The sequence below is a fragment of the Pongo abelii genome, chromosome 16 (genome assembly GCF_028885655.2).
Source record: "Pongo abelii isolate AG06213 chromosome 16, NHGRI_mPonAbe1-v2.0_pri, whole genome shotgun sequence".
Classification (NCBI taxonomy): domain Eukaryota; kingdom Metazoa; phylum Chordata; class Mammalia; order Primates; family Hominidae; genus Pongo; species Pongo abelii.
In genome coordinates, this window is record NC_072001.2 from 17926742 (window position 1) to 17998660 (window position 71919).

Sequence of the window (71919 nt, forward strand, 5' to 3'; positions counted from 1 at the left end):
TATCAAAAAGTCAAAAGATAAATATTGGCAAGAGTGTGGAGAAATGGGAACTTTTGCATACTATGGATGAGAATACAGATTGATACAGCCATTCTGGAAAAGTGTATGAAGATTTCTAGAGAAATTAAAAATAGAACCACCATATGACTCAGCAATCCCTCTTCTGGGCATACACTCAAAGGAAATGAAATCATTACTTTGTAAAGATATCTGTATTCTCATGTTCATTGCAGCCTTAATCACAATAGCCAAGATATGGAAACAATCTAAGTGTCCATCAATGGATAAATGGATAAAGAGACTGTGGCACACATACACAATGGAATATTATTCAGCCCAAAAATAAACAAGGTCTTGCCATTTGCCGCAAGATGGATGAGGCTGGAGGACGTCATGCTTAGTGAAATAAAGCATACACAGAAAATCAAATATTGCATAAACCCATTTATATGTGGGATGTAAAAATGTAAATAAATAAATCTACAGAGATAGAGAGTAAAACATTGTCTACCAGGAGAGGTAGGAGAGGGGAGGAATTGGGGACATGGAGGCCAAAGGATACAAAGTAGCAGGTATGAAGGATGAACAAGCCTAGAGATGTATGACATGAGGACTGCAGGGAACAAAATTGTTCTGTATGTGAAATTCATGCTCAATGAGTAGATTTCAACTGCTCTTGCCACAAAAGCAATAAGGAAATGGGGAACTATGTGAAATGATTGGTGTGTTAATTTCTTTCAGTATAGGAATCTTTTACAATCTATATATAACCTTTAACATCATGTTGTAAGCCTTAACTATACACAAGAAAATTTATTTTTAAAAAAGAAAAATTGACAGTCAAAGACTGACAAAGCAAAGACTAAGTAAATAAAAACAGGGGTAACTGTATTTATATCTGTTAAACAAAACAAAACAAAACAAAAAATGGGCCACCCACTGAGGCAAGTACCTGCATCAATAGAGCTTTGTGGAGGCACAATTTGACAACAACCCCAGAAAAAACACAAGCCACAGAAACTACTGTAACCATGCTTTCCAAAGAGGGTTTTGGAACTCAGCATGTAAAGGGAGAAAGCAGGCAGGAGAGAAGAAAGGGAGGGGGAGCAGGCAGTGAAGGGGTGGTTACATTCTTAGGAAGCTCTAATTAGTGCTCAGTAAATCTTCTTTTACAAAGATAAGGTAAACATTTGAAAAGAGGGAGGAAAGAGTCAATTATGCAGCCATCTCAGGGTAGCCTGAAGAGTGACTGATCTCATTTTCTTGTTCTGTACCTGGGAAGATAAGCCTATAATCAACATTGTCAGTGTCAGATTGAATAGAACTCAGTTTTACATCTTAAACTGAGGTTGCAGAGCCAGGGTTACAACTGGCATATGCTTATTTTATAGGGGGACATGGATCCTGAAATATTTAGGGGCTAGCAAGGAATGTCCCTGTGAACAGTTTGTAAGGGGGGCCATATGGAGAGGTACGTGGCCTTTGTGGTAGTGGGGACCTGGCTTATGTCTAATGCCATCACACAGGATTGTGAAATGGCAGCTATCTCTTTGGGGAGAAAGAATGGCAGTGTTGCATGACTAAGATCCCAAACTTATGTCTCCCTTAGCATAACAGGTTTGGCAGTTCCAAGACTTTATTTTCTTTTACATATTAAAAAAACTCTAATGAAAGAGCTATGTGAGAGATATAAAGAGGGTATTTCCAATGAAAAAAGGGTGCAACCAGCAGGGAGAAAAAGGAATTCTAAATGTGTTTATGCTTGGTAACTTAACCTTAAAACACACCGAACAAAGCTTAACAAACGAAAAAAAGAAATAAGTTGACGATCATTGTGGGAAACTTTAATATCTGTGTCTCAGCCACTGAAAAATAAACAAACATCAGTAAGGAAATAGAATCATTAAAGGATGCATTTAACACGCTCGATCTAATTGAGAGACGTGGTACACTACACTCAACATGCAGAATACATATCCTTTTCAAGTGCAGAAGCAATACTTATAAAAATTAACCATATTTTTGATCATTGAGAAGACACAAATTCCAAAGAGTTTTAGTTATACAAATATTTAATCAGAGTGGAACTATAAGTTTGGAAATTAAGCAAAACATTTTCAGTATGGTAAAGGGATGAATAAAATCAAAGTTTGCTTTTCTGAAACACTAATAAAATTGATGGCCCCCAGCGAGACTGATTAAGAAAACAGACAAAAGGCAGAAACTCTAACTGCAGACCTTATAAATATTTAAAAAGATAAATGAATAATAGAACAACTTTGAAATTTTATATAAAATGAACAAATTGATTCGGCAAACACAGGTTACCAAAATGAATATTCAAATATATGTAATTGAACCTGTAATTAAACACCTTATAAAGAAAACTACAGTCTCACATGGCTTAATAAGTGAATTCTTTCCAAATGCTTAAGGAAGAAATAGCACACATCTTACATCAACTCTGTCAGAAATAGGAGAAGAAACATTTCTCAAATTGTCTAAACAGCATAGCTTTAATACTTCATATTAAAACCTCACAAGTCTGGGCGCAGTGGCTCATGCCTGTAATCCCAGCACTTTGGGAGGCCGAGGAGGGTGGATCACGAGGTCAGGAGATTGAGACCATCCTGGCTAACAGGGTGAAACCCCGTCTCTACTAAAAAATACAATAAATTAGCCAGGCGTGGTGGTGGGCGTCTATAGTCCCAGCTGCTCAGGAGGCTGAAGCAGGAGAATGGTGTGAACCCGGAAGGCGGAGCTTGCAATGAGCCAAGATCATGCCACTGCATTCCGGCCTGGACAACAGGACGAGACTCCGTGGCAAAAAAAAAAAAAAAAAACAGAAGAAAAACTTAGACTCCACTTTCTCTTGTGAACGTTAAGTACAAAATTACCAAATGAAATATGAGCAAGCCCATCTCAACCACACATAATATGGTATTAATCACATATCACAACAAAGTTGATTTAATTCCAGAAGTGCAATGTTAAACATTCAAAAGCCAATCACTGTTAAGTTACCTTATCAACATAAAAAGATAAGAAAAAACATTGCTCAATCAAGAAAGAAAAAAGCAGTTGATAAAATTCAGTACCTATTCATAAATCTTAAAACCTGTCAACAGAGAGGAAGCAATATGTGAGCTAAACACTCCCCAAGCTGAAAATAGTGACATAACTTATTTGCAGCCAAAAGATGAAAATTGCAGGCCGGGCACGGTGGCTCACGCCTCTAATCCCAGCACTTTGGGAGGCAGAGGTGGGCAAATCACAAGTTCTGGAGGAGTTCAAAACCAGCCTGGCCAACATGGTGAAACCCTGTCTCTACTAAAAATAAAAAAAAATGAGCCGGGTGTGGTGGCACATGCCTGTATTCCCAGCTATTAGGGAGGCTGAGGCAGAAGAATCGCTTGAACCGTGGAGGCGGATGTTGTGACAGTGAGCCGAGATTGTGCCACTGCACTCCAGCCTGGCAACAGAGCAAGACTGTGTTTCAAAAAAAAAAAAAAAAAGAATGAAAATTGAATTGCAGTATAATCTTAAAATTTTTGAGAAATCTACGTTTTTCAGCTAAAAAGAGACAGACTCAGCCTTTTGACCTTTCTTCTATCCCTCCTTGGAAGGCAATCCAAGGCCTGGAAAAACAGCAGCCACATTGTAACCAAAAGAATAAAAACATGGCTAAGAAAGTATCAGGAAACTGAAAAGAACCCTGGACTGCCTTCCTCTGCACGTTGTAAGTGACAAAAATGAAATCTCTATTTCTTTAAGTCACTGAATCAGATTTATTCTTTCTGCGGCTACAAGTAGCCCTAAATGATGTATTAAATACTAAAATAAATACTAAAATACACACTAAAATATTAACATTTTGGTCTTGAACTGCTGATCTCAGGTGATACACCCATCTCAGCCTACCAAGGTGCTGGGTTTACAGGCATGAGCCATCACACCCACCTCAAAACCTTTGTGTTTTTAAATATATTAGACATGTCTCTAGTTTCAAAAAAAAAAAAACAAAACAAAAAAAACCCTTAATAATGTAGGAGAATAAGAGAAACTTTTTCCAAAAAAGAGAAATTATTGTGATTATTTTACCTTATTGGAATGTTGGATAATATAGTCAGCTTTATTAATCATCAAGCATGCTGTAAATTTTCCATTATAATAGGATTTGTACCTCAATTAAGGTGATAAAGTTTTAAAGCTCAGAAAGTGAAAGCCAGCCCCACCCCTCTCCTAGAGTGGCTGGGGACAGCAGTTGCATGGGCGCCTTTCCTTGTGACATCACAGGACCTTCGTGACACGTGGCTGCTTGACCCCGCCTCCTTTCCCTTTCATCTTTCTCATTGACCAATGGGCTTGGAGCATTAAGGCCACACCCCTATTCTGCATTCTAGTGTGACCCTGGTGACGCCTCCTGTGGCTCAGTCACATAGCTGCGTGGTACGTGACTGGAGGCATATCACTGCCTTTGCCTGGATCACGCCAATGTGGCCCCAACCCCACCTCCCTCCCCTCCCCATGATGTCAGAAAAAAACCAACAGAGCAAATTGCCTGAGGCCAAGGAAAAGGTAAAACGCATAGGATTGCGGGACCCCAACCCAACCCCAGGCCCCCTCTGATGGCAGAACAGCTGTCAGAGTCCGTGTCACTCCAGAGGTACACCAGGCTGGGCCCCCCCAATGCCTCTGGGCTCCCTCAACCAAAATCTTGTGTCAGCCCCAACCCCTGCCCTCACCTGACTTTGAGCGGGTGACTCAAGGGACTCCCTGCTCTGTACTCTGCCCTCACCTCCTCTTGCCTGAAAACTGACCTCCCTGGGCCCTTCAGGTTCATGTTTCCAAGGAACTGGATGCCCCAGCACCTGCCCTCACCAGTCACCCCAGGGTGACTTTGGGCAGGTGACTCCTGGGGCTCCCCACTCCATACTCTGCCCTTGCCTACCGCTGCCCCATGGCTGACCTCCTTGGGCTGTTTGGGCTCATGTCTCCAAGTACCTGGGTCCCAACCCTGCAAACCCCAACCCAATCTCAAAGAGGCAACTTGGGCATAGCACTGATGTCACCCGTCCCCCACCACCCCACGGAGGAGTGGAATGTACTGATGGCACAGTCCCTCTAGGAACTGTCATTACTGCTGCAAGACTGGCCTTTGATCTTAGGACCCATCCCCTAAGTGTTCTCACCCCATTTCTGGTTACGCTGGTTGCAGCACAAATTTCCATCTGGAAGGGGAGTGGGGACCATGTGACCTAGGATCAAGAAGTTTCAGGCTGCCTTACTCCCTTAACACAGAAGTTGACTGTTTGAAAAGCCTACACCTCCCTTGTGAACTCAAAATGTTGACAGTGTCTCTGGGTGGCAATGGGAGAACGGGTTTGGTTTGGTTTTCTCCCAGGCTTCTACTCTCCAGAGAGACTTCGACAGTTTTTCCTAAGTTCTCCACCTCATATTTGAATTCTCCATGGTTCTGGCACCAGAGTGCCCATCAGTCAGTGATCTTTGAAGTGAGATTTGCTCATCTTCTGTGGAAGAGACCTTGGGAAACTGAACTTGACAACTTGAATCTTCCTCATCTCCTCTCAACCTGGGGTACTTTCAGTGCCACAGGATACATATGGGGCATCTTTCTGAAGCATCACTTTCCCTTGATTCTCTTGAGAGAGACAAAACATTAATGTTCTTAGGGATGACAGTCACACATATATTTCTAAGAGACTAGCAGACTTCTCTCCAAAATGAAGCTTGGGTTGTCCTCTTTCTGTTCAATTCCCAGATTTAACAGAAAGGCTGCCTTCTGCCCTGAGGATACGTGACTTTTACTTTTCTAACTCTGCCTCTGGTTTTGGCCCCTGGCAGCTGCTGATTTGTGGCAAAATCCCAGAGCTCGGAGGCAGAAGAATGAGTTTCGGTTCCATTATTGCCTTTCTTTTAGCCATGGTATCAATCTCTCTCAGTCACTAAGTGATTGCAACAACACCTTGTACAGTTGTCGGTGGCATTAAATCAGATAGTCTATAAGAGTATTTTGTATAAACTGTAAAGTGACTGTAGGAGCTTGTAGTTCTCATGAGTATCACTGCTCCTCTTTTCCACAGTTTACAGATGATCATCAGTGGAACAGTGCTGGTGCTGGTACCGGAGCAACCGACAGCAAACAGAAGAAAATAAATAATGGCACTAACCCTGAGAAAACCACTTCTGGTGGTTACCATTCACCTGAGGATGTGAGTCTTGGCTGGCTGGTCTCCTGAGGACAAGGGGCACAAGGGGAAGTCGAGGGTAACTGTTGAGATTGTGGAAGGAAGAACTGCTGGGTACTGGTTAAGAATTCTGGGTTTGAATCCTACCTCTCTCTCCATCTGCGAGGGACACGATTTATGGCAAATTGCTTGAGTTCTTTGGACCTCTCTTTTCACATCTGTAAAATAGGGGTGGTAATGTTTTACTTACATGTGTGAAGCTTAAATCAGATTTGTTGTTGTTGTTGTTGTTGTTGTGTTAATCTCTAGTCCAGGGCCTGCTGTAAACTCCTCTCCTCTTTGGGCTTCCATTTCCTGAGGAGGTAGAGTTAGAGTATTAGAGGTTTCTGTTTGCTCTGAGACTCTGGGATTTAAAGATTCACTAGAATGGAAACCTTGGGGCCAAGGGCTCCTGTCTGCCTTTTCCGTCCTATATCCCAGCTGGGAAGAACTGTCCCTGGCCCCTATGTGCTTGCTCAATGCTTGTTGAATGAACACATCTTTCTAAATCACAAGCTAGCAGAAGGGTGGGCTTTTCTCACATTCCATGTCTGAAGGTTTCTGTTACTGTCTTTTCTGGAGAATCTAGTTTCAGACTTTCAGTATTGTGGCTGTGGGCAAAAACCAATAAAGACCCAAATCCTTTTTCTTTGGGCATTAAGGAGAGTTGATCAGTTCGTGTTCCCACTGGGTCTAAGAACTTTGCCCTTAAAATCCATTTCTGACCCCTGCCTACCGCTTCCTGGCCTGGGGAATAGAATCGAGGGGCTACCCTCAGTCACCTTCCTTTGACTCTCCCCACAGAAACAACAGAACCGAGCTCAGCTGAAAGAAGTAACATGGTTTCTTTCTTTGCTCACGACAAGACTGCTGGGTTTCGGGGGCACTCAGATGTAGAGGCCCCAGTCTCGTCTCGCCTACTCCCAGTACGGGGAGGAAGGCTCACCTCCCAGATTCCACCCCATCCCCACAGGGTCCCTGATAACCTGGTCCCATGGGTGGGCCTGTCCTGGGGCAGTGGTGCCATTCTGGGGGCATGTCTCTTGCTGTGCCATCTCTGCCTCCCTCTAGTAAGAGCTCTGTCTTCCTCTTCCTATAGGAAAAGCAGGAAAGCCACCAATATCAGCAAGCCCTAAGGAGGCAGCTAGAGGTGAGTGGAGGGTGTGAAGTTCCCTCCTGTCATCTGGAGAAGGTTTCTTTGCTTCTCTTTCAGCACTTGCTTGTCTTTTCTCCCAAAGGCCCAGGATCATACCATACGAATCCTTATGTGTCAGAAAACTGAACTGGAGACAGCGCTCTATTACAGCCAGGATGCTGCTAGGAAATTTGAAGGTGGGAATCTGGGCACCCCATCATCCTTCAACCTGGCATTTTCACAGGCCTTTGGGCTGCATCTCAACCTCTCTCATTCCAGAAGAATCCAAGGATCTGGCAGGATGCCTGCATCATTCCTGGAACTTTGCAAGAGAGTTACAGTGGGCTCTCTCTGCTGTGTCCACACAGCACAAGAAGGCGGACAGGGTGAGTCCAACCACCTACCCGGTCCCCTGGGAGCCCAGCTTCACAGATGGAGGAATGAGCCTAAAGGTCCCTTCTGCAGGATGCAGTGTCCTGCCCAGAAGACAGCATGGGCCATTTCTTGCTGCTTTTGTATGTGGTTGTTAGAGGCAGGTTGGGGCTGGGTCAGCTGCTGTCAGTGAGTTGCGGGGCACTGTGGGGAGCGAGCACTGGACACAGAGCTCCGAGGCCAAGTGCCCACCCTGCCCATACTTGGCTGTGCCCTTGGTCAAATCCTTGGTGGGGATTAGGGTACTTGTATCATGAAGGTACAGAAGAGTATCTTTAGTATGTTACCATTTGTGTAGAGACAGGGAACACATGTACGTGTGTGTGTGTGTCTCTGTGTGTGTACGTATTATGGTAATATACATAAAACATGTTTGTAAGGATTCATAAAAAACTCAGGCGAGAGGAAGAGTATTGGGGGGAGATATTTCCCTTCTGTACCTTCTGAGGTTTGGACTATGCCAATGTATCGTTCTTTCAAAAATCAACAAAGGATTAATTTCCTCCTCCTTATCTGTGCCCCTACCCCCACCAAAAGAATGGGTTTAGAGAATCAGATATACCTGGGTGTTGAAATCCCAGCTCTAAGTGATCTTAGGCAAGCACTTAACCTTTAATACCCCATGTTTTTCATCTACACAATAGAGGTGATAATGATAACTTTCTCCTATGGTGGTGGTGAGGATTAAATGGGATTGTTAGCTTAGGGCCTGGTGAAGCACTCAATAAAGTTTCCAACAGTGGTAGTAATAATAGCAATAGCAGCATTACTGTAATAATGCTGTATACAGTAATAGTAAAATTTTCTCATCTCTCTGGGCCCCTGTTAGCCAGCTAACAATTCAGTCTTTTTCCCTGTCCCTTCCACCCTTACTGAGTTCTTTGAAAAACAAGTGAGAGCCAGGTGTGGTGGCACATGCCTGTAATCCCAGCTACATAGAAGGCTGAGGAGAAGAATCGCTTGAACCCGGGAGGCAGAGGTTGCCGTGCGGTGAGATTGCGCCATTGCACTCCAGCCTGGGCAACAAGAACGAAACTCCATCTCAAAAAAAAAAAAAAAGAAAAAGAAAAAAAAATTATACCATAGACTTGGAAATGCCTTGAGAACATGTCAGGTGGGATTGAGAGGGAGCAAGTGTTACTGTGGAGTAGTCACTGTAGCTGTCATCACTGGTCGGTCAGCTGCTCCTCTGCCTGCTGTATCCTGACTTGACCTTTCTCTATTTGCAGTATATCAAGGAGTTAACAAAGGAGAGGGACGCTTTGAGTCTGGAGCTGTACAGGAACACGTAGGATAGGGGAAGGTGGGATGGGAGGTCTGAGAGCCCTTAGCGTGGGTGGTGTGCTGGGAGGTGGGGGGTACAGGTGAGCATGGCAGGGGGTCATACAGGTTTGCATGTGTGCACAGGGAAGCTCCAGTGCCGGCTGTGCCACTGACTCATGGGGTAGCCTCAGGCAACTCATGTCTTCTCTCTGGCCTGCCACCTGGGACTTTTAATTCCTGGGTCCCTTCTAGTGCCACGGTTCTGTGGTTGTGGGGCGAGGGTAGAGGGTCGATCACCAAAGCGGTCCTTTCTGTTCTTCGTTCATTCCTTTCTCTATTGCCTCCGGCCATAGCATAACCAATGAGGAGCTGAAGGAGAAAAATGCCGAACTACAAGAAAAACTTCGACTCGTAGAAACTGAAAAGTCTGAGATCCAGCTCCACATCAAGGAGCTAAAAAGGAAACTGGAGACGGGCAAAATCCTGCTGCCACAGGTGAGCAGCGGCAGCCCCGGGGGGTGTGGGAGCCCCATCCAGCTGGGACCATGGTCTAGGGATCATGCAGGGTATGGGGAGGCTCCAGCCAAGAGCTGGAAAATTTGGGTCCTTGTTCTGGTCCCGCCATAGAATCCTCTAGAGTGTGCTAAAAATCTACAAATTGGGACCATGCCTGGGAAATCAGAAAACCTCAGGGTTAGGGCTTAAAATTTCTTTTTAAAGAATCATAGACTAAAACCGTTATTTTATAGATTACATTTATATACCTAGCTTATGAGTCTATTTCCTTTTGAGGTTCAAACCAACACTTTGCAGGAGGAGAAGATGTGGAATCAGGAGGAGGAGCTACGGGATCAGAAGGAGAAGCTACGGAAGCAGGAGGAGAAGATGTGGAGACAGGAGCAGAGGCTGCGGAAGCAGGAGAAGGAGCTGCGTGAGCTGGAGGAGCAGATGCGAAAGCAGGAGGAGCAGATGTGGGAGCAGGATAAGCAGATGCGGAAGCAGGAGGAGCATATGTGCGACCTGGAGGGGCAGATGCGGAAGCAGGTGGAGGAGATGCAGAAGAAGGAGGAGCAGATGATGAAGCAGGAGGAACAGATGTGGGAGCAGGAGAAGCAGATGATGAAGCAGGAGGAGCATATGTGTGACCTGGATGGGCAGATGCGGAAGCAGGAGGAGGAGATGCGGAAGCAGGAGGAGCAGATGATGAAGCAGGAGGAGCATATGCGCGACCTGGAGGGGCAGATGCGGAAGCAGGAGGAGGAGATGCGGAAGCAGGAGGAGCAGATGCGGAAGCAGGAGGAGCAGATGCGGAAGCAGGAGGAGCAGATGCGGGAGCAGGATAAGCAGATGCAGAAGCAGGAGGAACAGATGCAGGAGAAGGAGCAGATGCGGAAGCAGGAGGAGCAGATGCAGGAGAAGGAGGAGCAGATGCGGAAGCAGGAGCAGATGCGGAAGCAGGAGGAGCAGATGTGTGAGCTGGAGGAGCAAATGCGGATGCAGGAGGAGCAGATGAGGGAGCAGGACGAGAGGCTGCGATTTAAGGAGGAGAGGCTGTGGGATCAGGATGAGAAGATGCAGGAGGAGGAGGAGAAGATGCGGGGGCAGGTGGAGGAGAAGATGCGGGGGCAGGTGGAGAAGATGCGGGAGAAGGAGAGGACGGGAGAGCAGAAGATGCAGGAGGAGCGGTGCTCAGAGCCCTGGCTCCCTCCCTCCGAAGATCTGTATGATACGAGCCACCCTGGCAGCGTGAAGCCTGCACGAGAGGCCACGGAGGGTTCTCCTGATGACAATTGCACTGCACAGCAGATCATGCAGCTGCTTGGTGGAAGGAAGAACGCCCAGGAGTGCCCAGTCTTAGGCAGCACCTCCTGCATCCCATTCTTCTACCGAGGAGACAAGAGAAAGATGAAGATCATCAGTATCTAAAAGCCGGCACTGTCAACAAGGCCTACAGAAGTGTAAGCCACCATGTGACCTTGTGAATATCGTCTGAGAACAAACTTGAAAAAAGAAAATTTATTTTAAATTGTGGCAAAATACTGGCTGGGCACGGTGGCCTGCACCTGTAATCACAGCACTTTGGGAGGCCTAGGTGGGGGGATCACCAATCCCAGCTATGTGGGAGGCTGAGGATGCAGTGAGCCGAGATCACACCACTGCACTCCTCTCTGGCTGACAGAGTGAAACTCCCATCTCAAAAAAAAAAAAAAAAAAAAAAAAAATTCTACTTGAGGACTCTAATATCTATGTATGTTTCTATTTTTTTTTTTCTTGGTCTTTCTCGTTTAGTCTTGTGTTGTCTTGTCTTATGGCATGCCTAGTAAACTTTTATCTGCCTCCAGAGAGTATTGACTTTGACTTTATGGCACACAATTGGCGTTCAAGCAGATCACCTTCATCTAGTTTGGGACTAAGCTGGCTCAAAGCAGGTTTTAGTTTTTGTGACAGCTGGTCTATTTTTTATTCTTTTGGATTCTTAGGGGTGGCCCTTCCAGGATCCCCACCAAGGTCCCATCTCCTTACTGGGACCCAAATTCTCATTATGTCATTTCAGCCCTGTGAGAGTGCCAAACATTCAGCTAGGCTCTCCAGCCTCTTAACTATCACTTCATACTCAGTTTCTTAGCCTCTTAGCCCTCCACTGTTGACCAATCACCAAATGGGGGAAAGCACTACAGACTGTCAGGGTCACCTCCTAGGCCTGGTCACTCAAGTCCTGGCTGAGGTCTCCAATTATCTTCCAACAATTGTTTTTGATGGTGAGGGGGGACACATTTTTGTCCAGTTTTTCTAACTGTTCCTGTGGGGAGGCTAATCTATAACAAGCTATTCTGCCTTTAATGAATGTTGAAAACCTTTTTTTTTTTTTGAGATGGAGTCTCGCTCTGTTGCCCAGGCTCTAGTGCAGTGGTGTAATCTCTGCTTACTGTAACCTCCGCCTCCTGGGTTCAAGCAATTCTCCTGCCTCAGCCTCCCAAGTAGCTGGGATTACACGCATGTGCCACCACCCCTGGCTAATTTTTATATTTTTAGTAGAGACGGGATTTCACTATGTTGTCCAGGCTGGTCTCGAGCTCCTGACTCAGGTGATCTACCCGCCTCAGCCTCCCCAAGTGCTGGGATTACAGGCGTGTGCCACTGCATCCAGCCCATCTGTCTTTTTAAAAATGTTTCTGATTTGAGGTATTTTATATTCCATGAAATGCACAGATCTGGTTTACATTTTGATGACTTTTAACAAATGTATTACCCATGTAACCCACCTCCTTTGAAGATATGGAACATTTCTATCATCCAGAAAGTTCTCCTGTGCTTTCATCCTGTCCGGCACTCCCCCAGCAGCTGATGAACCTTCTGAGGACATTGGTACAGGATTCTGGCCTCCCCAAAAGAGCTACTTTGACAAGACTGCTTGCCTTACCCAGCACTAAATCCCTGCCTGCTCTCTCAAAATTTCCATCTTTAAACTGCTTGTACCTATAACCCTCCCACATGAAATCCATAGATAAACCAGCCCACAGCCTAATATTTATTGTATACCCAAGCTTTCAGAAATATGACTCCCAGGAGTGGGGACTGATGGCTGCATCCCCTCCTCCTCCTGGAAGGCTCTACCAGCCTACAGAGCCCACAGAGTAGATCTCACCAGGCAGCTTGAGCCTGAAAGTGCTGCGGAGCCTCCTGCTGGTTCACCCTCACTATGGTGGCAGCTGCACGGGAGCAGCTGGGCTCACCCATTAAGCAAGAAGACGTTGGCTTGATACTGACACTCCAACCCCAGCCTGGGCAAGCCTGGCTGAAAGGACCCTTCCTTCTGGTCAGACTGTGGGGAGATGGGCCAGAGCATACACGCTCTACCGCCCTCCTCATGCTTCAGCTGTGCTTCCTTCTTAACAGAGGGAGCAGCTCATGGATTTGGCCAAAGTCTTCTTGAGGGCTGTAGGTTTGACAGGCTGGGTGTGTGGGGGCCACTGTGCTAGAGAGACAGACTGGTGTGTCAGAAGGCAGCCACCTGGCCAGAGGGGGGTCAACCCCCTTGGTAACCCCCTTCCCCCATCTGGACACAGAGCCCTGCCCTCTCCACATGTGACTGCTCCCCTCAGAGCTGCCTCCAGAAGAGGGGTTCTAACCCTGTGGGTGGGGACATTGTGTTACTTTACAGTGGGCCATGGCTCCCTCTGATATCTCCAACTCAGAGGCAGTAGAGAGAAGATGAGAAATTCCCTGCACCTCTAGTCCTAGCTACTTGAGAGGCTGAGGGAAGAAGGTCACTTGAGCCCAGGAGTTCAAGGCTGCAATGAGCTATGATTACGTCAATGCATTCCAGCCTGAGCAACAGAGTGAGACCCAACCTCAAAAACAACAATAATAAGTTAAACATAAAACTACCACATTATTGGCCAGGCATGGTGGCTCACACCTGTAATCCCAGCAATTTGGGAGGCTGAGGCGGGTGGATCACGAGGTCAGGAGATCGAGACCATCATGGCTAACACGGTGAAACCATCTCTACTAAAAATACAAAAAAGTTAGCCAGGCATGGTTGGGGGCGCCTGTAGTCCCAGCTACTCCGGAGGCTGAGACAGGAAAATGGCGTGAACCTGAGAGGTGGAGCTTGCTGTGAGCTGAGATGGCGCCACTGCACTCAAGCCTGGGCAACAGAGCGAGACGCTGTCTCAAAAAAAATAAACAAACATGTAAGCATTCCACATTATTGACCAATTCCACTCCTAGGTATAGACACAAAGAATGAAAAGCAGACACTCAAGACACTTGTAAACCAATGTTCATAGCAGCATTACAACAGTCAAGAGACGAAAGCAACCTGATTGCCCACTGATGAAGGGATAACATGTGGCTTACATATATAATGGACTAGTATTGAGCCTTTAAAAGAAAATTCTGGAACCCCAAACACCTAAGAAGTTCAATAACCCAGTCACAAAAGGACAAATACCGCATGACTCCCCTTATAGGAGACACCTTGAATAGTCAAATTCTGAGACAAAAGTAGAATGGTGGTTGCTTGGGGACACAAGGAGTTAGTGTTTCATGGATACGGAGTTTCAGTCAGAGAAAAGGCAAAAGTTTCGTAGAGATGGATGGTGGTGATGGCTGGGCAATAATGTGAATATACTTAATGCCAATGAACTGTACACATAAAAATGATTAAAACGGCAAGTTTTATGGTATGTATATTTTACCACAATATGTAAATTTTTTTAATTACATTTTTTAAATTGTTATGAAAAAATACAAATAATCCATCCAAGTCATTTAGAAAAGGAGCATCAGATCAAGCTTTTCAAAGTGCCAAAACTCAGAAGATTACCTGGTTGCTTGCCCCATACCCAGCTGTCCAGAATTGACTTGGCCCTATATACAGGTGCAGGAGTTTCTTCTTCATCTTTTTTCTTTTTGTCATTCAGATCTTCTTTCTTTGTTCCACTTGGTTCGACACTATCATCTGCAGAATTAAAGATTTTTTAATCTGTAACTGCTTTTCAGAATGTCATACCATTAGTCTCTGCAAATGTCCCTCCCCGAAAAGTTACAACACACATCGTTAACTGAATGGCATGCGGTGTCCCCCACCCCCAGGGCTGTGAGCATGTGTGACTAATAAACTGCTACTGCATCTGTCCAGTGTCAGCGTCCTATATTCAGCCATCCCATATCCCTAGGGCAGGAATCTTCTAGGGTTATAAACAGAACTTTAATCAACCTCTCCTTGGTTATTTTACTGGTTCCATGATACAAGTTTTTCTGTGCAAAAGATCTGAACAGAAACTTCACAGAGGATACAAGAGTGGCAAAGAAGAACATGATATTCAGCATCGTTAGCCATTATGGAAGTGCAATTAAAACCACAACGAGATCCCACTAGACTTGTTAGAATGGCTCAACTAAAAAACACTGATAACACCAAGTGCTAACAAAGACACAGAGCAACAGAAACGTGACAGATTGCCAGTGGGAAGGCAAACTAAAACAGCCACTTTGGAAAACAGTTCAGCACATGACCCAACTTTCACACTACTAGGTCTTTATCCTAGGGAAATGGAAACTATATTCACACAAAATCTGTACACAAATGCTCACAGCAGGATTACAATTGGGAAAGAAAAATGGAAACAACCACAAGGTCCTACAGTAGCAGAATGGATAAACACCATGTTGTACATGCACATGACCAGATACTATTCAGCAATAAAAAGAACTATCAATACACAGAACAGCAGATAAACCTCAAACATATAACTGGGAGTAAATGAAGATGGTTTCAAAACGTTACTTAAAATATGGTTCCACTCACATGACATTCTCAAAAAGAATACCCTATACTGATGGAGAACAGATCAGTGGTTGCCAGCGTACGAGGCCAGGGAACACGTGATAAAAAGGAGCAGCACAAGAGAGCTCTCAGGGTGATGAGACTTCTCCATCCTGATGATGATGGGGGTTACATGAATCTATAGAAGTCAAAATTTACTGAACTACATACCACAATAAAATAAATTTCATATAAGTTTTTTAGTTAAAAAAATGGTTGGCTGGGTGCGGTGGCTCACACCTGTAATCCCAGCACTTTGGGAGGCCGAGGCGGGCAATTCACAAGGTCAGGAGTTCGAGACCAGCCTGGCCAACATGGTGAAACCCTGTCTCTACTAAAAACACAAAAATTACTCAGGCTTGGTGGCACATGCCTGTAATCCCAGGTACTTGGGAGGCTGAGGCATGAGAATGGCTTGAACCTGGAAGGCGGAGGTTGCAGTGAGCTGAGATCATGCCATTGCACTCCAGCCTGGACCACCGAGTGAGACTGCCTTTCAGAAAAAAAAAAAAAAAAAAAAGGAAAATATCTAGGTCCAGGGAGGACAGCTGGAATAGTCTGGTGGAATCATGTCAGAGCAGGGAGCTGGGTCTGGAGGGCTGGAGTAGGGTGTGGCACCACTCTAGGAAGGAACTAGGAAACGCATCCTGGGTGAAGCAAGAGCAGAGTCCCGTTCTGCAACAGGTGAGCATTTATCTTGATCTGAGAAACTACATGCACATTTAATAAGTCTCACTTAGCCTCTTATTTTCCTTAACAACATGGAAAATGAGAGAACAAACAATTCAGAAGGTTAAGACATGAAATACATTTAATTCAGAAATCATACACAGGAAGGTAGGAAATGAATGGGGGAAAAAAGCAGCTAATGGAAAGTGAAAATGGGCCAGATGCGGTGGCTCATGCCTGTAATTCCACCACGTTGGGAGGCCAAGGTGGGCGGATCACTTGAGGTCAGGAGTTTGAGACCGTCCTGGCCAACATGGTGAAACCTGATCTCTACTAAAAATATCAAAATTGGCCCGGCATGGTGGCAGCCACCTGTAATCCCAGCAGTTCGAGAGGCTGAGGCAGGAGAATTGCTTGAACCTGGGAGTCAGAGGTTGCGGTGAGCTGGCATCTTGCCACTGGACTCCAGCCTATACAACAGAGCAAGACTCCATCTCAAAAAAAAAACAAAAAAACAAAAAGTGAAAATAACCCAACATGTACTATGCAAAGCCTCTGGCCTAACAACAATACATTACCCTTTTAAATCTTTACAAACAACCTTGAAGGAGGCAGGCTTTGTTGTCTCCAGTTTACCAAGGTAGACACCTCGGATCACAGAATACAGAGTAGAACCCAGCCAGAAACACAGCTCAGGTGAGAACACAGGTGCTGGCTCTAAATGCCACACTCTGCCCTACGTGTGTGTGTGTGTGTGTGTGTGTGTGTGTGTGTGTGGTCACAAACCACAGCCCAGGGGCCAAACCCAGCCCACAGCCTCTTTGTGTATGGTCTGAAAGCAGAGAAAGTATTTTACTTTTGTTGTTCTTTTGAGACAGTCTTGGCTCACCACAACCTGTGCCTTCCAGGTTCAAGCGATTCTCCCAGGTTCAAGTGATTCTCGTGCCTCAGCCTCCGAGGAGCTGCGATTACAGGCGTGCATCACCATGGCCGACTAACTTTTTGTTTTGAGTGGAGATGGGGTTTCAGCATGTTGGCCAGGCTGGTCTCGAACTCCTGACCTCAGGTGATCCGCCTGCCTTGGCCTCTAAAAGTGCTGGGATTACAGGTGTGAGCCACCACGCCCGGCCACTGTATTTTATATTTTTTAATAATTGAAAAATAATCAAAAGAAAAACAGTATTTTGTGACTTGCAAACATTCTGAGGACTTCATCTTTTGGTGTCCATAAATCAACTTTACAGAATGAACGTCCCCTGCCCGCTGACGCAGTATTGTCTGTGGCTACTTTGGCACTACAGCTGCAAGGTCCCATGGCTATGACAGAGACCATAGGGTCCATTGAGACCTTAAAATATTTACTATCTCACCCTTTAAAGAAAGTAGGCCACCCCTACCCTACATCTGGCTATAAATTTTACACGTTAAAAAAATGCAACATTCTTAATTTTAAACTCAGTACACTGGAACACTGCTCATCTCCCTTCTTCAAGATGAAAAGCTTCGACAGTCACCAGGAAGCAGACAAGAACCCTAAGTACACCTGAAGAGTTATTCTCAGGAGCATAAATTACAACATTTTACAACAGCAAAAGCAGGATGAAGTCACTGGAGGGTATGAAAACAACCAAGAGTAATTAGCACCACCAGCTCCAAGACCAGACCACATCAGCTTCAAAGTTGTCTACTCTTCCTTTCACTACTGTACAGTTCAAAGTAGACACAGAGAAAATCGAACACATACTGCCCAGACACATTGCTTATGGAATGCTGGAGAGAAGGGAAGCGAGACGTCCCATTGGCCAGGTGTGGTGGCTCACGCCTGTAATCCCAGCACTTTGAGAGGCCAATGTGGGAGGATCACTTGCACCCAGGAGATCAAGACCAGCCTGGCCTACACAGCAAAACCCCATCTCTACTAAAAATACAAAATACGGCTAGGCGTGGTAGCTCACATCTGTAATCCTAGCACTTTGGGAGGCCGAGGTGAGAGGATCACTTGAGGTCAGGAGTTCCAGAGCAGCCTGGCCAACACAGTGATACCCCATCTCTACTAAAAAATGTGGCTCATGCCTATAATCCCAGCACTTTGGGAGACTGAGGTGGGTGGATCACGAGGTCAGGAGTTCGAGACCAGCCTGACCAACATGGTGAAACCTCATCTCTACTAAAAATTCAAAAATTAGCCGGGCGTGCTGGCGTGCACCTGTAATCCCAGGTACTCAGGAGACTGAGGTGGGAGAATCACTTGAACCCGGTTGGAAGTTGCAGTGAGCCAAGAAGGCGCCACCGCACTCCAGCCTAGGCCACAAAAGCAAGACTCCGTCTCAAAACAGAAAACAGCAACAACAAAAATTCCACTGTCAAGACAGCAGCGTGACCACATGCTACATCTCTTTCTTCTATAGAACATCATTAGACATAGTAAAAAAAAACAGTATTTTGAGACAGAGTTTCATTCTGTTGCCCAGGCTGGAGTGCAATGGCGCGATCTTGGCTCACTGCAACCTCCAGCTCCCAGGTTCAAGCGATTCTCCTGCCTCAGTCTCCCGAGTAGCTGGGATTACAAAAAAAAACATACATTTTAAAGCAGAGTGAAAAAATTGATAACTAAGCGTGGAGTGGAAAGAAGGGACCACCGAGGACTGGAAATGGCAATGTTAGACTATGAACTAAATTTCTCCCATGGTTGATTTGGCCTATGCCCAGGAATGAGCAAAGACAGCAGGCCCGTGAGACTGGAAGAAAGATGGAGTCAGCCATGCTAGACTTCTCTCACCGTTATCATCTTTGCAAAGCTGGTCTCACCATTTATTGAAGTGAATTTTTTTTTTTTTTTGAGATGAAGTCTTGCTCTGTTGCCTAGGCTGGAGTACAATGGTGCAATCTCGGCTCACTGCAACCTCCACCTCCCAGGTTCAAGCAATTCTCCTGCCTCAGCCTCCCAAGTAGCTGGGATTATAGATGCCCACCACCATGCCTGGCTAATTTTTGTATTTTTAGTAGAAACCTGGTTTCACCATCTTGGGACTCACAATACACATCAGCCTATCACCTCTCCTGCTTGGCAGGGATGGTCATGATCCTCATTTCCCAGTTAAAGAAACCAAAACTCCATTATGGGGTTTCACCATATTAGCCAGGCTTGTCTCCAACGCCTGACTGCAAGTGATCCAAGCGCCTCGGCCTCCCAAAGTGCTGGGATTACAAGTGTGAGCCACTGCACCCAGCCAATTAGGAGGAAATATCCAACATTTAGCCAGGTGCAGTGGCTCACTCCTTAATCCCAGCACTTTCAGAAGCTGAGGTGGGAGGATCACTTGAGCCCAGGAGTTTGAGTCCAGGCCTGGCAACATAGTGAGACCGTCTCAACACAACATTTAAATATTAGCCAGGCATGGTGGTGTGCGTCTGTAGTCACAGCTACTTGGGAGGCTGAGATGGGAGAGTGTTTCAGCCCAGAAGGTCAAGTAAGCTGTGACTGTGCCACTGTACTCCAGTCTGCATAACAGAGCAAGACCCTGTCTCAAAAAAAAATCCAAAATATATAAATAATTGATACAACTCGAAACAACCCAATTTTTAAAATGTTTAAAAAAAAAACTTGAAGAGACCTTTCTTTAAAGAAGACATGAAAATAGGAAGTGGGTATCTGAAAGGTGTTCCGCATTGCAGATCATTAGGGAAATGCAAATCAAACCCACTGAGATACCCCCTCACACCCCTTATGACCATTATCAAAAAGTCAAAAGATAAATGTTGGCAAGAGTGCGGAGAAATCGGAACTTTTGCATACTATGGATGAGAATGTAGATTGATACAGCCATTCTGGAAAAGAGTATGAAGATTTCTACAGAAATTAAAAATAGAACTACCATATGACTCAGCAATCCCTCTTCTGGGCATACAGCTAAAGGAAATGAAATCATTACTTTGTAAAGATACCTGTATTCTCATGTTCATTGCAGCCTTAATCACAATAGCCAAGATATGGAAACAATCTAAGTGTCCATCAATGGATAAATGGATAAAGAGTCTGTGGCACACATACACAATGGAATATTATTCAGCCAGGAAAACAAACAAGGTCTTGCCGTTTGCTGCAAGATGGATGAGGCTGGAGGATGTCATGCTTAGTGAAATAAAGCATACACAGAAAATCAAATATTGTATAAACTCATTTATATGTGGGATGTAAAAATGTAAATAAATAAACCTACAGGGATAGAGAGTAAAACATTGTCTACCAGGAGAGGTAGGAGAGGGAAGGAATTGGGGACATGGAGGCCAAAGGATACAAAGTAGCAGGTATGAAGGATGAACAAGCCTAGAGATGTAATGTATGACATGAGGACTGCAGGGAACAAAATTGTTCTGTATGTGAAATTCATGCTCAGTGAGTAGATTTCAACTGCTCTTGCCACAAAAGCAATAAGGAAATGGAGAACTATGTGAAATGATTGGTGTGTTAATTTCTTTCAGTGTAGGAATCTTTTTACAATCTATATATAACCTGTAACATCATGTTGTAAGCCTTAACTATACACAAGAAAATTCATTTTTAAAAAAGAAAAATTGACAGTCAAAGACTGACAAAGCAAAGACTAAGTAAATAAAAACAGGGGTAACTGTATTTATATCTGTTAGTCAAAAAATGAGTGACCGACTGAGGCAAGTGCCTCCATCAATAGAGCTTTGTGGAGCCACAATTTGACGACACCCCCAGAAAAAACACACAAGCCACAGAAACGCCTGTGACCTCTGCTTTCCAAAGAGGGTTTTGGGAACTCAGCATGTAAAGGGAGAAAGCAGGCAGGAGAGAAGAAAGGGAGGGGGAGCAGGCAGTGAAGGGGTGGTTACATTCTTAGGAAGCTCTAATTAGTGCTCAGTAAATCTTCATTTTACATAAGATAAGGTAAACATCTGAAAAGAGGGAGGAAAGATCAATTATGCAGCCATCTCAGGGTAGGTGGAAGAGTGATTGATCTCATGTTCTTGTTCTGTACCTGGGAAGGTAAGCCTGTAATCAACAATGTCAGTACCAGATTGAAAAGAACTCAGTTTTACATCTTCAACTGAGGTTGCAGAGCCAGGGTTAAAATGGGCATATGCTTATTTTATAGGGGGACATGGATCCTGAAAGGTTTAGGGGCCAGCAAGGAACATCCCTGTGAGCAATTTGTGAGGGGGGCCATATGGAGAGGTATGTGGCCTTTTGTGGCAGTGGGGACCTGGCTTATGTCTAATGCCATCACACAGGGTTGTGAAATGGCAGCTCTCTCTTTGGGGAGAAAGAATGGTAGTGTTGGATGACTCAGCTCCCAAACTTACGTCTCCCTTAGCATAACAGGTTTGGCAGTTCCAAGACTTTATTTTCTTTTACATATTAAAAAAACTCTAATGAAAGAGCTATGTGAGAGATAGAGGGTATTTCCTAATGATAAAAGGGTGCAACCAGCAGGGAGAAAAAGGAATTCTAAATTTGTTTATGCCTGGTAACCTTAAAACACGCAGAACAAAGCTTAACAAACGAAAAAAAGAAATAAGTTGACGATCATTGTAGGAAACTTTAATATCTGTGTCTCAGCCACTGAAAAATAAACAGACAAATGTCAGTAAGGAAATAGAATCGTTAAAGGATGCATTTAACATGCTGGACCTAATTGGGATACGTGGTACACTACACTCAACATGCAGAATACATATCCTTTTCAAGTGCAGAAGCAATATTTATAACAATTAATCATATTTACGATCATTGAGAGGACACAAATACAAAGAGTTTTAGTTATACAAATATTTAATCTCAGTGGAAGTATAAGTTTGGAAATTAAGCAAAACATTTTCAGTATGTTAAAGGGATGAATAAAATCAAAGTCTGCTTTTTTGAAACACTAATAAAACTGATGGCCCCCAGCAAGATTGATTAAGAAAACAGACAAAAAGCACAAACTCCAACCACAGACCTTATAAGTATTAAAAAGATAAATAATAGAACAACTTTGAAATTTTAGATAATGAACAAATTGATTCAGCAAACACAGGTTACCAAAATGAATATTCATATATATGTAATTGAACCTGTAATTAAACACCTTATAAAGAAAACTATACAGTCTCACATGGCTTAATAAGTGAATTCTTTCCAAATGCTTAAGGAAGAAATAGCACACATCTTACATAAACTCTGTCAGAAACAGGAGAAGAAACATTTTCCAAATTGTCTAACCAGCATAGCTTTAATAATTCATATTAAAACCTCACAAGTCTGGGTGCGGTGGCTCACACCTGTAATCCCAGCACTTTGGGAGGCTGAGGCGGGTGGATCATGAGGTCAGGAGATCGAGACCATCCTGGCTAACATGGTGAAATCCCGTCTCTACTAAAAAATACAATAAATTAGCCAGGCGTGGTGGTGGGCGCCTGTAGTCCCAGCTACTCGGGAGGCTGAAGCAGGAGAATGGCATGAACCTGGAAGGCGGAGCTTGCTATGAGCCGAGATCACTTCTCTTATTTAGTTCTCTTATTTCCATTGGTTAAAGACCAGAATGTGTAAAATATGCATTATCAGATTAGAAAAACAAAACAAATATCAGAAAAACGTTTTTCAAAATAGCATTTGCTAAAATCTATGAGAGAAACTTGCTCTAAAACTTCCTGTTTCAAAATTTTACTGTGTGTCCACCAAGTTCATTTTTCTGGCTGTGGACAGCAGGCCCACACCACGCCACAAACCCACCCCATGCCAGAGACCCACCATGGCCCCATGAACAGGCCAGCTGAGAGCTGCAGCCACTGCCCAGGGCTCCCTGCTCTGTCCTCGGCTTCCTGATCCAACCTGCCAGTGCTTTGCTTTCTCTAAGTGTAGAAACTAAAGCCAAGAGCCCAAGTTTACAAAAAGCACATTTTTATTAAATAGAGGTACAAACGTGTTTCATTTTCTAATAAATCTCTTTCACAAATCACCTGCTTTTTTGCTCTTCTTGAGGTTTTTTTTTTTTTTTTTCTTTTTTGTGACGGAGTCTGGCTCTGTCACCCAGGCTGGAGTGCAGTGGCACAATCTCTGCTCACAGCAAGCTCCGCCTTCTGGGTTCCCGCCATTCTCCTGCCTCAGCCTCCCAAGTAGCTGGGACTACAGGCGCCCATCACCACGCCAAGCTAACTTTTGTATTTTTAGTAGAAATGGGATTTCATCGTGTTATCCAGGATGCTCTCGATCTCCTGATCTCGTGATCCACCTGCCTCGGCCTCCCAAAGTGCTGGGATTATAGGCGTGAGCCACTGCACGCAGCCTGTGAAAAACTTCTGAGTATCATCATACCCTCCAACTTCTCCTCTCACCTATATTTAAAAGGGTCTGCTCTTTATCCTAACATCTATACTAGGTAATTTTCAGAATATTCCTTCAATCACCAAACACATTTTTGAGATTCTTGTGCTAGATTTCACTATCTTAATATGAAATCCAATCATCACCCATTAAAATACAATACAGGCCAGGCACAGTGGCTAACGCCTGTAATCCCAATACTTTCAGAGGCCAAGGCAGGTGGATCACCTGAGGTCAGGAGTTTGAGAGCATCCTGACCCAATATGGTGAAATCCCATCTCTACTAAAAATACAAAAATCAGCCAGGTGTGGTTGTGGACACCTATAGTCCCAGCTACTTGGGAGGCTGAGGAAGGAGAATTGCTTGAACCCAGGAGACGGTGGGTGCTGTGAGCCAAGATCGTGACATTGCAGTCCAGTCTGGGCAATACAGCAAGACTCCGTCTCAAAAAAAAAAAAAAAAAAAAAAAAAAAGAAAAAATTATTACGTAAATAAATAGGCTGGGCATGGTGGCTCAGGACTGTAATCCCAACACTTTGGGAGGACAAGGTGGGCAGATGACCTGAGATCAGCAGTTCAAGACCAAGCTGACCAACATGAAGGAACCCCATCTCTACTGAAACTACAAAATTAGCCAGGCGTGGTGGCACACACCTGTAATCCCAGCGGCTCGAGAGGCTGAGGCAGGAGAATCACTTGAACCTGGGAGGTGGAGGTTGCAGTGAGCCAAGATCACGTCATTGCACTCCAGCCTGGGCAACAAGAGTGAAACTGTCTCAAAAAAACAAACAAAAAAACAAAAAAAGTAAATAAATACAATACAGTACAGCCACTACGATTTACCTAAGAAGCTGTTGTATGAGCTGAACCAGAGGCAAACACTGTTTGCCAGAAGGCTCACAGATCCCCGTATTAATAAGGTCTTTATCCAATGGAGTCCTGCTTCTATGAAATGTTGAGGCATTCGCTTCCTGTTCATCAATTTCTTTTTCCTTCTGTGCTTCTTTTTTGGCCTCAGTATCCTGTAATTCATAAACAGAAATTGTTTACAAGTGATCTCATTAGCAGGTGTGAAGGCATACAGGCTGGCTGAGCCCTGACCCCAATGCCAAGCTATCCCAGCCTCTGTGGCTAACGCACACACCTACCCACAGGCCCCCACCTGCCCTGTTGGAAACCCTAACTCAGTTGTGCGGTTCCAAACAGTGTCTTCTTTTTACAGATCCAAGGCCCAGGCTGCCTCTGCTGATGCTTTCCGACCTCCTTCTGTGAAGTCCCTAAAATCCTTAACCCTGCTACTGGCTCTCACAAAACCCAATGTGATCTGCCCCACATACGCAGCATCCAGCTGCTTTGTAAGGACAAGAAGAAGCTGGAATTCTCACACACACTGGTTCAAATGTAAATGGCAAAGCCACTTGGGGAAACTATGAACACACACTGACCCCAGGACCTAACAAATTCCACTCCAAGTGTTTACCCAAAGGGAGAACATATGTCCACTAAAGTACTTGTACACAGCACAATCGTGGCAGCTCTACACGGCCAAAAACCAGAAAGCCTGGGCGTGGTGGCTCACGCTTGTAATCCCAACACTTTGGGAGGCCAAGGTGGGGGGATCACTTGAGCCCAGGAGTTCGAGACCAGCCTCTGCAATACAGCGAAACCTTGTGTCTACAAAAAAATCAAAAAACTAGCTGGGCATGGAAACATGTCTGTGGTCCCTGCAACACAGGAGGCTGAGATGGGAGGATCATTCGAGCCTAGGAGGACAAGGCTGCAGTGAGCCAACATCAGGTCACTGCATCCAGCCTGGGTGACAGAGCAAGTCCCTGTCTCAAAAAAAAAAAGAAAACAAAAACCAAAAGCAATTAAATGCCCTTCAATAGGGGAATGAACTAACAGTACTACACCTATAAAATGGAACACTTCCCAATAAGAAAAACGAAGTCACAATACACATAACAGTGTGGAGTGAATCTGAAAATCATTCTCCAAGGCAAAACAGGAAAGTGTGCATACTATACAGTTATATTGCTGCAACACTCAGAGCAGGCAAAATGAATCTAATCTCAGGGCAGGGGAGTATCCTGGCTGCAAGTGCCAAGGGCACAGGGATCTTTCCGGGTGACGGGAATGGTCTACATGAGGAACAGGTTACCTGTTAACTTCACTGAAACAGACAACCTGCAGTATTTCATCACAATTAAATCATAACTCAAAAAAATTTTAAATTAGCACATAAGGTCAGTCGCAGTGGCTCACGCCTGTAATCCCAGCACTTTGGGAGGTTGAGGCAGGCCAATCACAAGGTCAAGAGATCGAGACCATCGTGGCTAACACGGTGAAACCCCGTCTCTACTAAAAATACAAAAACTTAAGCGGGCGTGGTGATGGGCGCCTGTAGTCCCAGCTACTTGGGAGGCTGAGGCAGGAGAATGGCGTGAACCCAGGAGGCGGACCTTGCGGAGAGCCGAGATCGTGCCACTGCACTCCAGGCTGGGTGACAGAGTGAGACTCTGTCTCAAAAATAAATAAATAAATAAATAAATAAGCACATAAAATAATTTTAATTTAAAAAATACTTGGATATGATAAAAGTTGAGTGTTTTACTGTGTTCTGTTATTCTTCACATGTGTGAGTGTGGTATTTCCGATCTCAGCGCACCACCAGGTCACGTGTGCCTCCAAGGCCATACCTGGATCTCCGCAGTAATGGCTGCGTGTAAGGCTGACTCCAACCCTCCAGCAGCCATCAAGCTGCCCACCAGAAGATCAATCATGAATCGATGACCTGGACTTATGTTCACTTCATTGCCTGAAACTGAAATAGAAAGTGTGTGGCAATTGGAGTGAAACGCCATCCCCTCCCAGCACCCTGACCCATGCCCTCTCCTGTTCCTTCCCCGAGCCCACCTGCGCAGGGCAGGAGAGCAGAGAGTGCCCGGGCCTGCTCCTCCGTGGTGGGCAGCAGCACGGACAGCCGCTCTGCAGCACGGCCTGGGCAGCCGACTGCACGATGCTCAGCACGCCCGCACTGCTGGCCAGGGTTACCACTGTCTGGTTAGGAACACAAACAGAAAACCAAAATTAAAAGCAAGTAGATACCGTAACGTCAGACTATAGAATACAGAAAGACTTACCACAGGGAATCTAGAGTGGCCAAATGTTAAGAAATGTAATACTACTAACCAGAGACAATTCAGAGTATCAATCATTCCATTTCAACTCTCATTCTTAATAAATAAAATGCCCACACAGGAATGGCGGCAGCTGCTAACCAGCTGACAGCCCCCAGGCAAACAAGTCCAGTAACCACCAGGGCCTCTTCCCCAATGCCACTGAGCCCTACACCCACTGGATGACAGGGTGGGCGGCCTCATGAGGCCCACTGTACTCCTCATCTCTTCCTCCAGGGAAGCTGCCATGTGTGTCCTTGAGGGCCTATCCAGGGTGGCGAGAGCTCTACGTACCATTCTCAGTGACAGCCAGGGTTTGAGCGTCCCCACTCCCACACGCCACATCGGTGACCTTCAGTCCTTATTTAAGCCCAGCTACCAGCATCGGAGTGGCCTCATCTTCACTGGAGCCTTCAAACAGATAGGACAGAGGTTACTAAGTCCTGTAAGAGGCCACCTCCTGCTGCACGCTCCCACTCATGCAGAGCAGACATACCGTGGCCCAGCCGGCCGCAGTTCCCGTGGCCCCAGGTGTACAGCTCCCCCTCGGCAGTGATGGCCGCGCTGTAAGTGCTCCCGCAAGCGATGTGCACCACGTGCTTCCCGGCCTGCTTTCCAGAGAAGGCGGAGATCACCTTAGGCTCCTCCAGAGACCCTGGGGAGGATGGGAACAAACAGGAATGCCCTTCTTCTTGGTGTTTTTTCTTATTAGCAAAGGAAATTCAATATCCAAATTTAGACCATCACAGCATCAGGCCAGTTTCACCTTCCAGGTACTTTATAAAATAAGGAAGAGAGAATTCCAACACCTAACACCTCCATGACTTTTTGTTCAGTTGGAACCCGATGCCAAGCATGGTATCCAGTAGAAATATAAAAACAGTGTTTGTTAAAGACTCGTATGACAGGCCGGCCACAGTGGCTCCCATCTGTAATCCCAGCACTTTGGGAGGCCAAGGAGGGCAGATCACCTGAGGTCAGGACTTCGAGACCAGCCTGGCTAACATGGAGAAACCCTGTCTCTACTAAAAATAAAAAATTAGCTGGGCATGGTGGTGGGTGCCTGTAATCCCAGCTACTTGGGAGGCTGAGGCAGGAGAATCACTTGAACCCAGGAGGCGGAGGTTGCAGTGAGCTGAGATCGCCCCATTGCACTCCACCTTGGGCAACAAGAACAAAACTCCATCTCAAAAAAAAAAGAGACTTGTAAAGTCCATTGCAGCTTTATTCACAATGGCCCAAAACCATGGTCCATCTGCAACAGAAGGAATGAATTACCCATACACACAACAACATGGCGTGTTCTCAAGACATCTGCTAAGTGAAAGACGCCAGAAACAAAACACCATACACTCTATGGCTTTGTTTATATTAAATTATAGAAAAGGCAAAATAATAACAACAGAGAGCAGATCACAGGTTGTCAGGAACTAGAGGTAGGAAGTGGGGATCAAAAGGGTACAAAGACGGCCCTGGAAGCGACAGGAGCACCCCATGTCTTGACGGTGGTGACCCAACTGAGTGCACTTGTCAAAACCCACCCAACTCTACATCTGAAACTCATGCATCTGGTTGTATGGAAGCCTCATAAAGCTGACCGACATTTGTATGTATTTGTTAAATGAATATGGATGGAATGAACCCAGCACTCTGCAATCTACACTTTACAAATGAAAAGTATGAGGCAGTGGGGATTAGGGTAGAGAAGTCTTACTAGTTGAAGAAATTGCAAAGTTAGCTACTATGAACCTGACTTTCAAATAACTGATTTGTAACTACTTAATTTACTAATATTTACTAACACTTCATGTTAACTTTCACTAAATGCAAGTTACATACATGTGGTGTAAGGTCTAACATTAAGACCCAATATTACATGTTGCCTTGACATCTGGTATAAACCGGGAGGTTTTAATGGCCTCAGGGCAAGTTTCCCTGCCCCTGATGCCAAACAATTCTCATCACAGTGACCAGGCACAGGTACAGTTCCAGCTTATGACTGAGGAGTAGGCCCCACTGCCCTGCCAGCCCAAGGAATTCTTAAAGCAATTATTAAAGTCTTTCTGCAGGAACCACAGCCACTCTCGTTACCACACAGCCTGCCTCTCGCAGCCCCTGGTTCTCTGTTCTATCCTGAGCGAAAGACTAAGAAACTTCCGTCCATCTCGTCTGCCCAGTGTCAGTACTGTGGGATGGAAATCCCTCCCACACTGACAAGGTGAAGAGGTGATTAAAACAATACATATAATGGAATTTTACCCATTTAATCCTAAGGCCACTGAAAATTATTCCTAACCTTACTATGACTATCATATGAGATTTTCTCCACATTTACTTTACATAATGCTTCATGATGCTATTTAAAATCTAGTTTCCCCTTTCCCTTTAATCTATGTGTTATGGGAAATTTCAAACACAAAAAGCAGAGAGAAGGCCTTTTCTGACCAGCTGGGTCCATCATGTGCATATGGCTTTCGAGAGTCCCCTTGGCCAGGCACCCCTCTCCTGCCCTCTTCATTCCCAACACAGGAAGCTGACACCCTCAGACAGGCCCTCCCCTCCTCCTCCTGCAACCCAAAGCCTGCTCTCCACTCAAAGCCAGGGTACACCTTAAAAAGACTTCTGCAATTAACTCCAGCCCACAGGCATTTTCTCTTCTTTCCACTATTTACTTAGCCTTTTAAATTTAATTCTCAATTACTATTCTATCTTCAAGGTAAACTCTTTAAGTTCCTTAAAAACAATTACTTAGGTTTTTTTGTAGTAGTTTCCCCACAAAAGGCACTCATTTACGGTAGCAAATTGGATTTACAAGCCTTTCTAGAATGAGGCACATCACCAAATAAGGTGATCTGGTTGTTCTGTTTGTTCATGCATGGAACTGTACCAGGGTGTATGTGTGGAGGGCTGGGGGATGACAAGCAGCATACAATTTGCAAGCCTTCAAATTATAAAGCAGCCTTCTGCCACCAAGAAAATAAGTGATCTCATTCTGACTTACAGTTTGAAAATAGGACATCAGAGGGAATGTCCTGAAAGGAATGAGTTGCTTCACTATTCTCAGACCTGGTCGCACTCTGCTCCCTCTCTCTGTAACTGAAGGTCAATCACAGCCGGGAGAGCCTGCAACAGAGATATTTTTTATTCTTAAGAATTAGCCACGAGGCAGGGCCAGTATTAAAGACAGATAAACAGTAAAACTTTCTAAATTTCACTTCAACTAGGTTCCCAAACCACAGATGACAAGCTCCATGTGGTTCACCTGCCCAATTTACTTAGAGGGACTCAGGGGAGTAATCCCAACTGTGACCATTGCTCAACAAACACTGAGCAGCTATTATCTGCCAGGCACTGAAGTTGTAAAGATGATCAAAGGGCCTATCCTCAAGGACTCCACAACTAAGAGAATTAAAAATTCCAAAAATAACCTACTGATATTTTAAACACTTTTAAAGACCCTTATGATTTTCTGCTTATTCTCTTTGTGTGTGGGAGGGGAAGGGTTTGTTTTTTTTTTTGTTTTTTTTTTTTGAGACAGTGTCTCGCTCTGTTTCCCAGGCTGGAGTGCAGTGACGTGATCATCGCTCACTGCTGTCTCAAATGCCTGGGCTGCAGTGATCTCCGACCTCAGCCACTCATATCGACAGGACCACAGGCGCATACCACCACACCTAGCTAATTTTTTTGTTCTGCTTGTTCTCTCTAAATTTTAACAAACTCTTTTTTGTTTTTTGAGTCACAGTCTCGCACTGTCACCCGGGCTGGAGTGCGATGGCACCATCTCAGCTCACTGCAACCCCTGCTTCCCAGGTTCAAGTGATTCTCCTGCCTCAGCCTCCCGCATAGCTGGGATTACAGACGTGTACTGCCATGCCCAGCTAATTTTTTGTATTTTTAGTAGAGACGGGGTTTCACTATGTTGGCCAGGCTGGTCTGGAACTCCTCACTTCATGATCCACCCATCTCGGCCTCCCAAAGTGCTGGGATTACAGGAGTGGCGCCCGGCCAACAAATTCAATTTTCACAATTGATTTTACTAATATTTGTAATGTGAACTTTCATTAAACATAAAGCATGTTAAAAGTGGAAAAAATACATCTCAAATAAAAGAAAATTATGAAATCGTTCCGCCTTCTTAAATAATGTGGAAAACACATAACTAAAGAACAGGCAAAAATGGACTAGTATTCTAATAAAGAAAACCTAAACTAGGACCTGCTTTGCAAAATGATTATCAGTAGGCAACAAAATCACCAAAGTTAGCAAACTTTAAAAATCACACCAACTTGGCCGAGCACGGTGGCTCACACCTGTAACCCCAGCACCTTGGGAGGGTGAGGTGGGAGGATCACCTGAGGTCAGGACTTTGAGAGCAGCCTGGTCAACATGGTGAAACCCCGTCTCTACAAAACACACCTGGACAACATGGTGAAACTCCGTCTCTACAAAAACACAAAAATGATTTTTTTGTATTTGCCGTGAGAGCGGGTGCCTGTAATCCCAGCTACTGGTGAGGCTGAGGCAGGAGAATCGCTTGAACCCGGGAGGTGGAGGTTGCAGTGAGCCAAGATTGCACCACTGCACTCCAGCTTGGGCGACAGGGTGACACTCCGTCTCAAAAAAAAAAAGAAAAGAAAAAATTGAAAAAATTACACCAACTGAAGTACATAGACACCATTAAACTTTTCACAGCATTTTTGACATTTCATTTTAACAAAGGCTTAGTTAAAGACATGTGGTAAGGGCCCACAATGAGGAACCAGGTCCAGAGATGTTAAGTAACTCGTCACACAGCTGAGGTAGCAGAAGCAGAAGCATAATCCAGGCCTCCTCATCTCTGCCAATCTCAGTCTTCTGCTGAAGAATTTAGAATCACTGTCTGTAGCAAGAAGACCAAATTGTGTAACCTAGTAACAAAGACCCTTCGCCATTTGTTCCAAACCTACCTATTATTATTATTATTTTTTTTAGACGGAGTCTCCCTCTCTCACAGGGGCTGGAGTGCAGTGGCCCCATCTCGGCTCCCTGCAAGCTCCACCTCCCGGGTTCACGCCATTCTCCTGCCTCAGCCTCCCGAGTAGCTGGGACTACAGGTGCCCACCACCACGCCCGGCCAATTCTTCATATTTTTACTAGAGACGTGGTTTCACCATGTTAGCCAGGTTGGTCTCCATCTCCTGACCTTGTGATCCACCCACCTCGGCCTCCCAAAGTACTGGGATTACAGGCGTGAGCCACCACGCCCGGCCTACATTTTATTTCCCATACCATATTTCACACATCCTGTGTTCTACCCCGGTCAGCACTCTGCTGCTATTCTAACTTGCTCCTACCTTTCCTCCTCCGTATTTGGTTGACACTAACTACCCGTCTGTTACGGTTACTTTGGTACTTAACTAGTATTGCCTTCACTGTGGCTCCCAGTGAACATGCGGCTTGCTTATATCATTTACTCAAACCAACCAACATTTACTGAGCACGTACAATATTCTAGGAGCAGGGGTACAACAGCCCACATGGGGTTATCTCCTGCTAGAGGTAGGGCGAAATAATAAACGAAATAAAGACATTATTCTGGAAAAGTGGCAAATGTTATGGTAAAAAATAAAACATGTGCAGGGCACTGGGGAGTTGAGTTGGGGGATTCTATTTTAATGACCGTAGTTGGGAGGCCTTGCTGAGCAGGTAACACTTGAGCAGAAGCTTCCAAGAGCTTTTTGAAAAGAACAAAGGAGAGAGAAGCAAGTGCAGGGGCTCTGAGGTGTGAGCGGGTGTGCAGTTTCCTCAACAAAGGCCACTGTGGCTGACCTTGAGTGAGGGCAGGTTTGATGCATTCGCGTGAAAAAGCGAGTGTCGGCCGGGCGCGGTGGCTCACGTCTGTAATCCCAGCACTTTGGGAGGTCGAGGCGGGTGGATCATGAGGTCAGGAGTTCGAGACTAGCCTGACCAACATGGTGAAACCCCGTCTCTACTAAAAATAGAAAAGTTAGCCAGGCGTGGTGGCGGGCGCCTGTAATCCCAGCTACTCGGGAAGCTGAGGCAGGAAAATCACTTGAACCTGGGTGGCGGAGGGCGCAGTGAGCAGAGATCGTGCCACTGCACTCCAGCCTGGGTGACAGAGCAAGCCTCCGTCTCAAAGAAAAAAAATCAACAAAACAAAAACAAACAAAAAACAACTTTAGACCTCTTAGTTTTTTTATGAAATCTTTACTACTTGGTTTCCATTGCTATCTAAGTTAGCTTAGGCCTGGCTCAGTGGCTCATGCCTGTAATCCCCGCACTTTGGAGGCCAAGGTGGTTGGATCGTATGAGTCCAGGATTTGGAGACCAGCAGGTGTAACATGGTGAAACCCCGACTTTAAAAAAAACACAAAAATTAGCCACTGCACTCCAGCCTGGGTGACAGAGTGAGACTCTGTCGCAGATTAAAAGAAAAAAAAAAAAAACTTTGTGACACTGGGTTAAGCAAAACTTCTTAGCTATGACAGCAAATCACAGTCCATAAAAAGAACAAATTGATAAACTGGATTTCATAAAAATTAAGAACTATTAGTCTTACAAACACATCATTAATAAAAAGAAAATGTTGGCCAGGCACAGTGGCTCATGCCTGTAATCCCAGCACTTTGGGAGGCTAAGGCAAGTGGACCACCTGAGGTCGGGAGTTTGAGACCAGCCTGACCAACAGGAGAAACCCTGTCTCTCCTAAAAATACAAAAATTAGCCGGGCGTGGTGGCGTATGCCTGTAATCCCAGCTACTTGGGAGGCTGAGGCAGGAGAATCACATGAACCCAGGAGGCGGAGGTTGCAGTGAGCCAAGATTGCGCCATTGCACTCCAGCCTGGGCAACAGTGCGAGACTCCATCTCGAAAAAAAAAAAAAGAAAAAAGGAAAAAGAAAATGTGGCCAGAAGTTGTGTGTTGTACCTATAATCCCAACACTTTCAGGGGCTGAACAAGGAAGACTGCTTCATCCCAGGAGTTCAAAACCAGCCTGGTAATAAAGTAATAAAACCCTGTCTCTACAAAGAAATTTAAAAATTAGCCAGGCAGGTGGCAGGCACCTGTAGTCCCAGCTACTAAGGAGGCTGAGCCAGAAGGATCGCTTGAGCCTGCGAGGTTGAGGCAGCAGTGAGTCAGAGTTGTACCACCATACTCCAGCCTAGGCGACAGAGAGAGACCCTGTCTCAAGGAAAAAAAAGAAAAATGGGAGGGGGAGGGGAGGGGCAGGGAGGGTAGTACAAAGTGTCCAAAAACTTGAATGTTCTTAGCAGCTTTATTTATAATAACCAAAATGGGAAACAACCCAAATGTCTATCAACAGATGAATGGACCAACAACCAATTAAATCCATACAACAAACTACTACTCAGTGATAAAAAGAAATGAACTATCGATACATACAACAACCTTACTGAATCTCAAAATAATGCTGAGTGATGATTTCACAGGTGCATGCATATATACATACCAAAATTTATCAAATCATGCACCTGAAATATGTGCAATTTTTTGCACTTCAATTCTACCTTAATAGAGCTGTTTTACACACTCAAAATGATTTTTCTCTTGACCATGTAATATCCTCCCTTTAGGTACTGTCTTCCTTTCTGTTGAAGTCAAGTTTCTTCAAGAAGTTATGTATACGGCTATTCACTCACCCTTCAATCTAGTGTAATGAGACATCCTCTGGCAAAAACTGAAGCATTTTCTCACTGCCACATACAAAAGTCTCTCTTCACTCCGGAACTTCCTTAGTGTCTTTGCTGCATCTGCCCCTACAGATAACACCTGACTCCTGTGGCTTCAGAGATATTCACTAGCTCCTCCTCTCCTTCCAGTAACTCATTATAAGAGCCTATATGCCCAGGTAGTGTCACTGACCATTATCTTACCCTAATGACACATTTTCTTTGGGAAGTATGATCCATATGTGCGGCTTCAATGACTTACAGGCATAAGATCCATACCTCAGCCCTGATTTCTTCAGTTTACATGCTGTAATGTCTACATATCATGCTTAAAAAAAAAAAGAGAGAGAGAGAACACTTTCCAGCCTGGGCAACATAGTAAGACCCCCTTCTCAATAAAAGTAAAAAAATATTACCCAGGCATGGTGGCAAGTGGCTGTAGTCCCAGCTACTTGGGAAGCTGAGTTAGGAGGACTGCTTGAGCCCAGGAGCTCAAGACTACAATGAGCTCTGATCACGCCACTGCACTCCAACCTGGACAACAAGACCTCATCTCTTAAAAAAAAAAAAAAAAAAAAAAGAACATTTTACTTAGCACAGCTTTATGAAGGGCTTTACCAGCAGGTCTCAGCTGACTATTCCTATTTTCTAACCCAATCTATTATCTTTTTACTTTTTTGGTACATATTTTTATTGATGTATGATGTACACACCATGAAGCACACACATCCTAAGAGTATAGTTGATGAAGTAAACATGCTCATGTAATCACTATGCAGATTAAGAAATATAAAACATTACCAGTAACCAAGAAGCCCTCTTAGTTACTGCCTATGCCTCTTAACTAAAATATCCTAAACTCTAAACACATTGGCCTGTATTCTATATTCCCCAAATGCTTTACACACTTTCTTTACTGGACCTTCTGCCCTTCCCCTCCCGACACCATTTTCTCTTTCTCTCTTAAAGGTAAACACAGATCTCTTCCTCTATGGCATTAGCTCATCTTTGCTTACATTACACTCTAAATGTATCACCAACACAATGCTTTTTGCACTGTATTATGCCACCCACTTATTATTCACTTGGTAACTTTTCTGAAAGCAGTGACCCCACAGCACCATTTCTATATGTGTAACAACTAGCCCAGTGTTGCCACAGGAAAGTGTCTCCAATAAAATTCAGAGGGGAGGGGAGAGGGATAGGATTAGGAGATATACCTAATGTTAAATGAAGAGTTAATGGGTGCAGCACACCAACATGGCACATGTATACATATGTAACAAACCTACACGTTGTGCACATGTACCCTAAAACTTAAAGTATAATAAAAAAAATGAAAAAAAAGGAAAACTTAAAATTCAAACTTTCTTTGGAGGAAGACCATTTGATATCTACTTTACCTGTGTGTGACATTCATTGCAGATACATTTTCCTCTCGGCATCTCAGTCAATCCAAGGCACTCCAGGTGGAAAGCCCCGCAGCACTGAGCCTCACATAACAGCAGCTCACCTGATTTTTCACAATTCTGTTAAGAGAAAGAAAACATCTATCTGTTTTTCCATGTTTGAGAATGAAGAGTAAAACCAGTGTCAGTGGGTTAAAATAAACAAAGGTTAAAAGTGGCAGAAAATGAGGTGAGAAAGAGGCAAGGGCCTGTAGTTGTAGATTTTATTCTAGTTACAAAGGTGTACCACTGGAGAGCTTTGCCAAAGGAAAGCTAAAATCAGGTATTCATTTTTAAAAAGATTGTTCTGACTGCTACATGGAAAATGAGTTCAAGAGTAGAAAGGTCAGAAAAGAGCATAGAGATAAACCAGAAAGCTACTGAATGGTTCAAGCAACAGACACTGGCTAGCTAGACTTGGGCCATAAAGTTCCAAAAGAGCTCCCACCAAGGTCTGAACAGCCCTTTTGGGACACATCTAGAACCATCCCAGAGAGAGATCACTTTTCTGAAATAATCTCAGCTAAGATAGGGCCTCACTTAAGACAGGGGCTTAGGAAATAACAACAGGCATCTGTCATTATAAAACACTGTAAGATTTATGTATTTTTTTTTTTTTTTTTTTGAGAGAGTCTTGCTCTATCGCCCAGGCTGGACTGCAATGGTGCAATCTCGGCTCACTGCAACCTCTGCTGACCAGGTTCAAGTGATTCTCCTGCCTCAGCCTCCCGAGTAGCTGGGATTACAGGCACGCGCCACCACGCCTGGCTAATTTTTGTATTTCTAGTAGAGAGGGGTTTCACCATGTTGGCCAGGCTGGTCTCGAACTCCTGACCTCATGATCTACCCACCTCAGCCTCCAAAAGTGCTGGAATTACAGGTGTGAGCCACTGCACCCAGCCTTGTACTACTATGAAAGGCAAACAAGGGGAAAGGTGACTAAATAAGTTTTAGCTTCAAGAACTCATAGAAACAGAATAGGTCTTGATCGCTTAAGAATTAAAGCTTAAATAAAAAACTAACTAGGACAGCTTTAGGGAGAAAGGTTAGAGAGGTAGGCTAGAATTGATAGGGGACCCCAGGGACTTTATCAACCTATAGTCTGAGCTATCCTCAAATGTCTGACTCCCCATTATCTACTATTCACATGTAAAAATTGAAAAATAGCATTATACATTGTACTTCGCATATTCAGAGTGCCAATAACATAAGTTTTTATATATAGTGAAAAAAAACTGACCTTCAGCACTTAAATAGGAAAATGTTCATTACAATGTGAATTAGAAACAACATTTTTGCATTAACTAAATGTTATAGACTAATTCTTCAACTGGGATAACCATGTAATTTATCTTTCAAACTGGGACACTTGAGAGTGAAAGGAAGTGCTATTAATAAATTATGACAGAACAGGGGACCTACACAAAGACCGATCCAGACAAGCCAGGACCACAGGGTCACCTTACCTTTAATCTTTTTATTAAATGATCTTTGCAAAATGTATTTACACTCTGACCTGTCTCACTAAGTAAATAATGGGCATAACTGTTTTTGATGATTAACACTGTTGTTTGGGATCTGGTCCAAGTATGTAATAGTGAAGATAACAGGCAAAGAAATTCAATTGAAATTATATTGGCCACGATAACATTTTCTGGTCTGAGTTTACTTTTTTAGAGATCTCAACTTATTTATCTATTACTATTTATTATTTATGCGATAGGGTCTCACTCGGTCACCCAGGTGGGAGTGCAGTGGCATGACCATGGCTCACTAAAGCCTCTACCTCCCCAGCTTCAGGTGATCCAATGACCTCAGTCTCCCAGTAGGGGAACTACAGGCATGCACTGTCATGCCTGGCTAATTTTTATATTTTTGGCAGAGACAGGGTTTTACCATGTTGCCCAGGCTGGTCTCAAATTCCTGGGCTCGAATGATCCACCCACCTCAGCCTCCCAAAGTGCTGAGATTAGTGCTGTGCTCGGCCTATGGTTTCAACTTAAAAAAGAACTAATATCCTCAAGTTTTTTGTTTATTTAAAAGTCTGTAATCTTGACCTCTTGGGCTACAGGTATGAGCCAATGCAGCTGGCTAATTTTTAAAAAAAGACAAATTTTTTAAAAATAGAGACAGGGGTCTCACTGTGTTGCCCAGCCTGGTTTAGAACTCCTGGCCTCAAGCAATCCTGCTGCCTCAGCTTCCAAAAGCACTGTGATTGTAGGTATGAGCCACTGCGCATTGCCTATCTTCAAGTTTTTATATACCAAATTTTAAGAATTACATAGGTACATCAAGACCATTAAAAAAAAAATTCAAATGGTCATTGACTCTACTCACAAAGACTTAAAGGCTCTTTAACAATAAAGTGGAATCCCCTATCTCACAGAGAGGCAATCCAGCACAATGGTTAAGACTCTAAACCAACCAAGTCCAACGGAGCTTAAAGGTTAAAAAAAAGGAGAGGGAGACTCCATATCCAGACGGCCAGGCTTCTCTCGTGAATATAAGCAAGCTATTTATCCTGTCTGTAATTTAGTTTCCTCATCTGCAAAATGGGGATAATCACAGAACTCTACTTATGAGATTATTACAATGACTAAATAATGTAATATTTATAAAGTGCTTGGAACAATACTTCATACATAGGAAATACTGGATAAATATTTATTAAATAAATAAAATATAGATGATAGGCTTTCTAAAGTCACCACGTTAAAGGAAAAATATCTCAAAACTAAAATTACCCTTGAAAAGTTCCTTACAAACCCAAAGATTCTGACACCATGAGAAGTACTGGAGAATTATATTTGAATAAGCAACCAGAGATTCACATATTCCATCTCAGACTTGCTTCACAGCATATATTCCTTCACGGGCCTTAAGGACAGGTGGTTCACCAACACTAAACTATTTCTCCAAGTATCTTTCTTTGTGGGAAGAAAAAAGGGTCAAATCCTTAAAGAAAGTGACTCTACTGGAATCATCCAAAAGCACTGTTATTCTACCAAGAAACTATCATAAAGAGATGGAGTGGGTTTCCCTTTAAAGATGAACATGCAATGAAAACACAAGTGGGCATATATTTCTCTACCTGTCAAACATTCTCCTTGAGTGCAGCTCCTCCACCACGTTCACCCTGCATTGTGTTAGAGGCAGCCATCCCAGGATCGTGTTCTACACCTTCCTCAACAGTCTCCTTGGGGCTTGTGGCCGTCCTGTGAGGCATTAGTTCTCCCTTGCAAAGAAAAAACAATGTCCCACATCTGTATTATTGATGTCTCTTCCATTTGACCCCCTCCCTCTGGGCTATTTGTCTAGCCATTAAGCACTTACAGATGTTCAGCCAATCACTCGGGGGACTGCATGCAACGTTAGTTCTAACCCTGCTGTGATTGGGCGGGTAGTGGGTGGCTCATGCCCTGCCACTAACTGCTCTGAGGCTGTTTGTTCCACTGGAACTTTCTGAGCTGTTCCATTTTAAGGTTTCACTAAGGGAGAGAAAACATTCTTAAGTTTATTTGATTACTTATTTGTCCTTCCAAGGTCAGTGTTTCCTAAATAATGCCCCTCTTGGGCATTCTATTCAAATCGTCCTGGAAAGAAACATTCTGCATCATAATGTGTGATGCTGACCTGACTTCTAACTCTCTTTTAACCTGAGTTGGAAACCCAAAGATCATATCCATGATTGCATTGATGCTTTACAAGGAAATGGTTTTAAATCTTTTGTTTCCTGAAGGTCGATATTCATAAAAATTGTCCTAAGATTAAGTAGCTGATGGTCTCAAAAAATAAGCAAGTAAATCTTCCCGCTGATCACAGCAGTCTCAACTTTTTTTTTATTTAAATAGAGACAAGGTCTCATTGTATTTCCCAGGTTGGTCTTGAAACCCTGTTCTCAAATGATCATCCCACCTCAGCCTCCCAAAGAGCTGAGTGGCATGAGCCACAACACCCAGCCAGCAGTCTCAACTTTTTTCTTTTGAAACAGAGTCTCACTCTGTCACCCAGGCTGGAGTGCAGTGGCATGATTTCGGCTCACTGCAACCTCTGCCTCATGGGTTCAAGCGATTCTTGTGCCTCTGCCTGATTAGCTGGAATTACAGGTGCACACCACCAGTCAGCTAATTTTTGTATTGCTAGTAGAGATGAGGTTTCACCACGTTGGCAAGGCTGGTCTTAAACTCTCAACCTCAAGTTATTTACCCGCCTCGACCTCCCAAAGTGTTGGGATTACAGGCGTGAGCCACAGTGCCTGGCCAGTCTCAACTTTTATAGGGCAGTATCTAAGTTCCTTCAGGTCACATGTTGAGTTGATATTGTGCTCTCTGGTTTTACAAGTTTACTTAACAATGAAACACATATACTTGATTGGACACCTACAGCACAGGATGTGATGATCTTTTAAAAAGACCATATTGACAGTTGCAATACGTGCCTTGCCTTATTATTAGGATAAGGCTCTACTTTTCCTCCAGGATGCCTTGTGGCCATGAGCCACTTCGGTAGAATAGTGTTCTTAAGAAAACTCAAGGGAAACAGGGATGTGGCCTCTGGTGTGAAAAGTAGCTTCTCTTTAGAAGGTGAAGAGACCAGGAACTGAGTAATACCTCTGAGCATGGAATCTCTTTTGATGAGTCATCATTTTTCACTTTTTTGCATTGCATCTTGGCTGCAGCATGCCTCTGTCGTTTTCGCGTCCTTGGTTTGTCAAATATCTTGATAGTGCCTATGACAGGAAAATAGGTGCTATCTGCTGGCTAATAACACACATGTCCAAAATCTCTTATCCTATTATTAGAATAAAAACCAACCTTAAAACTCATTTAATTCTCCAGCTTTATGGATTAGGAAAATGGGGGAAATAAGAATTGAGACTAACTCATCATGACATAACTAGTTGGGAAATGGCTACATATATGTAACTTCTCCCTCATACAGATTAAATAGTAAGTGTATAGGTTATTACAGAAATTTTAATTTATGTGATTGAAATGACAAATCTTGTAGTTCCTCAAAGGAATTAAATCCTATAGATGAAGGGGAAATGCATTTTACTAGTCATGAAAAGATAGCACTCCCTAGGCTTCAAGATTGGAGACAATAATATCAATCACTATATGATTTAAGGATTAAGGGCTGGGCACCGTGGCTCAAGCCTGTAATCCCAGCACTTTGGGAGGCTGAGGCCAGCAGATCACATGAGGCCAGGAATTCAAGACCAGCCTGACCAACATAGTGAAACCCCATCTCTACTAAAAATACAAAATTAGCCAGGCATGGTGGTGCATGCCTGTAATCCCAGCTACTCAGGAGGCTGAGGCAGGAGAATCACTTGAAACCAGGAGGTAGAGGTTGCAGTGAGCCAAGATCACGCCACCACACTCAGCCTGGGTAACAAGAGCGAAACTCCATCTCAAGAAGAAAAAAAAGAAAAAAAGGATTAAGATGGAGAGTTGAGGCCGGGCACAGTGGCTCACGCCTGTAATCCCATCACTTTGTGGGGCTGTGGCAGGCAGATCACGAGGTCAGGAGATTGAGACCATCTGGCCAACATGGTGAAACCCTGTCTCTACTAAAAATACAAAACAAGTTAGCCGGGCGTGGTGGAGTACACCGGTAGTCCCAGCTACTGAGGGGGCTGAGGCAGGAGAATCGCTTGAACCCAGAAGGCGGAGGCTACAGTGAGCTGAGATCGCGCCACTGTACTGCAGCCTGGTCGACAGAGCCAGACTCTGTCTCAAACCAAAAAAAAAAAAAAAGAAATTCTTCTAGTCCCTCCTGCACTTTCCATTAAACACATTTCAACTGTGTTATAGAAACACAAAGAGGAATATAAGAGGTATTTCATAAAACATTCCAGGATATTTCTGCTAGTTAACAATATGAAAGCTGGAGTTTTGAAGACTGCCTCAGTGAGCTCTTTTTTTGACTGCCTGATTTGAGCTGGAGAAGCTCTGCCATCAAATCTGCTCGCAGCCTAACACTATAAGACAACTTAATATGAGCATAACAGAAAGGTTTGAAATTCTCATAAGCTGGAACACTTACACAAAATTTATAATGGATAAAGTTCATGTTTTAGGTTTTATTTTAAAAATGAAATATAAAAGTATAGGAAAAGAGCTGATGTTATTATTATTACTACTATTATTTTAAGAGACATGGTCTCTCACTGTTGCCCAGGCTACAGTGCCTGCTGTGAGCAACAGCTCACTGTAGCCTTAACCTCTAGGACTCAAGGGATCCTCCCACATCAGCTTAACAAGCAGCTGTGACTACAGACATACACCACCATGCCTAGCTGATGTTTTTTAAATTGTAGATAGAGACAGGGTCTCACTAAGTGCCAAGCCTGGTCTGGGTGGAACACCTGGCCTCAAGTGATCCTCTTATCTCAGCCTCCCAAAGCGCTGGCATTGCAGTTGTGGGCCACCATGATCGGCCTGATATTATTTTGAAAGCAGCCTATTTTTAAATCTTACAAGCAAATTGACCAACCTATGGGATTACAATTGCCACATGGCTAAATAAGCTAACATATTGCTAGATTTACTTGTTAGAAAGTTTAATAATCGTAGGTCACATGAAATATAATCTTGCCTCCATGACACTCTTTGCTGGCAGATCATGTCTGCTGCAGTGTGCTCAAATTTGGAATGATGTTTCAAAAATGACACTAATCAATAAATGGCATTGGCAGACAAATGAAGAGTGGAAGACAGAAGTGGCAAGGAGGAAACCTGGGGTGGATAAGAAGACAGGAGTATGACCATGAAATTGGTCAGGTGTGGATTTAGTTCCCTGACCTTGCTACCTTGCTCATCTTCACTTTTCTTCTATAAAACAGGAATACTATAGATAATAACCGAACTCTCTGTAATGCTTTTGAGAGATTACAGGTAGCATTCCTACTAAAAGTTCTGGTAGAGTAGATGTTCAATTTATGAATATTTTATCTGTTTCAGGAAGCAGATTTTGGGCAAACCAGTTTGAAAACTTGTACCTCACTGGTCTGGCTTACACATGAAACAGTTTTTGTGGTTAATGGACAAAGTGCTTCAAACTTACTACTGTATTACATTCTTTAAATCTCAAAAATACTCACCTCCACCAAAATCTTTTGAAAAAGATGCGGCACAAGATTCAGTTATTCCATTCTCCAGGTGACCAGCTTCTTAAGCATTACAAATAAGTGAAAACAACACCATTTACAGATGAATGAAAAAAATAAACCCTTTACCTTATATGCCAAAGTCTAAATTGTCAGCTGCTATGGATATACACTTTTGACTTGTTTTAGCAATTAAAAAAATCAACATGACCACAGTAAAGGGTTAAACAGAAACTTCAGGGAGAAAAGGAATCAGATTTAAAAATGCTCCAACAGACCAGGCACAGTGGCTCACATCTGTAATCCTAGCACTTTGGGAGGCTGAGGCGGGTGGATCACCTGAGGTTGGGAGTTCAAGACCAGCCTGACCAACATGGAGAAACCCCGTCACTACTAAAAATGCAAAATTAACCGGGCATGATGGCACATGCCTGTAATCCCAGCTACTTGGGAGACTGAGGCAGGAGAATTGCTTGAACCCGGAGGGAGGAGGTTGTAGTGAGCCGAGATCGCACCATTGCACTCCAGCCTGGGCAAGGAGAGAGACTCCATCTCAAAAAAACAGAAACAAAAACAAAAATTTAAAAAAAGCAACAACAAAAAAAACTCCAACAGACCTGTGAATACCACAATAAAGACTGGCCAGAGATTTCCAACATATAAACTATATAGACTAGGTACACAATGCTTTCTGTGAATACACTATGCTTTCTGTGACTGAAGTGGAGAAAGAGAAGGGGTATGTACCCAGAGACCCACAGGTTCAATGTTATTGCACTGCACCCTGTACTTAAAATCCATCTTCCTGGCCAGGCACGGTGGCTCATGCCTGTAATCTCAGCACTTTGGGAGGCCAAGGGGGACAGATCATCTGAGGTCAGGAGTTTGAATCCAGCTTGGCCAACCATGGCCAACATGGTGAAACCCCGTTTCTACTAAAAATACAAAAATTAGCTAGGTGCGGGGGCACATGCCTGTAATCCCAGCTACTCGGGAGGCTGAGGCAGAATTGTTTGAGCCCAGGAGGTGGAGGTTGCATTGAGCCAAGATCGCACCACTGAGCTCCAGCCTGGAGACAGAGCAAGTCTCAAAAAAAAAAAAAAAAAAAAAAAGAAAGAAAAATAATCCATCTTCCTACAATTGTGTTCACAGCTATTAGATTTGACACAGACCTGTTTACTTGGTGAACCGTACATTGAACAGTTCTGAAATACTGAATGGCATTCCAACTTAAAATGACTTCAGATTAATCCAAATTAAAGCAACATTAAAACTCAAAACAAATACTCAACATCAGGAGTCTAATCAAGGGCCAAACATTTGATTCACCCACTACTAATACTTGTATGAATTAGTTCACCCCAAGCAACTGTCTTTTCCTACAAGAATGATAATATTCCTCATCATAACTGTAAAACAACATTTAGTGGTCACAAAAAGTCAATACAATAAAGGCCCTTCTGTCCGGGCATGGTGGCTCACGACTGTAATCCCAGCATGTTGGGAGGGTGAGGCGGGTGGATCACCTGAGGTCGGGAGTTCGAGACCAGCCTGACTACCATGGAGAAACCCCGTCTCTACTAAAAATACAAAAAATTAGCCGGGCATGGTGGCACATCCCTGTAATCCCAGCTACTTGGGAGGCTGGGGTAGGAGAATTGCTTGAACCTGGGAGGCGGAGGTTGTGGTGAGCCAAGATCACGCCATTGCATCCAGCCTGGGCAACAAGAGCAAAACTCCATTTCAAATAAATCAATAAATAAAAAATAAAGGCCATTCTTGCTGTAGAGTTTCTAATGCTTGGGACTAAAACAAAATAAAATACAGCTGTGAATTTCTCAATGCTCATTTTATCATATTAATAAATCATAAGACTGCAATTCTCCTCATGTTCAGTATATATCAGAAGTCTAACCATGTGAAGTAAAATGAATGGGCAAACGTTAGGTATCCAATTCAACAAAACGAGACTCCTAGACAAATCCACAAAATACATTTCTGCAATTTTTTTTAAATACCAATCATTTCATTTAGATAACAAATTAGTTCATTGTTTAACAGTTACCCAAAAGCTGTGGAATAAAATAATTACAATGCTCCCCAAACTACAGTCAGAGAATAATGCAGGAAATATTCTCATTTCTATTCTGATCAATTTTATAAATTAAAATAAAAGAGCACACACACACACCCACCCACCCACCCATGCACACACACAAGAATCATATCATATGAATAAAAATCAAACTGTTCTGTTTAGAATGAAAAAGACCAAAGAACTTCTTAGAGGATGTGACTAAGATTCCAGTGACTTACTGTGTACATATAGTCTAGTGTGGATATACATTCAGCCAGAGTACCCTTAAAGCACTACCAGAACAGATCATCTCTCATTCTGTTACTGATTAATCCACCTGCAGACAGGGTGGTGGTGTGCCTGGTAAACTAAAATGGAACTGAATCATGGCTTTAGCCTTATGACAAAATATACCTCAGGGTAACCAGGACTTCAACAATGAAGTAGGCCAGGTCAGATGGCAGGACAGACTCCCAAACAGACAAGAAGGCACTTTTCTCCAGAGTTTGGTGCTAGCCATAACCAATAATTCTGATTTTCTCTTGCTCTGATCCCAAATTTAATGGCAATCCCCTCTCCCCAAAAGTAAAAATTCAACAGTGACAAAGAGTTATTAAGCATAATTAATACTTAAAAGAGATTAGGCATCTGAGAGATGGTGAGGATAAATATCAGGGAATTTTTTTTTTTTTTTTTTTGAGAGAGAGAGAGTCTGGCTCTGTCACCTAGGCTGGAGTGCAGTGGCGCGACCTTGGCTCACTACAACCTGTGCCTCCCAGGTTCCAGCAATTCTCCTGTCTCAGCCTCCCGAGTAGCTGGGATTACAGGCAGACACCACGACACCCAGCTATTTTTTTTTTTTTTTTGTATTATTAGTAGAGATGGGGTTTCAGCATGTTGGCCAGGCTGGTCTCCAACTCCTGACCTCAAGTGATCTGCCCGCCTTGGCCTCCCAAACTGCTGGGATTACAGGTGTGAGCCACCACGCCCAGCCAATATCAGGGATTTTTTGGTAAATGGTGGTAAAACAACTGGACATCAATATGGGGGAGAACAAAACTCTGTCTCAAAAATTCAAGATGGAACAAACATCTATATGTGAAATCAGAACCAAAAAGCTCCTAAAACAAAACACAGGAAGAACACGTTTGTGTCCATGGGGTACACAAAGATTTCACTGATTGATTGACTGACTGAGACAGGGTCTTGCTCTGTCACCCAGGGTGGAGTGCAATAGTGCAATCATAGCTCACTGCAGCCTTGACCTCCAGGGCTCAAGACATCCTACCACTTCAGCCTTCTGAGTAGCTGGGACCAGACACGCAACACCACAGCCGTTTTCTGGTGTTTTTGGCATTGTGTTTTGTTTTGTAGAGACAAGGTCTCCTTTATTGCCCAGGCTGGTCTCAAACTCCTGAGCTTAAGCAATCCTACCGCCTCAGGTTCCCTAAGTCCCCGGATTACAGGCTTAAGCCATCACACTAGATTTCTTGAATAAAACACAAAAAGTGTGAATCACACAAAAAAATTGATACCCCATCTCTACCAAAAAAATACAAAAAATTATCTGGGGAGCCTGGGAGGCAGAGATTACAGTGAGCCCAAATTATGCCACTGCACTCCAGCCTGGGTGACAGAATCAGACCCTGTCTCAAAAAAAAAAAAAACAAAAAAAAAACAAAAGGGCTACAATGACATGGCAATAGGATAGAATAGACTAGTGATGTTTGAGATAGTAGTTTAGTAGAAAACAGTTAAGAGGATTTGAACCCAGAAAAGAAATTATAACAAACACAAACTTAATCTTAAAAGCATTTTAAAATTTTTTTCACTTGGAAAGGACACCTGAAACCAGTTTATACACATACATGGTTACACAACTGCAAAACAGCCTTTCCTGTAGGAAATCTCAGATCATGTATGCCTGCTGACACACACACTAATTTCTATATGTATGTACATCAATGTTATAACTACTACTCAAAATGTCATTTTTAAAATTCCTCATTTCCTGAGTTTATTTCTTTTAGAACTTACAAAAATAACATACCTTTTTAGAAAGGCCAAGGTCCCCCTTCTTGGGCATAAATCCAGGGTCTAAATCATTGGATTCAAGAAGTTTCTTAGTTGGTTTTCTTTGATGTTTACTTTCATAAAGTCCTGAAATGCATGTATCTTTATATTAAATGATTTAGAAACTGGGCACAAGTTAATTTTTTAAAAATCTGTATACCACACAAAGTGAATCTCAATGTTTTTGATGTTTTCTCCATCATCTTATGGGAAGAGGCAGGATGGTAATTTGATTATAAAATATTAGTAAACAAAACAAGTAAACAGTTCTCAATGCAAACACAAACTAATGTGAGGGATGTGTGTGTGTTGACTTTAAATCACAAAATAACTAAGGGAGAAATCAAAAGGACAGAACTATCTTTATGACAACTGATTGTTGGTGAGGACAAAATAAGGAGGAGTGAAATAGAGCTTGGATAATGGTCATAAATGGACCACGATTACAGTTTCTGCTCTCCCCCTAAGAAAATAAAATTCAATAGGTAAAAGATAATTCAGAGGATCACTCAAGAATTATATAAAAGAGCTGACTTAATAAATCGAGTTTGGCACATAATAGGTACTGAAACAACAACTATCTTTACTATTCTTTCAAAAATCTTTTTAATTATACCCAACTAGTTTAAGCACAATTGGAATCATTTCTTTAAGGAATAACATCAAAAGCTCCTGTTGATGATGTAAAAAAGTTACATCCAAAATTTAAAGGGGTACAGAAAAGAGGATTCTTCCCATTCCTTGACTGCCTATAATATTCAATAGTTACAAGGTGAATTAGAGACAATATGTTTAGATCCAACTCTCCTCAGGTGATTTATAAAGAATGATCAAGTGAGAAGTAACTGGTAATTAACTTCGAATGAACTGGTAATTACTATGTGGTCAGGTGTATAACATCATACGTTAATACATTATGATCTCCATTTTATAGATGAGGAAACAAGTTCAGAGACTAAACAACTTCCCAAGTAACACAAGGACTGGTGGAGCCAGCACTTGAAGCACAGTGCTTATTCCACTAATGTGCGGTGCCCCTCTTGAAGCCCTGTTATCCTGGTTGTAATTTACACAGTGGCTGATCAACAATCATGAAGAGCAACACTGGAGCAAGGAGCATAGTTATCAAAAATACGTCTCCTTGATAGCGTGCTACAATTCATAGTAACTATATCTAATTAGCCATCATTGTAACTATTTCCCAGGAAAAAAGGGGGTAGTTTATTGTATATAGATACAATGTTGGCTTTACATCAAAACATACTAAAATCTCCTGCTTCCTCTAATCATATCTGCTCAAATACTGAGACCCCAACCACACCTTACCTGGCGTTTTAACTAGCAATTCCTCAGACTCAAGGGCAGGCCGTGGAGAGACTCCCGGAGCCACAGGTACAGACAAGGTCAGCTGTGGCAACTCAGCATGTCCACCTCCAAGTTCTGACTGAGCCAAGGGGCCCTCCAAAAATGGAACCTCCTTTTTTTTTTTTTTGAGACAGAGTCTTGCTGTGTCACCCAGGCTGGAGTGCAGTCATGGGATCCCCGCTCACTGCACGGTCAGTCTTCTGGGTTCACGCCATTCTCCTGCCTCAGCCTCCCTAGTAGCAGGGACTACAGGCTCCCGCCACCATGCCCGGCTAATTTTTTGTATTTATAGTAGAGACAGGGTTTCACCATGTTAGCCAGGATGGTCTCCATCTCCTCACCTCGTGATCCACCCGCCTCGGCCTCCCAAAGTGCTGGGATTACAGGCGTGAGCCACTGCGCCTGGTCTACAGAGCCTCCCTTTCAAGAACTGGAAGCTCTTCCTTGGTTGAAATCAAAGAATTCTCGTCCACCTGCTTGTTCTGAGCACTAGATTGACCTCGGGCTAGAAGGCCTTCCTCTTCACAGCGGGAACTTACCTAAGAACAAAAAATAAAATTAGAGTCCACAGGCCAAAATTGTTGTAATTTAAGTGTCAAAAAGAATAACGCACTTTAAAAGGAATGAAATTCTGACAAAGGCTACAAAAAGTGGATGAACCTTGAAGACATTATGTATGCTAAGGGAAATTACTTAGACACAAAGAACAAATATCATATGATTTCAAGTATATGCGGTATCCAGAATAAGAAAATTCTTAAGACAGAACATAGAATGGCAATTGCCAGGGGTTGAGCAGAAAAGGGAGTTATTGGTTAATGGGTATTGACTTTTAGTTTGGAAAGATGAAAAAAATTATTGAGATGGATGGTGGAGATGGTTGCACAACAATGTAACTGTGCTTCATGCCACTGAACTGGACACTTACAAATGGATAAAACAGGCCCAGCGCTGTGGCTCATGCCTATAATCCGAGCACTTTGGGAGGCCGAGGCGGGCAGATCACGAGGTCAGGAGATCGAGACCATCCTGGCTAACACGGTGAAACCCCGTCTCTACTAAAAATGCAAAAAATTAGCCAGGCGTGCTGGCGGGCACCTGTAGTCCCAGCTACATGGGAGGCTGAGGCAGAAGGAGGTGTGAATCCGGGAGATGGAGCTTGCAGTGAGCTGAGATCATACCACTGCACTCCAGCCTGGGCGAGAGTGAGACTCTCTCTCAAAAAAAAAAAAAAAGATAATATAATAAAATGTTTTATATATATGTATATTTAACCAAAATTAAATAAAGAAAAAAAAGAAGTTGACTGAGATACACTGAAGCTATAATATTGATAAGTCCACAACAATAATTCAAAGGCAGGGGAAAAAGACTGCTCTAATGTCTCCAATTAAAACAACTACTAATGAACTCCTTAATGTTACAACTGGTAATTAATGGGAAAGAAAGAAGCACTTATTCTGCCTTTCAAGTATTTCAGGACAATAATAGAGTCCAGTTAATGAAAGAGACTATCACTTAATAAAAATAGAGAAAATAATAAAATCTGAAAGTCTTCATTTTGTAACCTCTAATAAAATTATTAATATAGGTAAAGATCTTCAACTGGGGTTTTCAAAAAACCATCAGGGAAGCTGGGCGTGGTAGCTCACACCTGTAATCCCAACACTCTGGGAGGCTCAGGCAGAAAGATCACTGGAGCCCAGGAATTCCAGACTAGCAAGGGCAACATAGTGGGATATCGCCTCTACAAAATACTTGTTGTTAAAAATTAGCCAGGTGTGGTAGTGTGCACCTGTGGTCCCAACTACTCAGGAGGCTGAGATGGAAGGATTGCTTAAACCCAGGAGGTCAAGGCTGCAGTGAACTGTGTTCATGTATCTCTGCACTCCAGCTTGGGCAAGACCCTGTCTCAATTTTAAAAAAGAAAAAACAAACTGTCAGGGAATGGCTGATGGGAATAAAATATTCCTTTTTTTTTAAACCCTCAATATGCAATGTATTACACATTATCATCTCTGATATAGTCTAGCTAAAAATGTTCAACTTCAATCTATCAAACTGATAGGTTCTATCTTCCACTTCACAGAGAACAGGAGATAGAGAAAATCTAAGTGACACCTATGAGAAAGCAATTACACGAATATAGAGAAGTAGATAACTTTACATGTCACTCTCTTATAGACATGATCCTGATCATGAAAAAAGGGATTGTTCTGAATTCAAAGGGATTTGAGAACCATAACAACCAGTTACAATGAGTAGTCCTAGACTGAGTCCTGGTATGAATAATCCAAAGGTAAAGGTTAGGGGATAACTGGTGAAATCTGAAAGACAGCTGATGTCAGATAAACAGATCTTATATAAGATGTAAGTCTGTTAAATTGATTATAAAGGAAAATGTTCCATTTTTTAACTACATATTAACCTATGTAGGCGTAGAATGTCAAAATGTCTCTAAATACTTCATTTTAAAAAAACTGAATTAAAAAATAAGACAAATAAGATGTATTTATTTTTGAAATTAGGATCAGACTATATATATTTCACTTTATATCCTATATTTTTACTTAAGATAAAATCATAACAATATTCCTAAGTCATTAAATACTCTTTGAAGACAAAGAGGAAAAAATATATACATAAAGAAATATAATATGTAGACTCATTTATATATTTCCTGAATAACCACTAAATCCTAAGTACTGTGCTAGAAGCTGAGAATAAAAAACAAGATCCCAGTTACGGAAATTATTATTTCATGAAGCTAAAGTATGACACTGAAGATAAAATTTCAGTTTCCTAACGACCAGTGAAAGTTTGCCGAAATTTTGCAACACACCTTGTGCACCTGCTCCTGTACCTTCTTTTGTTTTTTCTTAGGAGTAAATATCTGATCATATTCTTCTGTATATTCCAAAAGCCACTTGCTTGGCTTTCTAAGGCATTTCTTCTCTGACCGCACAGCTAAAAGATGATAAACAAGTTCAATATTAATCCAAAAGTTTCAGGAAAACCCACTGTTTTTATGAGACCATCTGGTACTCCCAAAAGTAACCAGATGGGAAACCACATAGTAAAATAGACTATGGTTTATGATGCAAGAGGCACAAAATGGCTTATGTTTTCTCATATGCAAAAGGAACTGGGGGAGACAAAAGGACTTGTGTTACCTTATATACACATACAACAGAATATATGGGGCCCATCCAATATTAAGGAAAAGGTTAAATTTAAAGCCAGGTCTTATAGTCACTGACGCCTGTACATATAAAGCTAATATACACCTAACAAAAATATAGCATCTAGATCAGGTAAACGGGTAAAATACATCTTGAATTACAGGTTAAGTATGGCTTATCTGAAATGCTTGGGATCAGAAGTGATTCAGAATTTTTCATATTTTGGAATATTTGCATCTACATAATAAGTTATCTTGGGGATGGGACCCAAGTTGAAACACCAGACTCATTTATGTATTATATACATCTTTTATACACGTAGCCTGAAGGTAATTTTACAAAATATTTATTTTCTACATTACACAAAGTTTGTGTACAGTGAACCGTAAGAAAGCAAAAGTGTCATTATCTCAGCCACCCACGTGGAATATCTGTGGTTGTTTGGCATTACCATCATTCCTGCCTCTGAATTTATATGCTACTGATAGGCAAACATTTCCTTACACTTATTGACACATAAGTACTTAACAGTAAAAATGTGACATACCCTTAACACAGTGAGAAAGTAGTGTGTTCAGGGTAGCTAAGCAGCACAGTACCATCACTAGAATACTTGTACCGGCTGATAAAAAAACAGTAATAACAACGTCGGGCTTTGTGTCTCCATCTATGATGCTGTGTTTTGATTAAAAGGTTACTGTATCCTGTTTTATTTTATAAGGTAAGCAGAGGCTGGGCGCAGTGGCTCACGCCTGTAATCCCAGCACTTTGGGAGGCCGAGGTGGGCAGATCACAAGGTCAGGAGATCGAGACCGTCCTGCCTAACATGGTGAAACCCCGTCTCTACTAAAAACACAAAAAATTAGCCGGCCATGGTGGCGGGTGCCTGGAGTCCCAGCTACTCTGGGGGCTGAGGCAGGAGAATGGTGTGAACCCGGGAGGCCGAGCTTGCAGTGAGCCGAGATCATGCCACTGCACTCCAGCCTGGGCGACAGAGCGAGACTGCGTCTCAAAAAAAAAAAAAAAAAAAAAGACTTTCTAATCATATTGGAAATGTGTAACAAGGGCCAAGTACTGTGTATTAAACTTAATAAATCAAAACAACAGGCCCTCTAAGGCCAACACGGTGAAACCCCGTCTTTACTAAAAATACAAAAATTAGTCGGGCATGCATGGTGGCTCACACTTGTAATCCCAGCTACTCAGAAGGCTGAGGTGGAGAGAATCACTTGAATTCGGGAGGCGGAGCTTGCAGTGAGCCAAGATTGCACCACTGCAACCAGCCTGGGCGACAGAGCAAGACTGCGTCTCAAAAAAAAAAGACTTTCTAATCATATTGGAAATGTGTAACAAGGACCAAGTACTGTGTATTAAACTTAATAAATCAAAACAACAGGCCCTCTAAGACATAAATGTGCCTCCCTGGGTTATCTGCCTAACCCATCATAGGAACTCAATTCAGCATTAAACTGGTTTTAGATCAAGACACTAGAACTCATATTTAGCAGTTATTAAATTACAATTATTAAGAAAAAAATTTTATTAGGTAAAGTCCTTTACTCTAAAATGTTTCTCAAAATACATAGACACTAATATAAAAACAATTATTAAAACAACTTTGCCTGAATCTCAGGATTTCAGAAATATGAAAGTACTCATCTCTCACCTCTCCCATCCACTTAAAATGACAAAAACAGACCATTATAGCTGAATCAAAGGACATGTTTAAAGAGAAGCAAACCCAAAGAGTAACTACACCAATTCTTGACCCAATTCTCTGTGCTCTGTCTTATGTAACATTACACTATGAATAACAATCCCATCATCCACAACAGTTTTTTTTTTTTTTTTGAAACAGGTTTGCTCTCATTGCCCAGGCTGGAGTGCAATGGCGTGATCTTGACTCACTGCAACCTCTGCCTCCCAGGTTCAAGCGATTTTCCTGCCTCAGCCTCCCGAGTAGCTGGGATTACAGGCATACACCACCGTGCCTGGCTAATTTTGTATTTTTAGTAGAGACGGGGTTTCACCATGTTGGTCAGGCTGGTCTCCAACTCCTGACCTCAGGGGATCCACCCACCTCGGCCTCCCAAACTGCTGGGATTACAGGCGTGAGCCACTGTGCCCGGCCACACAACACAGTTCTAAACACTGGACTCTCATATCTACCAACACTCAATACCTGTTTAAAAACAAAAGGAAAAATTAGGAAGGGGCAATAACACTTCAGTGTAAGTATCCATGATCAACTACTGCTTAACAGCCTACACCACTTTTGATGAACAGTCAAGGCAGATTACTTAATACTTGAAATGGTTAACCTTAGGGAGTAGGAAAATACACAGACACACACAAAATATTTCAAACACTTCTTTTTGCTGCTGATAAGGAGTTCCAAAAGTAGTTTTTCCAAGCTATTTCCAAATAAAAGTAGATTAGGTGTAAAGAATTGTCTATCGAAATATTACTGTTATTTATTTAATAACGTCCTGACAAGCTTGCAATTACCCCATTAAATCAAAAAATTAGGACCTAAGGCCAACACTGTTTCCTCATATTCTTGATGTGAAAATCTGAGCACTCCTCTCAATAAGGAGTTAGAAATACAAAACAAACAGCTCAAATGAACTAACTCCTCTCTCCAGAAACACAAACACAAGGCCTCATAATGAGTGAGTTCCTAGCAGCCATAATTACTGCAACTTACTTCTCCAATTTTCCCCTCCACAGTTAACTCAACAGCTCAAAAACTATCAGTAACAAACAACAGTCACCATGATATGGTTAGGAGTGTGGCAGATTTCTTAACCAGTAATAATAGGAAAAAAATTTTGCCTATTAATAGATCTCAAGTTTCGTGCACTTGCAAGAAACTAATTAAAAGGCAGCCTTGCACGATCTACAAAAACATCCATAAAGACTGTTAACATTTTAAGTTAAAGGAAACAAACCTGCTCCTCAATACAGCAAGATACAACTGACTTTCCCTTTCATACCCTAAAAAAAGCCTTACATGAGAAATTTAAACATGGAAGCAGAAACACACCAACAAAAACACATGTCAAACCCCACCTGTATATCTGTTTTCAACCATCTGGAGTCAAGGCGAGCCTGGGCAGCCAAACAGAAAGATTCAGAGGGCATCTTTTCTCCAGCTTCCTCCCAGGTCTCAGGCCTGCAAAGTAAACGTACATGTTGAAGACCTAACGCTTTTTAATAGTTTACAAAGACACTTCCGAAAGGTTTAATGCAGAAAAGGAAAGAGAGAGAGACAGAACAGAAAGGGGGGAGAGAAGAGCTGGGGAGGGGAGTGAAAGGGAGAGAGGGAAAGAGGGAAGAGATGGAGGGAGAGGGAGGTGGGGAAGGGAAAGCCTCCTTCCAAGGTAGGCAGGGTGTGCCGAGTTTCTGCACCACGCTGACGAGACCTTGAGAATGGACGGTCACAGGAAGCCAAGTCACAATGTCATCTCCCTGCCCTCAAATCCAAAAGGTACACACAAGCCCATCGTTTTAACGACAAATGACAGCAGCATGAATCTGCCGCTTTACCCCACAGCAGGGCGCGTGCGTGAAACAAATCACTCAAAAGGATCGCCTGCAGAAAAACCCACAGCCGCCACCACTTAAGAGATGGAGAGAGGCCCGAGGCTGCGCCGCGGGCGGTCAGCGCGTCCACGCCCGCCTCCCGGGCTCCGCCGCCCACCAGCCCCGCGCCCGCACCGCCCCCGCCACCGGCCGCCCAGGTGCCCCAGGCCAGGACCTGACGCGCAGGGCCCAGTGGCCTCACCCCGCCGACGTGCGGACGCAGCCTCCCAGGAGCCGCTGGCTCAGCCGGCGCCTGCGATCCCGGCGCTTCTCGCGGCCGAGGGGCGGGCCGACGCGGGACTGCCGCCCCCCTTCGTAAGGCCAATCGCAACGAGGCTGCTCCGCGGGCGCAGCCAATGGGGAAGAGGAGCCCTTCGCTGCTCCTCCCGACTCTCCCGCTTCCAGCAATCCCGCTTATCTTCCTATTTGGAGCGCCCTGGCCGCGCCAAGGCCAACAGCGGGCGCCGGAAGGCGGGATTTCCGCACGCCAGCACTCCCACGGGAGACTGCTTGGCCCAGAGCGCTCTTAATCACGCGGCGGCAGGTGGTCGCGCTCACACAAACTGGAGCTATCCAGGGCGCGGGTCGAGTGGGGAGACCAGCTCCCCTGGGTATGAGAACAGATCTTTGTGCGGTTGGCTCGCTTGGGCCTGCAGAGCTTCCTCCTGTGTGTTCAACTGAACACAGCAAAAGTCTTGGGCAGATTACACGGAGCAGCTGTGGAAGCACTGTGCAGGGAATCCAAGAAGGAAACAGACCTCCAGCGACCACAAAACAAAATTGAAGAAATATAAAACAATATAGGCTGGGCATGCTGGCTCATGTCTGTAATTTTCAGCCTTTGGGAGGCCGAAGAGGGAGGATCCCTCGAAGCCGGGAGTTGGAGGATCCCATGTTGCCAGACTGGGCAACATAGCAAGACCCCATCTCTAAAAAATAAAAATAAAAATTTAACAATTGGCCAGGTGTGGTGGCACACACCTGTGATCCCAGCTGCTCGGGAGGCTGAGAGAGGAGAATCGCCAGAGCCTGGGAGGTCAGTGCTACAGTGAGCTGAGATCGTGCCACCGCACTCCAGCCTGGGAGTGAGATCCTGCCTCTAAGAAAGAAAAATACCGGCCGGGTGTGGTTTCTTATGCCTGTAATCCCAGCACTTTGGGAGGCCGCGGCAGGTGGATTATTTGAGGTCAGGAGTTCAAAACCAGCCTGGCCAACATGATGAGACCCGCTTCTCTACTAAAAATACAAAGATTAGCTGGGTGTGGTGGCGCGTGCCTGTAATCCCAGCTACTCGGGAGGCTGAGGCAGGAGAATCACTTGAACCCAGGAGACGGAGGTTGCAGTGAGCCGAGATTGCACCACTGCACTCCAGCCTGGGGGACAGAGGCTGCACCACTGCAGCCTTGACTTACTGAGTTCAGGTGGTTCTCCACCTCAGCCTTGCCAGTAGCTGGGACTGCACGCACGTGCAACCACGCCTGGCTAATTTTGTATTTTTTGTAGACAGGGTTTTGCCATGTTGCCAAAGCTGGTCTCGAATTCCTGGGCTCAAGTGATCCGCCCGCCTCAGTCTCCCAAAATGCTGGGATTACAGGTGTGAGTCACTGCACTCGGCTAATAGTAATGAACTTTGAACAGAAGGAAAGATGTTATTATTTTGTTGGTTATGTTTTATCTATATTTTCTAATTTTTCTAAACATGTAAAGATAAAATTCTAAAAACTCAATAAGACCTCAGAACAAAAAAATTAGAGTATAAATATTTATTTTAGTTAACTTGTACAAATTTGGTTTCTGGAAAAAGAATGGAATAGATTTCCTGAGAAAAAAAATCCACCACTTTGGCCGGGCGTGGTGGTTTACGCCTGTAATCCCAGCACTTTGGGAGGCCGAGGCAGTGGATCACCTGAGGTCAGGAGTTCAAGACCAGCCTGACCAACATGAAGAAACCCGTGTCTCTACTAAAATTACAAAATTAGCCAGGCCTGGTGGCACGCACCTGTAATCCCAGCTACTCAGGAGGCTGAGGCTGGAGAATCGCTTGAACCAAGGAGGCAGAGGTTGCAGTGAGCTGAGATCGCACCATAGCACTCTAGCCTGGGTAACAAAAGCAAAACTCTGTCTCAAAAAAAAAAAAAAGAAAGAAAGAAAGAAAGAAAAGCAGACTGGCTGAAAGGATTAAAAAACAAAATATGATCCACCAATGTGCTATCTACAAGATAAATATTTTAAATACAGAAACGGATTGAAAGTCAAAGTATACAGAGATACAATTAAAATAGTAACCAAAAAAGAGCTGAAGGGGCTGTACTAATATCAAATGTAATACACTTTAAATTAAAGCAGAGCTGGGCATGGTAGCTCACGCCTATAATCCCAGCACTTTGGAAGGTGGAGGCAGAGAGATACTTGAGCCCAGAAGGTAGAGATCAGCCTGAGCAACATGGCATAATCCCATCTCTACAAAAAATACAAAAATTAGGCGGGCATGGTGGTACCCACCTGTGGTCCCAGCTATTTGGGAGGCTGAGGTGGGAGGATCATGTGAGCCAGAGAAGTTGAGGCCGCAGTGAGCTAAGACCGGGCCCCTGCACTCCACCCTGGGCAACAGAGCGAGACCCTGTCTGAAAATAAAAAAAAATAAAACACGGGGTTGAGAGACAAAAAAGGACATCCTTTTTTTTTTTTTTTTTTTGAGATGGAGTTTTGCTCTTGTTGCCCAGGCTGGAGTGCAATCGTGTGATCTTAGCTCACTGCAACCTCCGCCTCCCGGGTTCAAGTGATTCTCGTGCCTCAGCCTCCTGAGTAGCTGGCATTACATGTGCCTGCCATCACGCCCAGCTAATTTTTGTATTTTGGTACAGATGGGGTTTCACCATGTTGGCCAGGCTGGTCTCGAACTCCTGACCTCAGGTGATCCACCCGCCTTGGCCTCCCAAAGTGCTGGGATTAGAGACGTGAGCCACCACGCCAGCCAAAACCTTCATTTTAAAAAAGGCTGGGTCAGGCATCATGGCTCATGCCTGTAATCCCAGCACTTTGAGAGGCCAACGCAGGTGGATCACCTGACATGAGGAGTTCGAGACCAGACTGACCAACATGGCGAAACCCCGTCTCTACCAAAAATACAAAAATTAGCCGGGCATGATGGCCCGTACCTGTAATCACAGCTACTCAGGAGGCTGAGGCAGGAGAATTGCTTGAATCCGGGAGGCGGAGGTTGCATTGAACTGAGATTGTGCTACCACACTGCAGCCTGGGTGACAGAGTGAGACGCCATCTCAAAAAAATAAAGGCTGGGTGCCAGATGTGATGCATAGGCCTAGTTTGTTGACTCCTGTGCTTAAGATATAAAACTCTAAAGAACAGTGGGAGGGAGCTTCCCTCTAGAGGCACAGGAGTGGGCAAGTTGGTCCCTGAACAGTGACTTTATAATAACATGTTACACTGTGTTTTTTGTTTTTGTTTTGTTTTTTGTTTGTTTGAGACGGAGTTTCGCTCTTGTTGCCCAGGCTGGAGTACAATGGCATGATCTCAGCTCACAACAACCTCCGCCTCCCAGATCAAGCGATTCTCCTGCCTCAGCCTCCCAAGTAGCTGAGATTTCAGTCATGCAACACCACGCCCAGCTAATTTTGTACTTTGAGTAGGGACGGGGTTTCTCCATGTTGGTCAGGCTGGTCTCGAACTCCTGACCTCAGGTGATCTGCCTGCCTCGGCCTCCCAAAGTGCTGGGATTACGGGCATGAGCCACCACACCCAGACTTTTTTTTTTTTTTTTTAGACAGCGTCTGACTCCGTTGCCCAGGCTGGAGTGCAGTAGCGCGATCTTGGTTCACTGTAACCTCTGCCTCTCAGGTTCAAGCGATTCTCCTGCCTCAGCCTCCCAAGTATCTGGGATTACAGGCATGCACCATCACATACGACTAATTTTTGTATTTTTAGTAGAGATGGGGTTTCACCATGTTGGCCAGGCTGGTCTCAAACTCCTGACCTCAAGTAATCCGCCCGCCTCGGCCTCCAAAAGTGCTGGGATTATAGGCCTGACCCACCGGGCCTGGCCCTGTGTTTTGTTTTATGTACATTTCTATATGTGTTATATTTCAAATAAACTAAATATTAAAACAAGGAATAACTGATAGCTATGCACAATCAAAGGCATTTAAATTTCACCCTCACAAATAATTTTTTTTTTTTAAGCAGGGTCTCACTCTGTTCCCCAGGCTGGAGTGCAGTGGCACCACCTTGGTTCATTGCAGCCTTGACCTCCCAGGCCCAAGCGGTCCTTCTACCTCAGCCTCCCGAGTAGCTGGGACTACAGGTGCACTCCACAACACATGCCTAATTTTTGTATTTTTGGTAAAGATGGGGTTTCACCATGTTGGCCAGGCTGATCTTGAACTTCTGGGATCAAGGAATCCACCAACCTTGCTTTCCAAAGTGCTGGCATTACAGGCGTGAGCCACTGTACCCGGCCGAGAATTGCTTCTTCTCTTTACCTAAGTAGAGACCTCTGCAGAAACACTGGGAGATCTTTGGAGAGGGGAGATTTTTCAAATAAGAAATTTAATACTTGGCTGGGCATTGTGGCTCACCCCTGTAATCCCAGCACTTTGGGAGGCCGAGGCGGATAGATCACAAAGTCAGGAGATCAAGACCATCCTGGCTAATATGGTGAAACCCCATCTCTACTAAAAAATTATAAAAAATTAGCCGGGCATCGTGGCAGGCGCCTGTAGTCCCAGCTACTTGGGAGGCTGAGGCAGGAGAATGACGTGAACCTGGGAGGCGGAGCTTGCAGTGAGCAAACATCAGGCCACTGCACTCCAGCCTGGGTGACACAGCAAGACTCCATCTCAAAAAAAAAAAAAAAAAATTAATACTTTGGGAGGCCGAGGTGGGCAGATCGTGAGGTCAGGAGATCGAGACCATCCTGGCTAACACGGTGAAACCCCGTCTCTACTAAAAACACAAAAAATTAGCCGGGCATGGTGGCAGGCGCCTGTAGTCCCAGCTATTCAGGAGGCTGAGGCAGGAGAATGGTGTGAACCCGGGAGGCAGAGCTTGCAGTGAGCCGAGATCGTGCCACTGCACTCCAGCCTAGGCGACAGAGTGAGACTCCTTCTCAAAAAAAAAAAAAAAAAAAAAAAAAAGTAAGCAGAAACATCATCAGAAGCAGTTGATAAGAATTCCAGGGAGTCCTCTAGGAATAAAGAGGCATTCTGAGGGATGGCTTTTTAAAATGTTTCCTCTAAAGTCATCTGTCTCATTAACAACGAGTATTGTCTAGAAGGATCTCCTTTTATTTATTTATTTATTTTCTGAGATGGGGTGTCGCTCTGTCACCCAGGCTGGGGTGCGGTGGTGTGATCTCGGCTCACTGCAACCTTCGCCTCCCAGGATCAAATGATTCTCCTGCCTCAGCCTCCCGAGTAGCTGAGATTACAGGCGCCTGCCACCAGGCCCAGCTAATTTTGTATTTTCAGTAGTGACAGGGTTTCACTGTGTTGGCCAGGCTGTTCTTGAACTCCTGACCTCAAGTGATCTGCCCGCCTTGGCCTCCCAAAGTGCTGGGATTACAGGCGTGAGACACTGTGCCCAGCCCAAGGCTCTCATTTTATAAACTGACATGATTTCTTTTTCTGTTATGAATGAACACTGTTCTGGTCCTTCAGTAAACCCGTCACATACCATTAACCATGTCATCTATAGGTATTTTTTCTGCAGTGTTAATGTCGTCTTCATTATCACAATCACCCTGATTCAGATCAATGTCAGCTCTATCACCATGGGTGAACGAAGAAACCGGAGCCTCTTTGTCGATATTAAAAGCTTTCTTGTTATCCACTTCTTCCAGCTTACTGACAAACTGAAGGTATATTTTTTGCATATGTAAGGATGTTACATATTTTTCTCACTTTCCTGAAGAAGCCATCAAAATCACCACCTTGTTCATTATCATCAGTGAATACAGTTGAAGGTCAGAAGTTGTGCCAGGCATGCACAGCTGTACCTTTAGTCACTGTGTTGCAGGCCCTGACAACTGCACATATGGCATCCTTCACTCCTTTTGAAACCCTTTCACACCCATACATCTATTCACAGCTGCCAGCGTATTGTTCAAGAAAGTGTTTTTATGTTTACTCTTCATCAATCTAGGGATTCCCTGGTCACATGGCAGTGAAGTCACACTTCAGGGAAAGCACACAGCATAAACATTATTTTTGATAAAATTGCAGCTGCAGGATGAGCTGAAGAGTTTTAAGGAGGAACAGTCATCATCCAGTCCAGCTTCCCTGAAATAAGCACCAACTACTGCTACAAAATGTTTGTGAAACCAATCAGAAAAGATGTCCCTAGATATCCATGCCTTTCTGTTAGCATAATAATGAACTGGTAAGAAATTCATGCCTTTAGGGCAGGTGCGGTGGCTCAGGAGCTCGAGACCAGCCTGGCCAATATGGTGAAAGCCTGTCTCAAAAAAAAAAAAAAAAAAAAAAAAAAAAAAGGAGATGCTTTATCACCACAAATCTTTTTTATTTTTTATTTTTTTTGAGAGATTTTTTCACTCTTGTTGCCCAGGCTGGAGTACAATGACATGATCTCAGCTCACTGCAACCTCCGTCTCCTGGGTTCAACTGATTCTCCTGCCTCACCCTCCCGAGTAACTGGGATCACGGGCACGCGCCACCACGCCCAGCTAATTTTTGTATTTTTAGTAGAGACGGGGTTTCACCACATTGGCCAAGCTGGTCTCAAACTCTGGACCTCAGGTGATCTGCCTGCCTTGGCGTCCCAAAGTGCTGGGATTGCAGGCATGGGCCACCATGCCCGACCCTAGCACCACAAATGTTTAAAATGTTAATATCATGATTTTTCAGAAATTTCTGCAACCAGCCTGTTGAATATTCACAGTTCCTTTCAATTTTCAGTTCATCATGATATATCTTTATTTCATGATTAGTGCACAGTAAGTTGCATGTGTTCACTGCATTGCTGATGGATCCACTCTCAATACACAATGGAGATCTTCATTATTAGCTTCATGTGGTGTTTTTCTATATTTCATTAACTTCTGTTAATCACCTTCAGCACAGAACATCAACAGTTACCCTCCTGTTTCTTCATATCATACATGGTGGTCATTCTAACACCATACTCTTCTGTAAGATATTTCACCCTTACACCACTGTCTAGTTTCTCCAAGAGCCTGACTTACTTTCTGCACTATACATAAACATAAATTCTTCCTCTTTTCTTATTACTCTTATCCATGGGGATATCTGCAGGCTTTCTGAAAAGTTCAACAAAAGATTTATACCACAAAGCAGGAAAAAAATTGTTTTTAATTTCAAAACACAATGAATAATGCAAGGAGGCTTTTGCCCCATGTGGGTTATTTTGGAAAACTTTCTGTTGGTGCATCCAGCCTGCACGTGTGCCATTTCATCACCTTTTATGGCTATAATTGCATGGGAAAATCTGGCCATGCACGTAAAAGATACATCTAAGCTGAAGGGAGCTGGAAGGATAGTTTTTCCCTGGGGGATGTTGAATAAACTGTGCTGTGTTCCTGTGTTCTGACTGACCCATTGCATGAGGTCAACTGTGGAATTTTCCACTTGTGGCATTATGTCAATATTCAAAAAGATTTTGATTTTGGAGCATTTTGGATTTTCAGATTAGGAATGCTCAACCTGCATTTTAAACAACATCTCTGTGGATTATGTAGGATATCAGAATGACATTTCAACAGAATATTATATAATTGGCACTACCATGTGAATTTCAAAACCACTTTATAAGCACTTCATCAATTTAGTGTCATATGGTTGTATTATTGTCTCATGCTAAAAAACTGAGAGCTGTACATCTAAACAGAATTATCAAAAAATATAACAGACATGGGAGGCCAAGGTGAGCAGATGGTTTGAGCCCAGAAGTTCAAGAACAGCCTGGGCAACAAAGTGAGACCATGCCTCTACTGAACATAAATAAATAGCTGCCTGTGGTGGCACACACCTGTAGTCCCAGCTACATGGGAGACTGAAGCAGGAGGATGGCTTCAGCCCAGGAGATAGGGGCTGCAGTGAGCCAAGACAGTGCCACTGCACTCAAGCCTGAATGACACAGCAAAACCCTATCTGTAAAAACAAAAGAATAATAATATATATAATTGATTATATGTCATTAGCTCTATAAGATAAAAGTATATGTCATGTAGGCAAAATGCAGGAGAATAAGATTTAATATATATGCAATTGCTTTATGGATCAAAAGAAAAGAAAAAAATTGAAAGATTAAAAATGGAATTTTGGGTATGGCCTTTAAAAAATCTTGTTACAGGTCGGGCACAGTGGCTCATGCCTGAAATCTCAGCACTTTGGGAGGCCAAGGTGGGCAGATCACCTGAGGCCAGGAGTTCGAGACCAGCCTGGCCAATATGGAAAAACCCCATCTCTACTAAAAATACAAAAATTGTGTAGTGGCACACACCTGTAGGCCCAGCTACTCAGGAGGGTGAGGTAGGAGAATTGCTTGAACCCGTCAAGATCACACCACTGAACTTTAGCCTCCATCTCAAAAAAAAAATAGCAAAATCTTATCATGTTTTATGATCAAAATATCAAAGTATATATTTTTCTTCAAAGTAATGATGAAAACAGCTAGGCAAAGTGGCCCACGCCTGTAATCCAAGTACTTTCGGAGGCACAGGCAGGAGGATTACTTGAGTCCAGGAGTTCAACACAAGCCTGGGGAACATGGCGAGACGCTGTCCCTACAAAAACTTAAAAAATTAGCCAGGTGTGGTGGGAAGCGCCTGTAGTCCCACTCAGCTATTTGGGAGGCTGAGGCGGGAGGATCACTTGAGCCCAGGAGTACGAGGCTGCAATGAGCTAGGATTGTGCCACTGCACTCCAGCCTGGACAACAGAACAAAACCCTGTCTCAAAGTGGGGGCAGGGTGGTGACTTACACAAACCCATCAAATTAGTTAAGTTTTCTTTTTTTTTTTGGAGATGGAGTCTCACTCTGTCGCCCAGGCTGGAGTGCAGTGGTGCGATCTCGGCTCACTGCAAGCTCCGCCTCCCAGGTTCATGCCATTCTCCTGCCTCAGCCTCCCGAGTAGCTGGGACTACAGGTGCCTGCCACTTTGCCCGGCTAATCTTTTTGTATTTTTAGTAGAGACGGGGTTTCACTGTGTCAGCCAGGATGGTCTTGATCTCCTGACCTCGTGATCTGCCCGTCTCAGCCTCCCAAAGTGCTGGGATTACAGGCGTGAGCCACCGCACCTGACAAATTAGTTAATTATTGAGGTGGCAAGGTCATAATTCCATCCCAACGTCTCTCAAAACTCCCCATGAACACTGTTCATTAAAACAGGTCCCTATGCTGTCACATCATGCCCCTTAGCCCCCTCCATCACTACCCTCCTCACACAAATTGGATCTCAGTCCTAGACAGTCTCCTTCTTTTGTCTTCTTCTTGGCAGGTTCCACAGGCTGTGTCTTGTTGCGTTTCCTCTTTTTTTTTTTTTTTGAGACGGAGTCTCGCTCTGTCGCCCAGGCTGGAGTGTAATGGCGTGATCTTGGCTCACTGCAACATCCACCTCCTGGGTTCAAGTGATTCTTGTGCCTCAGTCTCCCAAGTAGCTGGGACTACAGGCACATGCCACCACACCTGGCTAATTTTTTGTATTTTTAGTAGAGACGGGGTTTCACCATGTTGGCCCAGCTGGTCTTAAACTCCTGACCTCAGGTGATCTGCTCGCCTCAGCCTCCCAAAGTGCTGAGATTATAGGCTTGAGCCACCACAACTGGCCGCGTTTCCTCTTATAATTGCTGTTTCCACTCTACCTTTGGGGTTTGCTTCTCTCACAGAGTAACTTCTCAGACTAGGTTTCAATCCTCCAGCTCTCTATTTCCTTGCAGCTCACAATGAAACCAGCAGATAGCACAAAAGACTGGAAATTAAAGTGAGAAATTCTGTACTGGGTACATCTATTAGGTGACAGAGACCTTATGGCTCGTAAAACCTAAAATATTTACTATCTGGCACTTTAAGAAAAGTTTACCAACTCTTTTCCTAAATAAAAAATAGAGTAACATACTGAGGCTGAGGCACGAGAATCGCTTGAACCCAGGAGGCGGAGGTTGTAGTGAGCCGAGGCAGCTCCACTGCACTCCAGCCTGGGTGACAGAGCAAGACTCCATCTCAAAAAAATAAAAAATATATAAAAAGATGCATACATTGATTCTCCTTTTTGAGCTCCATCAGACTCAAGCCTTAGGCCCCCAGGGCCAGGGAGAAAGACTTCTTTCTAAAACCCAATCACCCAAAGGTGAAAGAAGCTAGAAAAATATCTTACCGCTCAAAAAATGAACAAAGTGTCAATGCATGAAAGGTTCAGTACGGAATCTTTTTGTGATTTCCAGTAACACAGGTGATTCTGCGTACGGAGAACAAAATAGTAAGACTGGCTTCAGACCTTTTGGTTAGAGGTTCAAACACCCCACTGTCGCTGGCTAGTGAATAATCCGACAGGCATGTGGAGATGCAGCGTACCCTCCTCTCCAACCTCTTGGCACTGTCTTCTCAAAGAGTCACTGCTGCAAGTAAGGGACACACACAGGGTCAGGAAATGACAGCACCGGGCACCGGGGTCCTTGACGCTGGAGCACACACTTCATCACTGAGTGTTCCAGAGACTCACTGGGACACACACACGGAGACTTGCTGCACTCTAGTTGTTTTTCACATTGGAAAATTGAAGAAATGAATTTCTGGCTACCTCTTGGATTCATAAATCTATTTCCACCCCCTTAATGAACACACAGAACATAAGATGTTGGTGAGAAGCCCCTCAAATGGCACTTTCTGAAAGCCGCGCACACCCACGAGACACGAAAGCAGCATTAGCCTGATGGGAACAGCAGTGGCGCTCGCCAAGAGGTCATGGTTTTCACTGCCTTCTTTATGCTGTCGGATATTTCCCATGTTTTATACAACAAATACTGCTTTTATACTCAAGAAAAAAACATTTTAGTTATCCAAATAAACGCTGGAAAAATTAGCAAACTTCAAAGCAGAGGACACAGTTGAACCCACACTCATCCTCTGAAAACACCACCTGGGAGGCCTGCGGCCCCGGGGGAGGAAGCTGGGGCTCAAGCCTGGCCGTCTCAGTGACCGCAGGCAGGAGCCTTCCAGCCGCCCTTCTGGGTTAGCACGCTGCTATTCCTGGCACGCTTATTTTTATCTTTCACATCAATTTTATTCAAGAGCCAAAAATAGCCATTGAAATGTTTCCTTTTAACATTTCATCAGCCATTTCTACCCATTTCCTCATAGCAATAAGTTCCTTTTAACAAAACCAATACAAACGTGTATATAATCTTCCCACACTAAATGCACCTGTGAGCCCAGGAGTCTGCTTTCTGGAGGGGCGCACTCGGCTGGAACACGGAATCAAATTGGAAGCCCCAGCTGGGCACTCCACTGTCACTCAAAGCCAGCTCCCGCTTTCATCTCTGCACTTTTCTTTGGCTGAGTTCTAGAAACGGAAAGGGTTGACTTTGTGCCTTCCTAAACTGACTCCACTGGCGACCATCTCTCCTTTCAACCAAACTATCATCCATGCCAATGAAATACGAACATGTTCAACAGCACACGGAGCACATGGGGCTGTGGCCTTTGGCCTCGCGCGGTCAAGTGGAGGCCAAGTGAATCTTCCAAAGATCCACCATGCCACATCCGGGGAATTCGCTGCTTCTCCCCCATCAGCCAGGGCTGGAAGCTGGCCTCCATCCTGGGGTGGCCAGAGTCACTGCCTCTCAGACAGATCAGGACTCCAGACGCCAGCTCTCCTCTTTATCCCCGCCACGTGGAAGGACCCAAACACCTGGCCCTAAACTGCAAATGGAAGCACCCCCATCCACTGCATCAACCCCCAGCAAAGGAAACCACCACTACCATTTGCATTCCCAGCCCTGACACGCATGGTCCCCAGACTCAGCTGTAGATGCCTGAAAGGAAATAGCACCAGGTAACGAGCCTAAGCACCTGCAACCACCCTAGCCCAAGGCACAAGTCTGGCCACATTTCTCTCTCATCATCGCCATAGAAGTCAATGCAGAGAGGAAAGAAATGAAGGAGCTAATCCTCGAAGCCCAGGCTGAGTCACTGGACCCACAGGGTGTGTGGAAGTAGGAATTGCCAGGAGGAAGGCCCATCGGCAACTGCCCCGGCTGAGAAAAAGCACAGACTCTACGCTCCACACCCAGGACGCCTGCCCTGAGGCTTCAAGGCACAGAAGTGGACCCTCACGAGCAGTGCCAGGGAGAGAAGGGTCAAATCTTCCCCATGTTCATGTGAAAATCTCTTTACTCCCTTTTCATCATTCAAGACAGACAGACACTAAGAGCCAAGGACGTGAACACTGCTTGGTAAAAAGGAAGAAAATATAGTAAAACCACAGCATAGCAAAGCTGCCAGGTGGCATATGACAGCAATGAACGCCATTACATTCCAGAAACAAACACATACAGGGAATAAACAGTGAAAGTGTCTAGGAAAGTTCTTAAACAGCTTTTGTAGCCACCATGAATATTAACAATGCGATAATGATAAGGCCAATTGCTAAGTTGTGTTGAAGCACAGCTATAAGATAACCCTCGTTGGCCACACCCCAGCCATCCTGAACACATCCATCCACAGCACAAAGGTATGCCTGGGGCTTGAGCAACAACACTGAGCAAGGGGACTCCCAAGGCCACTTACAGTGAGCACTTCTGTCGAGCCACATGAGAACAGATAAAAAAAAAAAAGCACAAAGTGAAAACACTGCAGAATTTAAGCCAACAACATTAAATGGAGTATCAGTATCATAAAAACATCAATATGAGCAAAGTCAAGATTTTTACAGGTTTTGATTAGCTAATACTAATGGGTAGATGAAAATAGATAAGTATTTCATAATCACAACACATTTGACTTTTTAAAATCCAGGGAAGACAAAACTGTAACAAAAACGTAAATAGCATGAAAGACCACAGTGTATTGCCCCACTCCTTTGACCTGCCTTCTGTTTCCTCCAATTGATTGAAAACACAAGGAAAAAATCATTCAGAGGCTGGTTTGCAAGTTTGGACAACCTTGATTTTTATCTCACAAAAATTTTGTCTTATTAAGACTTGCTGGGGGACGAACTTAGACCGCAATGTTCCCAGCACAGCTGATACATGATGGGGCAGGGGAGGCGAGGAGCCCCCCAGTGTCCATGCCTGAAGCTGGCTACACAACCCGGCCCTCTGGGGACACCCAGCAGGGTCAAGTATGTCAAGTTTCTAAGGACACAAATAAATGTGTCCTTGGAACAACATAATATGTATGTGTCCTTGAAACAATGTAATAGATGTAACGTATAAAACTACCACCAGATGGCAGTATCATAAAAAGCTACCACTAGTCGGCAGTGTCACCCAAGAAACCACCACCGATGTCATATAAGAGTCTACCACCAGATGGCAGTGTCACTCGGGAATTTATCGGCGGTGTCATATAAGAATCTGCCACCAGATGGCAGTGCCATACAAGAATTCATCACCAATGTCATATAAGAATCCGCCACCAGATGGCAGTGCCGTGCAAGAATTCATCACCAATGTCATATACGAATCCGCCACAAGATGGCAGTGCCATACAAGAATTCATCATCAATGCCATATATGAATCCGCCACAAGATGGCAGTGTAATACAAGTAATAATCACGAATGACTTATGACTCCACCACGAGATGGCAGTGTCTACACACGTAAGCAAATACTTCCCAGTCTGAGAAATTTCGACCATTATAGCATCTGCCACGGAAAGCAAAGGAAAAAATAAAGAAATCAGGATGTGAAATTAAGTCAGCGCTTCTCTCTCCCACTCTGTCTCTCCTCTGTCCCAAAGTGGCCCTTGGGCCTTGTGCAGATTTCATGCCTAACTAGACTGACATTCTGGACTCTCAATCCCTTAAGGAGAAGGTGGTGGGAGAGAGGAAGGAGACTAAGAAAAAAGCCCTAATTGGATATTTCCTTTTTGACTGAACGGAATAAACATGGAGCAATCAACGTGTGGTTATAAAGAGGAACAAAGCTAATGAAGGATACCTGCATGTATGGACTTCAGAAACAATATATCTGGGGATACCAAAGTGTGTTTGCAAACACAGGGGCAGACACCAAAATAGAGATACCAAAAAGTCATGGGGCAGTCTCAGAACATGATGGCCTCTGGTTACGCAGGTAAGTGCCAACAGACTACTATTTTATAGAGTGATGAACCTATCTATTGATCCACCAATCCATCTATCTCTTGGGTAACAGAATGGTGGTGAATGGAGGGGGTCACAGAGTTGACTGCATTCAAGGGTGGAAAAGGTGAGACTCAGTCCAGGAATGTGTTCAAGGTCACACAGCTAGAAGTGGACAGGGCAGGGAACAAAAGCTTGGTCTCCCAGGTGCTAGTTTGAAGCTGTTTCCACTACACCACACTGGTTCTGCTCTCTAGTTTTATTTCTACCCTTTGAAGCATAAATACTCCATGGTATGTGACTAGGGTTTCTCAGCCTCAGCCCTCTTGACATTTGGGGCTGGACCATTCTCGAGGGGGAGGGGGTGCTGCCTTGTGCATGGTAGGATGCTTAGCAGCATCCCTGGCCTACACTCGCCAGATGCCAGGAGCATCTCCCATCCCCTAGTTGTGACAACCAAAAATGTTTCCAGACATTGCCAAGTGTTCCCCAGGGGCAGGAGGCAAAAACACCCCTGGCTGAGATCCACTATGCTGCACAAATTATCTAGTGTTTGCCTCAATGGAACATTTAAAACATTTTTGCTGTGCAAATAAAAGTCAATTAAATGGGCTGAACTTCAGGAACGGGAGACCTTGTTCTTGATCCTCTTTAAAACCAAAGGAAGATAAAGTTGCCATGGGTGGCTCACAAAAGCACATGGGATCAATATTCCCTTCCATAGCAGTTTGGTCTTCCAAGCAGGCTACAAGCAGAAAGACCCCAGCTCCAAGGAGGAGCTGAACCAACACCATCTGAATGGATGAGGCTCCACAGAGCTCCATGTTTTTCCATTTGAAGAACCACCAGAGAAACCAATTCAGTAGAAATGACTGATACTTACAGGCATGTCTTTTGAAATTAAACAATTATTTTCACTTCCACATTTGATAGAATTATGTTCTTGAAAACTATAAAAGATAAAGAGATGTCAAAGCAATAAAAGAAGTCGAGATTTCCACTAGCTACAAGCAGACACCTGTTGGCATAATGGTCTCAGGTGGGCACACACTGACGGTTCCATCTCCACATGCACGCTGTAAAGGTCACGAAGGCCCTGATCCATCTCTAGCAGCCTCTGAATGTGGAAGACTGTGTGGTTCTTACCCTAATTTTCAACAATTAAGTATTTTTTAAAAACAAGCCAAATACCTAGGAAAGACATCTTTGTCTATTTCAATGATCTTTCCCCAACACAGATCAGAAAGAGCAGGTGTGTGCTCTTCCCAATCACATCAATATTCCTAAATGTAGAGCTCAGCATGGACCTGGAAAGCCAGCCGTCCTCACTCTGGACCCCACAGTTTCCTCCCTGAACATAACCCTCGCCCCGCAGGAGGCCGCATCCGCACTTACTTCCACACACAGGAGTGCCGGCTGGTGGGGGTCCTCACTCGTGCAGCCCTTCCCAATCCCTGGGGACCCCGTGTGGCTGAAGGGCCACCACGCCTGTTAAGTCTTCGTCCCCCAAAGCCGAGGCATGTGCCCACAGTCTCTCCAGGGCACCCAGGCCTGGTCCTCCCAGCTGTCCGCCAGCTGTGCCAGCAGCGAGTCCCTCCAGGCAGGGAGGAAGGGTGTGTCCAGGGGCGAGCTTGGGGGCGACAGCGAGGACAGGGAGGAGCAGGAGGACAGTGACGCCAGGGACTGGGGCATGTCCAGGGACCGCCTCTGCTTGTGGAAGCCCGAGGGTCCTGGGGGCTCTGAAAAGGGGGCATCTCACCCCAGCGAGTTGAAGGGAATGAGGTCGAAGCGTAGAAGATGGCCACCCTCAGCGTTGGGCTTCTCCTACTGAGGGAGGCCATAGATGTCCGTGAAGCTGACCAAGCTCAGGAGCCCTGGCTGGAGGCCAGAGACCCATGGCTGCTCCCTGAGGACACCATCAGGGTGCTGGCACACAGGCTGGAATGAGAGAGCATGGCCATCTGAGATAGCAGGGCAGCCAGCCCTGCTCACCCTGTGAGCATGGAAAGGGTGACAGAGAGCAGTGGGCAATAGCAGAGACCCGTGCCCAAGTCCCAGTCCCAGTCCTGGCTGGAACACTTACTAGCCAGGTACACTTGCTCAAGCCATTCATCCCCTCTGGGCTCCCATGGGCTCACTGGGGCTGGGGTGAGAATAGTTCCCACCTCGGGCATTGTTAGGAGGAATATCTGAGAAAATGACACAGGTAAGGCCCTTGACATTGCACTCTACCATATGGTCAGGGCTGAAGAATGTGCGCAGGGCCATTCTTGAGCAGCCAAATCTTACTAGCTTAAAAAATTCATATGCTTTTTAAAAAAAACTCAAAAGAAAAATGTGCATGTGTATAGATGTACACTTCTGAAACTGTTAATTAGGTTACAAAATCCTTGAATACATTTGACTTTAGGCCTCTTACTTACCCTGAAGCCAAATGTGGTTCTCTCCATATTCCTTGAGTCATACAGCAGTAGCCTGTTACACATATAATGTATCC

The 71919-nt window shown here is 44.1% G+C and overlaps 1 protein-coding gene, 3 long non-coding RNA genes and 1 pseudogene across 4 annotated transcripts; 1 reads left to right on the forward strand and 4 right to left on the reverse strand.

Moving 5' to 3' along the window:
• Positions 1-1822: 1822 nt before the first annotated feature.
• On the reverse strand, positions 1823-4329 carry LOC129050297 (uncharacterized). The gene is made up of 2 exons (XR_008513924.2): positions 4102-4329; positions 1823-2816 (listed from the first exon to the last, which is right to left on the reverse strand). It is a non-coding gene; the product is annotated as an uncharacterized LOC129050297 (long non-coding RNA).
• Positions 4330-4437: 108 nt separating this feature from the next.
• Positions 4438-11419, forward strand: LOC112131549 (golgin subfamily A member 6-like protein 7). Its single transcript, XM_054532109.2, has 8 exons — positions 4438-4578; positions 6105-6233; positions 7348-7398; positions 7487-7580; positions 7663-7769; positions 9045-9103; positions 9432-9573; positions 9871-11419. Exons 1-8 carry the CDS (start codon positions 4495-4497, stop codon positions 11002-11004), a joined length of 1800 nt encoding a protein of 599 aa, XP_054388084.1. The 5' UTR covers positions 4438-4494; the 3' UTR covers positions 11005-11419.
• On the reverse strand, positions 4629-55386 carry LOC129050295 (uncharacterized). The gene is made up of 20 exons (XR_008513922.2): positions 55302-55386; positions 54614-54716; positions 51202-51326; positions 48701-48898; positions 46972-47081; positions 42839-42907; positions 40341-40459; positions 38822-38965; positions 35686-35811; positions 34699-34837; positions 34487-34610; positions 29593-29714; positions 27088-27246; positions 26886-27002; positions 26329-26472; positions 26112-26236; positions 24256-24434; positions 14411-14545; positions 6357-6427; positions 4629-5662 (listed from the first exon to the last, which is right to left on the reverse strand). It is a non-coding gene; the product is annotated as an uncharacterized LOC129050295 (long non-coding RNA).
• Positions 55387-62247: 6861 nt separating this feature from the next.
• LOC129050300 (uncharacterized) lies at positions 62248-65422 on the reverse strand. Its single transcript, XR_008513927.2, has 4 exons — positions 64983-65422; positions 63623-63705; positions 63149-63270; positions 62248-62420 (listed from the first exon to the last, which is right to left on the reverse strand). It is a non-coding gene; the product is annotated as an uncharacterized LOC129050300 (long non-coding RNA).
• A 5210-nt stretch (positions 65423-70632) lies between these two features.
• The window catches only part of LOC100460289 (protein WWC3-like), a 5169-nt pseudogene continuing 3882 nt past the window's right edge, over positions 70633-71919 (reverse strand).

Bases quoted from the DNA above. Each gene is read 5' to 3' on its own strand.
- LOC112131549 (XM_054532109.2), top strand. From the start codon at position 4,495: ATGTGGCCCCAACCCCACCTCCCTCCCCTCCCCATGATGTCAGAAAAA. The intron at 6,234-7,347 runs GTGAGTCTTGGC...CTCTTCCTATAG, and splicing joins GTTACCATTCACCTGAGGAT to GAAAAGCAGGAAAGCCACCA. The intron at 7,770-9,044 runs GTGAGTCCAACC...CTCTATTTGCAG, and splicing joins AGCACAAGAAGGCGGACAGG to TATATCAAGGAGTTAACAAA.